A 60,948-nucleotide genomic window follows, 5' to 3' on the forward strand; every position below is an offset into this window, starting at 1 on the left:
ATATATACACTAAAAAAAAAAAAAAAAAAAAAAAAAAAAGAGTAGAAAAAGCAGTTGGGAAAAAATATCTACAAGGCTGTTTTGGAGCTTGACCCTCACCAAGTTCAGTCCTAGCTCTGCTGCAGAATTTCTTTTAGGATATGAAAAATTCTATAATTCATCCTGAATGAAGAATTTTCTGACTACTCTCTTCCATCAAGACTTTTGCATTAATTTCAGAGAAATAATTTAAAAGGTTGTTAAGAGTAGGAACTATGTGCATTTACTAAGTCAGTTAAATACACTATACTCATAACAATATATATATATATAAATGTTGTGTATATGTACATGTATGTGTGTATGTATAAGGATATGAATATATATATAATAGAGATAATAAATAAAAATCATCCCTGTATTTTGTGATGAGTATTCCAGTCAGATCTCTCTATTCTCTATACTTGAATATTCTGCCTTTCTTAAACTCTCCACTTTCAATTCAAAGAGGGAAAATGGAATTGCATTTCTTTTCAATTGTAAAGCTTATTCAGCACCTTTGGTTCCAGAGATGGGATAGGTACTTTGTCAGAGCAGTAATTCAGTGCAGGCCCACACGCAGAAGCTCAGACTAAAAATGCCTCATCAACAAGGCACTATTCCCTCCTTCTGCAGTGTAACTGCTCTTCAATTTACTGAAACCTGAAGGTGATTCACTGGGAAAAGAGAAAAATGTTATCTTGACAGTTATTCATAACCCTAAAGATATACAAACAAATCCAAAGAGATCTTAAGGACCTAAAAAGTCATTTGAGGGACTGAGCTACAAAGATACAAAAGTATTGCACTAAAATTGGAATTATCTACATCCCCTCTGTGGCAATAAGGACATGTAAGTGTATTGAAAGTCTGCAGTAGACCTAATTGTGTATTCTTTGAACTTGACTAACTATTAAATATTCAGATTCTTCTTCTATAATTCACCTGATAGTGTTGTAGAGAAAACTAGCTTGTGATTAAAAATAAATACTCAATACACAAACTCAATACTATTACTCTACTACATGTATTTAACCTGACAAGCTGTATCATCTATTTTCCAGCCAGTAGGATTAATTATTTAGCAAAAAAAATCTTCACAGAATTTACTGCTTCTCCATCAACTAAGCATCTTTTTCCACAATTATTAGAGAAATGCATGTACATGCATAGATATCAGCCTGTAATTAATTAACAAGGTTTTTTTGGTAGGTTGAATCAAAAAATGCAACCTAGGGGAAAGATATATTTGGCTATTTCAGGGCCTTGAGTAAGAAAAGGTGCTTCACTTTGTATTTATTCCACAGCAGACGTGCACAGCAGAAGAGCTGCCCATACAATTGTGAGAAATTCAGTTGTGAGAAACTTGTATTTCCCTCGCCACCCTCCTAATGTTCTCCCTGTCTGAACATATCTGAAGCTGGATATAAACCCTGTATCGTGACATACCCTCACAACAGGTTTCCCACCAGGACACTTTGTTCCTGTGTTAAATCCTCTCACTGGGTGTGCATGTTTAGGCTGAAGTTCGTTAAATCCCTGGCTGAAGAGAATTTGTGTCTGGTTCACATCACTGCTCTTCAGGAGACTTGAACTCACACTCATCAGTTAATCAACTCACCTTTTGTGCATGCCTTTCCAAGGTCCTTCCAGCATAAATCCCTTGCCTGACTCTTCTGCCCATCAAAGATGATGCCCACCAAGACACCTTTTTCAGGAGATTCCTCAGCATCCATACTGAAAACACCATGGAGGCATGAAGCCAACTTACTCTGTCACCACTCATTATGTGAAGTGGCAGCACAGAGTTTGGAAGACACTTTATCCACACTTTATTCAGAAACTCGTGGCTTTGGGAAGGAAACCAGTTCTTCAACTCCCCCTGTGCCTGCATCACTGGGTTGGGAAGGCAGCCACCCTACCTGAAACAGATTCGTGCAGGCAATGTTGTAGGTTGTGTCCAAGTCTACTCTTTCCTCTACAGTGCAATGAACGCCTCTGGGGGAACATTTAGCACTTTTTGGAAATACTGATCTTCTGGAACAAGAACTCAACAGGAAAAGGCCCAATTCAGCTCTCTGCTGGAAATGTGTTATCCATCGAGTAGAACCTACTCACAAAAGTTAGTATTTTCCAAGGTTAGATGGTACAGCACATGCTTGTCTGCACCTTCAGTTGAAAAGACAGATTAAGGGGCTTATGAAAAGGAGAACCACAGAAGCTCTGTGAGAGCTCCCAAACACAGGCAGTTCCTCTGTAAACAGTACCCTCACACAATCCACTTTGAGTCTTGATGAGGTTTGGTCCTGCACTTGTAGTCTGAGAGTGTATTCAAAACACCTCATTCATCCTGTGTACCCATTTGACTCTGTAGCCATCAGCCAAATTAGTACCATGAAGTAGTTTTCTTCTATGAGTTCTGGCTTTGAATCATAACAAAAATGTTTGCAATTCCAGAGTGTCACTGAAGAGAATCAAGGGGGCCAGCTTTGGCTGGATCGTTTTCAGGATGAGTATGTTGTGTGCTGAAAAGAGTGGCAATGCTGTCTGAGAGCCTGGTTTTCTTTCCAGGATCTTCAGGCCATCTAAACTGCTATCACCACCAGTGATTAGAATACCGGTTTGCAGGACACTGGATGCAGTGGATTGCATAGAATTGGTTGGCAGCGGGAGGAGAGAGAATGAACAGCAGATTGAGAGGCTACAACACAACTAAGGACTGTAGCAGGATTGTGGACAAGCCAAAACAAACTGGTCAAATGCTGGTTACCTTTGATACCTTCATGATGCCTACACGATCCTACTGTCCCACTAAAACAACCTTTTTATCACTTTTTTTTTCCTGCCTGTTGACAAATTTTCAACACAATGAGTTTCAGGTGAGGGGTTGGCCTGGGAGCTAATATTTGAAACCACTGTGGCTGAAAGGAAAGTCAGACTTGGCTTCCCTGCTTCCTAGGGCAGCACTGGAAGCATCAGCCTATTAGTTACAGTTAGTTAAATATTGCAAAAAGACTGCAGCCACCTTCCCCTGTTTTCCTGTCTTACCCACAAAGCTGTGACTGAACTGTCAGAAAGCCTCAATAGAGTTCAGATAGTTTCAGTCTGTCCTATTAACTAACTTCAAGCATTTGGGAAAGACAGGGAGACCCATATCAGCTACAAGGTAGGCAAAATGTGGCTGGATATGAAATCACTTTAAATGCCCTAAAAACACACAACACTATCCAGCTACTACTAGAAGAAAGTATCAGGTGACGTTCAGTATCCTAGGTACACACACTGGGAAAATTTAATCACCATTAAGCCCATGACAGAAGACAGTTTTAATGGTTTAATTACAGCTAGAACAGCAGCTTTATTGATAAGTCACACACAGTTCACAAAATAAATTAAAGGAAAATGCTCTGTGAACCACTGACCCTCCTGAAAATCCTGCGCTGTGATCCTTAATTTTTAGTACTGTCTTTATTGTCCCTAATATAAATAGATTTGCTTTCATAAAGGTTCCAGAATTTGGCTCAGAATAACACTGTTATAGACCAAATAACAAGGTCTGGTTTACCACTAGCAGTGACATTAAAGATGGACAATTCACTTAAAAAAAGCAGGGAAAAATACACAAAGAAAGTAAAGTATATATTTTATTTGTGCTGAGGTAGCTTGCCTTATTGTGGAATAGTCAGCTGAGATATTTGCAGTTTGTATAGTGCCATTTTTCAGTTTTATTGAGATTTTAAACAGTAGGAACAAGGAAAAAGCAAGCAGCATCATTTACATGTCAGAGCATATTCAGATTACACAGAGGCAGCAGCAAATGCCAGCAATCACAGTTTGAGCAGCTGCACAGAACCCAGAACTCCATCAGTCACACGAGCACTGCGAGTCGTGCAAGCACCAGAAAAGTGATGTTAAAAAGGTGACTGGGAGGGCTGAGAGTGAGATTTCATGTGAGCCCTCTCCTGGCAAAGGAGAAGGATGCTTGCCAGTAGTGAAAGGTGGATTATTAGATGGAGAAGTGGGTATAGGCAAGAGGTTCTACTGGTGAATGGATCATATCTGTCACTGCTGCCCATCTCACGCAATAAATGGATTGTGATTTTGGCCATCAAAGATGGGCTACACAGCTCTGCTGGCCTCTTGAATGGGAAGGGGCTGCTGGGTCTCTTCAGTTGCTAAGGAAGCTTCTGCCTGAATTTATGACCATGAGAGGTTCAGTCACAGATCAGCCCTAAAAGAGACTAAAGATGCTCTATGAGGAAACAAACTCAAACAACAGAGAGTTGACATCTAAAGAATTAAGAACCCAATGTATCTTGCAGCTTCTATGACTTACTGGAGGAGGAGAAAACTGAAATTAAAAGAAAAACAAAAAAAGCACCAGTTTTTAACTTCTTGTCTAGTTTTATGCTTTGTGCCAAGGAAATGATGTAGCTTATATTATTTGAGTAGAATTAGCATCCACATTAGTGTGGAAGCAATAGGACAAGTATATGCAGTTATATCTGACTGCAGAATAAGAGAATACAATCATTTTTTTTTATCTCTTCTTTATGTTAGAGAAACAGTTGCAATTTAAATTTATTTTTTATTTAGTGCTAGTGAATTTTTGCTGTTTGGAAAACTAAATAAATGGTTACAAATGAGCCATAATTTTTTTCTCAGACTAAGCTACAGAGAATAAATATTTAAATGTTCTTTAGCTTTCTGGTAGTAATTCTGGATAAGACAGATGGAGATGGTAAAGTTTACTTTCAAAATTTAGATGTAAGCATTGCTATGTATCTAAAACCTTCTCTTTTCCTTCTCTACTCTTCAAAAACATCTCTTCGTTCAGGTGCATTACAAAACCAAACTTGCTTATTCATGTAAATATGCATATAAAACAGCTCATAAGATGATTGCTATAGAACAACTACTGGGTTTTATTTGGAAATTATAGCTGTAAATTAGGATGAATTCTTAAAAAGAGATATTGTCATTCCCTATGGCTAATTCTAAAAATAAATAAAATAATAAGTGCTGGATCAATTTTTGAAAGGTTAAATAGTCAAACAAGTTTGATCACATGTTTGAAAATCCACACTTAGACTCCTGCTCAGGAAACTGAATTGGAAATTTTCCTAAACTTACAGCAATTACTGATTGCTTTCAGGCTACAACCAATATAGAAGCAGTACTTTTTGATATTTTTGAACATATGCTTTTGATTCATATCTGAATGAAGAAATTCTTTGATAATAAAGAGTAGAACAGATGTAACTTGGCCAGATTTTAAACCTCATAATTTATTCCACTTATCAGTAATTCTTATCCTACAATATCCATTACCCTGAAAGCAACAACACTTTGAGAACTCAGACATCTTTTACAGCTCTGGATGTAGTCAGTGGGTTTTGCATGGGAATTATCTGGAGGTTTCCAAAGGAAAGGGGATCTTCATTGTGCTGGTGAGCGTAACAGAGTATCTTGTCAACCTACCCAAAGGCATTCAGTCCACCACCACCCCTGCAGGACAGGCCTTTGTGAATTACTAGCACCTCAGTCCAGACTTCAAGATCAAAAGTACCATCAGTATCCACACACAAACACTGTATCTGCTGTCATTACTCGTTTTGTTATTGCACCCAATATTAGGGGAAAAAAAAAGCTAGAAACTATACAAGTTGCCAATGTGGAAGAACACTACTCATAGGTGCACTGCCATCTTCTGGGAGATTTTATCCAATTTTTAGTCAGATGCATTTGTCACTTAGTCCAGTCTCTATTCAGTGAGTGAAGATGTTGATTTCCAGCTTGCCACTAGTACAGCTAAAGCTTTGTGTTTTGATTTTATGATCTCTTGCTTGAGTCAGCACCAAGAAATAATCATAGTCACAAACTAGAGTTATGAGCAGTAATGCATCAGACTGCTTAGAAAAATCTCTCTCATGGCCACAGAAGTGAAGAGATTGCTGTAAAACATTATTTTCAAACAAAGGGCTTAGAATTTTTAACTAGTGGATCTCCTATCCAATAAACCAAAGGGAAACATAAGAAAGTATTTGGGTTTCACATGCAGTCAGAGATCCATTATGACTTTGAGACATATTAGCTGATCTTAAAATAATTGAAGCTATTTTTCTTGATGATGCACACTGACCCTCTGGAGCAGGGTGTTAATATACATTCTTGGACATATCAGTTGGAAATCAGCTTCATGAAAGCTTGCATGCCTCTAAAAATATTTTAATGCTGCTAATAAAAAGTCTGGATGTCTCAGATGAAAAGCAAACACTCAAGTCTTTTGAAACTTTTTTCAAAATATTTCTGTTCTCTTTTGTAGAGAATGTAGAAAAACACTGCCCAAAATCTCTCGCAGAAATCACATGAATCTGTTAAATTTTTAAAGCTAGTGTATATCAAGTCTCCACTGCCCTTTACTAGGCAGGCTACAGAAGGTCAATCTGTCAGTCCTGCAGTGTAATGGAAGGAAATAGAGAAAAAAAAATTTACTCCATCCTATCAGGTAAGTAAATGTTATTAAGTGAAACAACCTGCTTAACAAACTTAAAATATCCATTTTACTGAGCTCCAAATCCCTTTAGTAACAATATAGCTTGTTGCTTATATTGATAAGCAATGGACACACCAGTTGCTATCAGTAATACCAATGAAAAACTAAAAAAGGTATTATGGTGTGATTTGTTTATAATCACCAAACTCAGGTTTCTTCACTCATAACTCCTTCTGCTCTATCTCCTTCAGTCACAGGCTGGGTGTATGTCAGGTAAGGAGTGAGAAGGACTGCCATTAGCTGGTGCTGAATCTCATATCTGCTCTTCAGGCTAACAAGCCAGTCCCAAGGCAATGCATCAGTTACTGCACTCAGACTCTCAGTCAGTCCAAAAGGAATTGCACTCATCAAAACAGTTTTTAAAGGAAATGCCTTGTCTTGAAGTGAAATGAAATGTACCAGCTAGTACTGCTGATAAATGCTGGTAAGTTCAGGACAGGATGCAAAGATCCCAGAGAGGTCAGTGACTCCTCCTCTGCCACTACCTCATCATGGCTCAGGCTCTGACCAGGATCAAGGTTTCATTTGTTCAGTGGCTGTCTGCTACCAGTTGCTTTTTCCATGTCTCCACTAACTTTGACCTCCAGAGAAGCTCAGCTGGGGTCTCTGCCCTGTGTTTTGAGAGCAAAAGTTAATTACAATCAATTAGGCTACAATGATGGTGGATAATGAACGCATCCCACTCATGAACCTTCAGACTTTGTGTGACCAGGAGTATCTGTGATATTCAGAGATGTCAACTAGAGGTATGTTCCAACCACTGCTTAGTCAGCAACTTAGTTTGACCATTTTGTTCCTAAAAATGGGAGTCTCTGGGAAGCTCACAAGGATGAATGTTAACTAATGGAAAAGGCTGCCAGATCTAAGTAGCAACCTCTTGTAAAATACCTTTTTATTCTCTACTGTTATCTACCCAGTCAAAAGAACCTGGCAAAGAATAGTAGTCACCAGGCATAAAGAGAAGTTCACTGATAAGATCAGGAATTAAATCCAACATCAGTGTTTCCAAGGAAAGCTTATGCACACAAATAGGAATTCACTGAAGGATCCATGTTTCCCTGAACAGCTATTCCGAGCCATAAATACCCTCTAGAAAATTTAGAACCAAGAGTTTCAGTTGAGAGATACCAAAGTTTGTTTTGGGGATGGAAGAGGACTGAGAGGACTGAATTGTGATACACAGAAATGAAATTATGATCCAAGTGTTCATGCTCCCTCATTTCAAATAAAAATGAGACAATTCAATTTGAAACAACAATTCAATCAGATGCATTTCCAAGATCCAAGCAGGTTTCCGGGGCTGCAGATGAATGGAATAATTTGCTGACCAGATAAAATCAATCCATGGTTTTGTCAAAGCCAGCTGTCACAAAATAACAAAGTAAACAAAAATGGTATTTTTCTAATGCTGATAGAGTGTTGCTATCCACACTCTCTCAAGAAAGAAGAAGAAGAAAAAAAAACCAAAACAAACACCACACACACCAAAAAAAAAAAAAAAAAAAAAAAAAAAAAACCCACAAAAAAACCCCCTCAAAACAAAACAAAAAACCAAACATAGGAAAAAAAGGGATTAAAAGGATTTAGAGACAAATTTCATTAAGAAAGGGATACAGAAGTGTAGTAGACCTGGTTCTGTTTTCCAGACTATATTACAGTAAGCCATAACTCCCTTTCCCTGGAAAGGCCAACGTGCCCTGCGGAACAGCTTTAATATTCTCCGTTGAGAGAAGATGCAGAAACCATGATGGCCTAGAACACAGAACCTTTTCAACCCCAAATTTACAAACACTTCCCATCCATAGGGACCAGAAACAGGACTGGAGTGGTCTGTAGCATACGGATTATTAAAATGAGCAAAGCTGTGACTACTTGGGCTCCTCACTCCTCTTGGCTTCATCTGTAAATCTGTGATGGTCTCAGTACCAATAGTGAAATTTAAGCAGGTTTTCTACTGTAGATGGCAGCTAACAAGAAAAGTTCTGAAAAGACTGCATTTTGTAAAAAAATTGCAAATTGATTTTCTTGTCCATGGAGACAATTAATTAATTGAAGACAATTAATTAATCAGTTAACAATTAACTGATTTCACTCCTTGGGTCCAGACTACAGATGCCACTCTGAAGAATTTACAGAGGAAGATGTGTTTGAACAGCTCTCTCCATCACCTCACTCCAGGGCCTCTGCATTTGCACCTTGTGCTCCTCTCAGCTTCAGCCTTTGTCCTGGGCTTCCCAAACCTACCCACCAGCTTTCAAGTGAGACCTCCTCTGGCTGGGAACCATCACACAAATGCCTTTGTTGGCCAATGACATCCAAAGAACAAACACACAGCTCATTCCCAGCCTGGGAGGAGAAGTCCTTCCCCTTGTCCTGCCAGAGGGCTCAGACTGGGCGGTAGATTCTGTTTTCCTTTCAGCCCAAGTCCATTTGAAGTCCATAGACTTTGTTGCTGAGAGCAGGACATCTGTCTGTCCTTCACAACCACCACTGCTTCAGCTTTCGAGTGTGTTAGAATATTTTTATGGAAGGGTCAGGAAAAAATAGATATTTTGATACAAAGCATTCTGAATTATTCTAATGCCTACAGTATTTATTAAAGATGCACATTCATTTGGCACAAAATGAAAATCCTGGGATTTAAGAATTATTTGAGCACCACCTACCTGAATATGTCAAGAGATGAAAATGAAGCATCAAAAATCATTAGATACTTAAGAAAAAGAAGCAGTATACTTTTTGCTGGCATTTGACATTATGCTGTAAATAGCTTTCCAATATTCATTAAAGGAAAAGTTTTATGACTGAGTAGGAATAGATGCTGGGAAAAAAACAGTTGTTTCTTTACACTTTCAGAAATTGGAAATGTTATTTTAAATGTTTACAAAGGCATGGACTGGAATACAGTTTCACAGTTTCTAGTGAACTAATCTAGAACAAAAATGATTGCTCACTTTCCCACAGGAAGAAATCCTTATGTTTCACCCATGCTCACTTTCCTGCGTGATTAACAGATACTTCTGAACCAACAACAGATGACCTCCAGTAACCATTCACAAGGGGCTAAAGTCATAAATAGATATACTCTTAAAAATATTTATCTAAAAGGAAAACCACTCTCAAATCAGCTGAGCGACATGATAGGTTTCCTTGGCACATATTAAGATATAAGGATTTTGACTCTTCCCACAACTTAGAGCCTATGCAGTTTTCTCAGATAATCCATGCAAGAAAAGCAATAAAAGATCTAAGAACTGAGAAAAACAAATCAGATATAGTTATAAATATCTATGCTGGTAATGAATACGAGCTGGTTATATTTCACTGAGAGCAAAAAATAAAATTGCAGAGAAGCTTTATCATGACTTTCAAACAGTAGTGCAGAGTGCATTAAGCTCAGATCTCAACATTACCAGCAAACTCATTTTTGTCAGCACCAACAAAGTCTATATAATATAAATATCTATTAATAATAAGCAACTACATCAAAGGCATGGATAAATATAGCAAAAGACTATAAATAAAAAAGACTGCATATAACTGCCCAAACAGGCAATGCTGGAAGTTCAATCTTATTAATGCTTTAGTGAAATGAAAGTTACCTTCTATCAGCACAACGTTCTCTAAAAGTTAGGAAGCTCCACGAAATGCCTATTGTGGGTACCAGCTGTCCTCCAAAGAGGCAGTCTATCCCCAAAAGCTGTACTCCAAGCAGATCTGGTTTTTTCAGTTTTTCCTTAATTCTACAATTGTTGTGATGACAAAGCAGAGTTCAAAGGTTTGCACTGCCCCCTTAATTCACTCTGGGCTTTATCCTGTTGCCAGTAACTCACATATCAGGATTGCTGGCTCTTTTCTCCTGTACCAAAGTGAGGTGGGATGTAGATCTGCCCAGCCAGATGCCATGAGTGCTGCCTTAGTTTGATTTGACAGAGAAGGGGAAAAGAGCAGGGGGAGGTTTGGGGACCTATTAGAAATATCTTCCTCTTCAATTTAGGAGCCATGCATGCATTCCAGCTCAGCTGAAAACAAACTAAGCAAGAAAACTGGCAAGGCTCAGAGAGCTACAACAGCATTTACAGTGTGATTCACAGATGAAATACCTGCTGGTGGGACACAGAGATGGAATTTATTTCACTGATGCTTGTGGAAGGAGCTAAACAGGCAGGCAAAGGACAGAGGAGTATGGCTTTCATGTCCCTGACTTTCTTCTATTCATCTTTCATATTTAAACTTTAGACGCTGCTAGATTTTAAACCATGGATCTTGCAGCTTTCTAGTGCTTAAGATAATTAGGTGGCACAGGTGACGTCAGATGTTAAATACAATGAGATTTCACCATTCATACAGTGAAGGATGAAGTTCTGCAAACCACAGATGTCTGGCATCTATTCAGGAATTAATTGAAGTATTTTGTTCAGAATCACAGGAGACTCAGTGCAAGGTTTAATGATTATGTAGTTGGCACTCTTCAAGCACACTCATGGACTGGCTGATGAACATGTCAAATTATGTAGGATACAAGAATGTAAGCAAAATATAACAAAGAAAGTTACTGACTTTAAAATTCAAGTGGTTGCATTACACGACCTCGAAACTAGGTTTGGTGTAAGTTCAGTACTCAGAAGTAATTTAAAAAGCAATAATGCCTTTAAGGAAAGAATTGAACTCCTAAGTATAAAATGTGGCTATATTTATGCTATCAGCACACTGAATCAAATTATATCTGAAAAATAAAGAAAGTATGGAAAAAAACCTTCTCTGCCCTGAATAGGTAAAAGAGATTTCACAAGACTAAATGGAGTCAAGGGGTTAAGGACAGGGGTTCAAAACACTTGAGGGAATAAAAATGTAAACCAACATATTCAAAAGAGCCCATGGAAATTAGACTTTTGTATTCAAAAACTGTCAGAAAACAATTTTTTCTGTTGCCATGGAAATTGAAACAAAACCAAAACCCATTCAAAATCACAATGGAAGGGCAGGATTTTGAAATTTCCTCTGGAAAAAAGTTTCCAGGGGGAAGAAAAAAAAAAAATTCAGAGCCATAAAAATACATTGCTTCTGGCAGAGGAAACATGTAGAGCTAAGGCTCAGGATTTCCTTTCAGCAGTCCAGCTCACCTCTATTTACATAATTAAAATGTTAATAGCTATATGATAACAAATAAACTATAAAAATTTTCTTAATACTATATATGTGCATGATAAATTGAACATATGAAAAAGAAGGGGATTGCCCTTGGACTTTTAAAATCCGAGAGGAAATAGAATTATTAGTGATTCCTTACAACTGTGCTGAGGGCAAGACAAGTCATGTGTGTGTAGTGCTCACATACCAAAAATCATCTATACCAAGAAAGATTAAGCAAATACATCGAAGACTGGTAGTAGCTGTGGAATTTGCTCTCATGGCAGATTGTCCCTTGTCTACATCATGCTCCCAAGGATCGTTTTACTGAGTGAAAAAATCTTTCACATTTAATTTGCACGTATTTCCAGTTTTATCCTCAAAAGCCCTTCTTCCTTTTCCATGGGAAAATACTGGCCCATACCACCAAATACATGAACCTCTCTCTTTTAGTCCAAGACAGAGTGACAGCAGCAATGCAATGTACATGGCTGGGTCCCAGCATCCAGCTGTTTTATCCTCAGAATAACCCAAGCTCCAAGGCCAGGGAGACCTCTGGACACAGGCAGGTAGCCCAGTAAAGTCCCTACTGAAGCCATCAAGTCAGAACCTCAGTGGAGCACAGTTACCTATCCCAAATAAAGTGAAAAATTATGCAAGTCATAGGTCAGACTCAATGGTCTTGGTCAGAAGTCTTTTCCAACCTCACTGATTTTGTGCTTCTGTAATTTGGACTTCTGCCAAGTATGGGGTCACTGAAAAAAGAGTTGGGTCTCCAGCAATAAGAAAGCAATTCAAGGCCTGTTCAAATTCTCAGGCTCACATCTCCCTTCTCCCACTCAGCAGAGAATTATTATTATTATTCTAAACCTGGGTCCTTGCAGCAATCTGCTCTATCTTTACACAGATTTGGATCTGCATGACTGAGATAGTGAGCACCTGGAGCTGGGGCTGAGCAAGGGGCCACAGGCAAACAGGAGGAATTCTTGAGCCACTTCTATCATCAGCCATTCATCTTCATTCTCCATGGCTTGAGCTTTGTGCCCTAAACAGTACAGGAAAAGACCCAAACCTATACGTTTCTTGCAAAAGGCTTTCAATACAATAAGATCTCTCTAACTGCCCAAGCCTTCTCTTCTCTAGACAAAACAGCATGAATATTAAGTAATAATATAACACTCCCTCTTGAGCTGACACATCCATTTAAGAACACTACAGCTGACCAGCCATTAAGCAGTTACTGGTTGGAGCAAATTTATTTACTGAAGGGTACTCTATTCAGAACATACTTGCTAATTATTGCAGAAGAACACACATATCCATTTGCAATTATTACTTAAAAGAAACAATGATTTCCTCTGATCAGCCTTCAGCTAGATTCCCATCAAAGGAATCACATGAACAGATGGGGTCCAACAGGCTTTTTATGTTTTCTTTTTTTATGCTTTGTAATGAAGCTCTCCCTCATAAACTTGTTAAAATGGATTCATTTCCTTTACCAGGATGTGATTTTCTGGTAACTGTTTTTCATTTTCTGTCTTGAACAAAGCAGATAATTCATTTCTCTTTACCAATAACCTAAGTGATTGGTAAAGTGTTGCACACATCAATGGATCCATGACAGCAATCATGGAAGTGACAAAGATTTTCATTTTTTTTTCTCTGACTTCTCCAAGGAAAATAAGCATTTTCCAAAGAATACAGCTAAAACCGGATGAGAACAATTTTTTTGTGAATAGAAAATTCATTGAAAAAGGCTGTGACAAAGAGAGAAACTTTATATCTGAATCCAGCCCACAGTTGGTGGGAATCTTCTACAAAACAAACAAACTGAACAAAAACAAACAAAAAGGCAAGAGCAATTTTGGAACAGTGCATATTTCATTGTGAAATTTTCTGAGAGCTTCTTGTTTCCAATGATGCTGAAATCTTGCATTTCAACATATTCTACAAAAAATATTTTTTCATTGTGAAACTTTTTTTTAATGTCAAACCAGTCTAAGTTTAATTAGATGTAAAAGAATTAACTCCTCCAAATCAAATGAAACATTGAATCAGATTTTAAAAGCTCAAGGGGTTTTAAATTACAGATTTTTTAAAAAACAATTTGGTTCAAATAGAACAACCAAGTTAAAAAAAAATCTATTGTTTGGTGTAATAAATTATACTTTTTTTTAAATATAACTATGACGGGACAGCATGGAGGATAATCACTTTTCTTCCCCCTCAAATTAGTATGTGTTCCTTTTTTTTCTGAGACATTTCATGCTAAATAACTTGGCCAAAGCTAAAATCAGTTCTTCCAATAAGCACTCAATGTATTCCACTTCTCCACATTTAAGTCACCATCTTCCCAGTGATGAGGACTTCACTGCCCACTTTGGACCACCACACCCCTGCCAGGGAAGTAGTGCACAGACTGTTACCCTACATAGCTTAAATGTCAGAAGAGGCAGAAGATGTGACAGAGAGCAGAAGTGCTGAGTGGCAGAATGGTGGCACAGGATCACATGGAGTTTCAGGCAGGGCTGCAATGTTTTGTAGCCCTGAGCTGTTCCACTGTGGGAAGTGATCCTTGATCCAGCCCGGATCCATCCCAATGCTCCGAGCCCTCTGTATGGCAATGCTCACAGTGGTCCCTTCCTAGTGGAAACAGGATTGGCTGCTGATCCCCTCAGTACCCTTGTTCCCAAATGACCACAACAAAATGCCTAGTGTCCACTTTCTCGGCAATTGAGCTGCCTTCATGCTGCCAAAGATAATTTTTAATTAAGGTGTCAACACCTGACAAGATTGATCACACAGAGGTGGTTTCCTCCATGCTGAGCTGTCTCAGATTCTAAACTCCTTTTTCAACTATACCTTTCAACCACTTAATTAACAAGTGGTTCATCACCCGACTTGCCAAGAAAAAGGCATCTCAATCTCCACAAAAGGAGTCAGAGAGACAAAAGAGCCAGAATTTTTTTTAACTTTTCCTTTTGTTTATGTTCAAATGCCTTCTTCTTTGATGGTTTCACCCAACAAGGATCACTTTGATAACTGTGGAATTATCTGGCCATGAATTACTATTCAAATATTTTTTCTTGCCTTTTTTCATCACAAAGAAGCCAAGCATTTTTTCTTCTTTTTCATCTTCATCCAAAAATCAACAATCAATCAGCACATGTAAGGCCTATTCCAATTTTTTTTTTGTTGTTTTTGTTTTGGTATGCTGGACTAGATTTGTGATGGGGAAGTCATCTGCATTTTAAAGGAACTGGATACTGAAATTATATGCAGAAGAACAGGATTTTTGCAATACAAAGCATTTCTTCTGACCTTATTCCCTTCACCCTTTCTTTTAGTTTGCTGAATAGCTGGGAACACTGGATGGATTATAAAGCCTGGCACATGCTGCATGCATAGAAGGGGAGTGTTTGTTGCCAAAGCCCACTTGGATGCAAAGAAGTAGAGAATCAAAAGGAAAACAAAGACCACAAAGTGAGCTACGACTGTTCCCTTCCCAAAACACATTTATCTCCCAGATTACATTGCACAGTTGTTTATCTATTCCATAATGACCACAAGAAGGGAGAAGGCACTTTACAAAAGCTATGCTAAGATACACAGTCCTTTTACTTCCAAGCACAAGTGCAGGCTGGGCAGAAACTGGATTTAGAAAAACCCCAAGAGGAAGGACGTGGGGGTGTTGATGGATGAGAAGCTCAGCATGACTTTGCAATGTGCCCTTGCAGCCCAAAAAGCCAATGGCATCTTGGGCTGCATCCAAAGCACTGTGGGCAGCAGAGAGGATGTGGAACTCTGCTCCACGCTCATGAGACCTCACCTGCAGTGCTGCATCCAGCTCTGGGGTCCCTAGCAGAGGAAGGACATGGACCTGCTGGAGCAAGTCCAGAAAAGTAAACAAGGATGGTCAGAGGGCTGGAGCACCTCTCTTATGAAGACAGACAGCTGGGGATATTCAGCCTGAAGCAAAGAAGGCTCAAAGGTGACCTTAATTGTGGCCTTGAGTAGACAAAGGGGAACTACAAGAGAGCTGGAGAGGGACATTTTACCTGGGCATGTAGTAACAGAGAACGGCTTTAAACTGACAGAGGGTAGATTTAGATTGGATGTAAGGAAAAAATTCCTTATTATGATGGTGGTGAAACACTAGCACAAGTTGCCCAGAGAACCTGTGGATGTCTCATCTCTGGAAATGTTCAAGGCCAGGTTGGATGGGGCTTTCAGCAACCTGGTCGAGCAGAAGTTCTTTGCCCATGGCAGGGATTGGGAACTGGATGATCTTTAAGGTCTCTTCTAACCCAAAACACTGTTTGATTTTCTGTAGGAGTTGAAGAGAGAAAAAGCTTCAAGACATGGAAGATATTCCAACAAAGCATCTTTGCAGCTCTTGCCATCAGCCTCTTTCCTACTTCATTACCTCCTTTCAGTTGCTCTCATTACATCTCATCTGTTTTCACGTCTGAGGAAGCATTTTAGCTCTTGGAAAAATGGGCATTGGACTGAGAAGGGCATCGTGTAGAGGGTACAGAAGACTGCAATCAGTGCCACCTGAGCAGCAGAAAGCCACTGGTGCAGAGATATCTTCTTCCCACCCACCACCTGGAGCACAGAGCAAACAACAGCTGTGTGGCACATCCAGCATGCACACTCCCTACCCGAGTCCCCAGATTCCCTCAATACTTATCTTCATAGGGACTATCAGTGGCCCTAAAGGTTCTCAGAACTCTAAAGTTTGCTATGCCATTCCCATTCTTGCCCAGTCATTATTTCAATGACAAGGCAGAAAAGCCAGGGCAAAGAAATTTTGATCCACCTCTCCAGCCTCATGTCAGTATTTGTTTTCAAGGAATACTTGTGTTTTATACACTCTTTCCAATTACCATAAATCTTGGGACTAATTGATACATTAGATGGAGAACACAGATGTTTTCAGCAGGTGACAATACAGTGAAAGCAGGCCAACAAAACCCAGCAGTTCCACTGCTAGTGCCTTTGGCAAAGCCCCACGGTCCCACTTGCCTGTTCTCCCTGCACACCTCTGGAATGCAGCAGCTCCTGAGCAGATTAGCAGAGGTTACCTTTGCTGACAGACAGCTAAAAGCCTGCACAATAATGCTCTGATAGCTGTCCAGTCAGTCTGTATATGGCTAGATATATGAAGATATAGGTACACGAAATTCCAGAAGCATTAGACTCCCATTTATAGAGACAGCCTAAGAGCCAAGAGTCCATTACTGCACCAGAATATGCAACTGAAACAGAACCAGACTAACACCAGAATTTGTATTAACCTTTCATTCACTGAACATTGCCAGAACTTTAGTTTTGTGACTTGAGACACATTAAATGTGCCATATTTACGTGTAAATTTGTATGTTGCTTAGGAATGCTTCTGATGAGTTTTTAAATTCGCTGTCAAGACTGCAATGCTGAAATCTTACTTTTCCTTCACATTAAGTGGCCTAAAAGAAATCTACAGATAAGGACTGTCTATTATTTATTTTGATTATTCAGTCAATACAAAAAAGATGCCAATGCAAAAGTGTGTGATGTCAAAGGCAAAAGCATAGAGTATAAAATTAGATTATGAAAAATACACACACACATACTCTCCCATCCTACCCACCAGCCAGTTCTCTTTCTATATCTCTAACTGGAGTAATTTAATCTTTAAAACACCCAGCAAGGAAAAATAGTGCTGTGGTTTTGGTAGGGTTTTTTTGCCTTAAAAAAAACCCAAAAAGCTTGGAGCATGAAAATTACCGTCCCAAGGGAAGTGGGGTGTTTATAAAAAAGTCATGTTCCCTTTTAACCAACTGAAGTTCATTGTGCCCTTTGTTTCATTCAATGCTCTCCATCACCACAGAACAGCAAGACTGTTTCTCCTTTCCCCCTGAAAGATTTAGAGAAATAAGAAGCATTTTGCTTTGCACAGAAGAGGCTTACAAAACCATGCTGTCTGAAACCAGGATCATTAGGTTCATAACGAATACACTCAATGAGCATTCAACCAGCTATTTGGCACCTGGAATTATTTCTTCAGCACTTTTTTTCCCAAAGATATACAATCCAAATATGTACGATTGCAACTGTGTAAACTGAAGAAATGGATACTTGTGTACTTGAGGTGTCACACTACCTGGAATAAAATAAGGACTCGGGACCTAATCTCAGGACCCAAGCTGCTCTTCAAATATTTTATTTTAAAAAATACCTGAAGTCCCAAATTGGAAAATCTCTTTCCATGAAATGCGTGTCATTTGATGCCGTCAAAAAATAATATTGAGCTAGAGAAACTACTTTGAACTCTTTCATGCTTATAGTTTCGGGGTTCTAGAAAACAGGGTAGAAGCTGCAAGGATAATCCATGGCATGTGCTTCAGAAAGATCCAAAGTCCAGCCAGCCTGAAAGGCAGTGACAGCATCCCATCTAGAAACTGGCTCAGAGGAAAGCACATACTGTAGCTGTAACTCAAAGCCTGTGGGAAGACAGTACATTATTCCACCTCAAGGAATGAGTTCAAGGGTAAATACAGAATTTTACCTGTGATTTAGTAGAAGCCCTTGGATTAACATAACACAAAGTAGACTTCAAATGGCTGCTGTTGAATATCCGACCCTTCAACTTCTTCTTCATTTCTGGTTTCTCTCCCAGGTCTCCAAGAGGTGTAGGAGGGTGGCCAACACTAAATTTAGTGATACTATTTTACCTCTCCAAAGCCTATTTCATGCAGATCTCATTGCTTTCCTGCACAACCACATCCCTCTCTAGGGAGGAATGGCTCCACAGTGTCCCAGGAAGGGTCTGCTGAGCAGGGGTCCCTCAGCCTGTATGGTCAGTGTTAAATGGGCAAAGGAAAAAAGGGAAGCCTGAACCACTGCTTGTGCATGGTCCTTTGCTCCTTCTCACCACCGAAGCAGCTGCAACAATAAAACAGCAGTGGCAGCTAAACAGTATTTCTGCAATTTCTCCGAGCCAAGATTTTTTTTTCTTCTTTAATGCTGCAATTTCAGGACTTGGCTCCATTATTCTATTTGTATTAATGCACACAGGCAGATTTTACAATGCATGACAGAGCAAGAATATTTTATATGGCTTACAAGCCAAGAAATAATGCAAATTTGGGTTATAAAAATACTGTCAGCATATTGTGCCTGCCTCTTTGCCAGCACCAGTTTGCTCCCTCTCATATTTTATAATGTGTTTTTTAAAATTACTACAGGAGGCTGAAATTCCAGTTGCAGGTCATTACTGACCCTTAACGGACAGCTAGCAAGGCTTTTTGGGGGAGACCAGGTGAGATCACATCAAACCACACAGTACTGGTTCTCCCACACTTAATGTTCCCCCACCACCACCAGCCCTCATCCTGGGAACACAAATCCTTGGCTAAAAGTTCATGGATCTGTTGGAGATGGTGCGGAGTCTCTTCCTCCCACTGTGATTTGGAGAAAATTGGTGGGTGTGTGGATGAAAGAACCCTTGAGCCACAGCCCTTGACCTGATAAAAAGATGAGCAAAGGCTTCTTTCTCCAACATACTCATTAAAAAGATATGAGATGTAGGGTTTTTTTCAGCAAAAGTGTCATACCTTATATGATCATATTATATATCTAAATGAGCTCTGTCTAGAGGGCAGGGATAAAATTACATATAAATTATATCCATCCCCAAGGAGCTGTGCCTTTTACTCCTTACTCCTGCAGCAGCCATCAGCCCATTCCACAGTGAATTACCACTCTATGCACCACCTGAGCTGTGCCAGTGAGATGGGAGGGCATTGCCATGAGTTGAAGTCAGTAGCATCCTGCAACTTGTCTTGAGACACACAGTGACCTTTTTTTCTGCCAGCCTGTGCTTGGACCATAGGCTCATCAGAAAAAATTAACTGTAACTACGCACAAAATCAAAAGAGTAGGTCTCAGCAAGCCATGACATTTTGCTGTGCTTGGAAGAGATGCTGCAATTCTTGTGCAGCTGGAAAGTCCTGAGATGGTTTTAATGGCATCTGCTGTTTCTTGATTGACAGAGCATAAACATTTCAGAAATACAGGCAACAGCACTGCAGTCACACAACAGCAGAGAGCATTATTTACTGACTGTGACCAAGCTACTGCTATCAGTCACAAACTGCACATCCAACTCAGGGTTATTGTGATTTCATTTGAGAAATGTCCTCTTCTGGATGAAGAGGTATTAGCAGCTTCACAAACACTGTCAGCTAATCAAAAAATATTAGAGAAGCTCTCCACAGCTTAGTGGTTTTTTGTCACTTGCTCTAGATGTTAGGAATATGTGGAAATGAATAAATGTATTAATACAGAGCAGCCTGTCAGGAGCCCTTGGCATGCTGCGAGCCTGCGTACTGCATTTGCCAGCCAAATCTGCCTGATACTCTCAGCAGCCCCTGACAGCAACCCATTCACATGGGAATAACAAGAAGTCTGCTTTTAAAAGGTAATATCTGGCATTATCACAGAACCACAGAATATGCTGAGTTGGAAGAGATACAGAAAGATAATGAAGTCCAACTCCCAGCCCTGCACAGGGCAGCCCGTTATGACACCATGTTATCACATGTGATATCACAGTTATCACACCATGTACCTGAGAGCACTGTCCAAACACTTCTTTAGCTCTGTCAGGCTTAGTGCTGTGACGACTGCCCTGGGGAGCCTGTTCAGTGCCCAGCCACCCTCCGGGTAAAGAACCTTTTCCTGATATCCAACCTAAAACTGCCCTGACACCACTTCAGGCCATTTCCTTAGGTCCTGCCCCTGTCACCACAGTGAAGAGATCAGTGCCTGCCCCTCCTCTTCCCTTCACATGGAGGTTGTGGACTGTGAATTTCTACCTATGCCATAAGTGGTATTTTGTTTACAAGCGTGACACAAATGTGATGTTTAGATACCCCATATTTATGTTCCCCTATCTGAGCAACACTGTGACTCTTACAAAAAGCACTGCCTATGCTCAGTAATTTCATCCCTGCTAAGCTTTGCTTGCTGCTATCCAGGTGGATGGAACATGCCTTTCTGGATTCAGAAAGACCCTCCTTTTTGGACATAAACAGACTACTGGATTACAGGCTGGTTGGGAAGGAGGGCCAGGGTAGGAGCAGGATGGGATAGAAGGAAGACGGAAGGAAAGGGGAGAAAAGCACTGCTGGAAAAAAACCCAGGAAATAAGTGAAAAAATGTGAGGACTCTTTCTGTCAACTCCTTCCCCTTTTCCTTTCTTCTCTCATGCTTCACCACCCCTTTTGACTGATTGCTTCCTGCCTTCTCCCATTTCTCTTTTCTAATTGCTTTACAGTGGACTTTTTCTTCTACTAACATATCCCAAAAACTGGTGCCAGTGCCAGAGCCTGCTCCCAGCAAGGCAGGAGCTGTGGGCAGTGAGGTGATAGCCCTGCCAGCTGGAATCCTCTCAGAGAGAGCTGCAATGCAGTGCAATGCTGCCTTCCCATTATATACTAGGGAAAACCAGGCAAAGGTGGATGCTCCCATGGAAATACTGGATATCAAAAGGGAAGAGCCTGGCATCAAAACAAAGAAAGCAACAACATGCCAGTAAATTGTTTTGTATAAAAAACAACAAATCTCTCCCATACAAAATGGGATGCGTGTCTAAATGGTAATCTGTGTTTTGGTGTCTGAAACAGAGAAGCTCGGTGGTAAGAATTTAGGAAGTATTTTTAAAGCAAAAAAAAATGTGGTTCAGGAAAAAAACCCCAATATCCAATATATCTTCTGTTGACATTGATATCACTATCAATCAATAATATGCCACTGTAGACCAAGGAAGACAAATTCAGTAAGAAACAACCCCCTAGAATGTGCAGTATGTCAGTCTTTGCTCTCATCTCCTTCCTTCTGGCACTCGAGGCACCCTCTAGCACCAGTGCATGTCACAGCACTGCAGTTGTGCCTTGGGAGTATCTTTTGGCATGAAGCACAGCTCACATCCTTCCTCACAGTCACACCTGTGTGAAACCAAGTGCTGGATTTATTCCAGCAAGGGGATAAGGACATAAGAAAGTCATTTTTAAGATAGAATTGATTTTTAAAAGGCCAAGATCTCATCACAGGAATCAAAATTGTGTACACTAAATGATGTATTCCAAAAGATATATCTCACTTTGCTGCAAGCTGTACCAATGTATAAAGTTAAAAGAACTTAAAAAGTGTAACAGCCTTAAGATTGATTCATGAGTTCAATCAAAAGCTTATCAATTTTATGACAAATTACCACTCAGTAAAATTTAATCCATGAAGTTGTATATTCTGTGATCCTTGAGTAATGCCTGATACACAAAATGAAATTTTTCAGTAGCACTTTTTCAACTATTTAACACAATTTCTTGCAGGTTTTATTGCATCACAATATTTTTCACTGCTTTTGATCTTCAGTGGCAATGTAATATATATATAACTCTATCTTTACATGGAGACCACCAAGACATTTTCCTTGGACAGAGGATAACTTCTGTGCTGTTATTCTGCTGCTTCCTATTAGATTCATATGCACATACATATTTAGTATTTTGTATCATTGCATCTTTTTAATGTTAATTGTTCAGCAAGAACAAATCACATTTAGGCTAACTTTGCCTTTTTCTATTCCTTCAAGAACTATGGGAAAAATTATCTTTGTCTGTGAAGCATCACATACCCTTAAAATTGTCAGCAAGTAACAAGCCAAATTTTGAGGTTTGTACAAAGCTCAAAATATTTTTTTAAAGCCCCATATCCCTATATTGATTCACAGCAGTCCTGAGAGACACATCTTTACAACGTATAGGTTGATCCTGTTCTCTTTTGTTTCTCCATCTCAGAAAGAGGTGAGAGCTCAGTAAATTTAAGTGCACCTCAGTTACTGACTTAATGCATTTTGGATTAGAAAATCCAGCAGACACATGAAAAATCAAGTTTCTGTAGTGGCCAAAATCAACTGTCACTTTCTGACACCTTACTCAGTTCTGAAGTCAATTCCTATGGAGTTTGATCTTCTTGAATAGAAGCTCAGTACAACCTTATGTATTTGACCCAATAATATTTAAAAAATAAAACAGTCAAACCTCTCTTTAAGGAAAATATTGACATCACAGTGTCTTCGATTCTCCATTGCCCAGCATCTGACTGAGTCACTAGACAAATGAAAGAAAATGAGTGCTCAGAAACACTATGGACTATAAGGTCCACTCAACACTCTAAGGTCCTTGAGCTTCTCCAGCACTGCTTGAACAGAGCACAGTTAGCTGGCTGCTTGAGAAATCCCTGGAGAGGAGGAGAATGCACAGAGCTGCAGGACTCCGCCAAGCAATGAGCACTGCTCCAGCACACAGCACACACCAGGAAAGCTGCCACCGCTACCAGATCAGCTTTAGAAAAATGAGCTGAAATAGTTCCAACACAGATGCCCATGTGAAATGCCCACCCATCATCTCTGATGGGCAACACATGGCAGAGAGGAGCATGTTCTCACCTCTCCACTGCTCAGCACTTCAGCCCTGGACAGAGAGCCAGCACAGCAGCCAAGGTGCTGCTCCCACTGCTCCTGTCACTGAGGCAGCAGTCCCCAGCAAGGAGCTGGGCTGGCAGTAGGCAGCAGTAACTTCTAAAGACCACCACAGATGTTTGCTTCAGTGCCCACAAATCAAAGTCCCTGGGGACGCCACCGGGGTGGCCTTAATCACAGCAGGATCCCCTCCAGGCATCAGAATTGCTCAGGGTGACAACAGCAGGAGAGGTGGCTAAATAGTGCAAAAACTTCCTATCCTGCTCACACCAGACATTTCATCCTGGGACTTATGACTTAAAACCCTTAGGACCTGATAGGGCTTGGCCATGGCTGGATCCTAGGAAAAATATAGGCACAATGGGAATAATTTATTTTAACAAACTAAAAATGTATTGTGCTTTTGGAAAGAAAGTAATAAATATTATGCTTCCGTGGAGTAAAAACAATACGTACCAATGTATTATCTGCCCCAACTTAGGAAAAAGGTTCCCAACTCTAAATTTACATAAATGTGTTAGTGAGCACAGTTTTATGTGTACACCATTCCTTCATTTATCTAACGTATTTGCAGGTAAAAACTTCACTAACTTGTGCAATAATTCTTACATGTTTGCAATACATCTCTACCTGAAGAGCAGCAAATTATAAAAGCAAAGTCTGTGTAAGATATGAGACTGCTGCAGGGATATGAGGGGAAAATACAATGAACAAATCAAACAACAATATTCACAAAACCAAAAGAACCCCCATTTAAAACTCCTTTCCCAACTTTTTGTCCCCAAAAATGCATAACATTGGATGTGTAAAAACTAAACCACTATATGAGGCATATTTTAAAGCCTCATACAAACAATGAAGCTTTTATGGCATCCTTAGAGCAAAGAATGTCCAAATATGGCTGAGAGTTAAGTACCCTGAGAATCAACTGCTCTTAATGAATTCACTGAAGGTTGTCGGTCCACATTTACCAAGATTCAGAAGAGAAATAAAGAGAAGTAAATGTGATTCAACTCATTTTCCTCTACCATTCTCTAAAGATACTGTGTTATAAACATCCTCCATATCTTGGATACTGGAGGCATCTGTTGAATCTTGGTCACTGACTACAATTCCTACTGAAGAAAGGCTAGAAATGAAGGAGTGCATCTTTTTTGCATAAATATCCCTAATGTTAAAATAGGGTAGGTCATTGCTTTTCTCTTTGCGATCGTTGTTGCACTGGTCTCTGTCAATAGCTTTTTGCTTTTGGTAGTACTTAGAAAACTTATTGAAAATAATGGTGATTGGAAGTGCTACCACCAGTATCCCACAGATAATGCAGAGGGTGCCGAGCAGCTTCCCAGCAAGTGTGACTGGGTAAGTGTCCCCATAACCAACAGTGGTCATGCTGATGGTTGCCCACCACCAGCAAATGGGGATGCTCTGCAGTTCTGATGAGTCATCATCTTTCTCCACGGAATAGACAAGCACTGAAAAAATAGAAATCCCAACTGACAAAAACAAAAGCAGGAGTCCAACTTCTTGATAGCTGTGTCTCAAAGTGGCGCCCAAAGAGCGCAGTCCTACAGAGTGCCTGGCCAGTTTCAGGATGCGGAATATCCTCATCAGCCGCAGGATCTGAACCACTTTCCCCATGTTCTCAATGTCTTCACTTTCTTCTTCCTTCGTGTCCACAGCCAATGTGGCATAAAATGGGATAATAGAGACAAAATCAATGATGTTCAGTGGTTTTTTCCAGAACTTCTTTTGACTTGGTGCAGTGAAGAGCCTGATCACTAGCTCAGCAGTAAACCAGATGATACACGTAATCTCCACAGCTTCCAGCACAGGGTCTCCAATCTCCCTGTCATTGGCATCCAGCCTTTGAAATTCTGGCATGCTATGAATGCACATGGCCACAATTGATGCCAGAACAACACTCAGGGACGACACGGCAATTAACTTAGCAGACAAGCAGTATGCAGGATTTTCCATTCTGACCCAGATCTTCTTTCTTATTTCACCAAAACACAGATTATCAAACTTTTCTAGCTCTTTATCGAATATGGATGACTCTTCATCGGAGGAGTCCATACTGTCATTGCTCTTCTGATCCCAGTCTTTATCAGGACCTTCTTCTTTCCGTTCCTGGTACCGATTGCTGCAGCAGGAATCAATGAACAGTTCATTTATCCCCCAGTACTCTATTTCCTGGCAGAAGGAAAAGACACAAAGTTCTTCCATAACATGGAGTTTGCCCGTATAGTAAAAATTCAGAACATATCGGAACAAGGAAGGGTTCCTGTCAAAGTAATATTCCTTGTCTGCCACACTATAATCATCACACAGTTCTAGAATAGCCTCTTCTGAATGGCATTTGAGAAGTTTTCCGAGTCTGGTATGGGGAAATCGGAGCAAGGTGCTTTGATCCACCGACTGCTTAAAGCCACCCACATTCAAATTGATAAGTTCTGCATCTTTACCAGGTCTGCGGAAAAATTCACCATAAACCATTTTGGACAGATGAGTTCCTCTGCTGTTGCCCAATGAGATTACATAGAACCTGAAAAGAACATAAGATATTGTTAGAGCATTTAATTCAGTTTTGCTCTTGTGACACATTCTTTCATCCATCTCTGATTATTGTGAAATGCTGTAACAAAACAAGCAAAAATAGAAATTACATTATAAATACCCTTATTCAGCATTTCACAGGTAGTTTTAAATTACTTGGTTCACAACTTCAGAAAATTTGAAAGCAGTAGGTTCTGGTTTAGGTCTCGTTTTTTACCAGGGTGAAAGAAGGCTGCCAAATTCCTCTGCAAATCAGTCTCTGTTTTACTATCACACTGAAATTAACAGTCATGAAATCCATGTACTTCAATGACACAAAAATCTTTAAAGAGAAAACTTGTCAATCAATCAAAACATTGAGGATAAAACTTTTGAGCAGGTTTCTCTCAATAACAGTTTCAGCTGAGTTGTATTAATTTATATGATGCTGTAATTTATAATAAACAATATAATTCCAGTGTTAGTTGCTTGAACGTGGACTGCAATTACTTCCGCTGACATTTCAATTCATTTGCTTCTAGGGTAATCCACACAAGAGTGTTCTGTGTTCTTGAAAACTTATCAGAACTGCATTTGAAGTTTTTCAATTCCTGACTTCAGAATGCTGTAGTACATATCTCAGTATCTGCACTCCATCAGGTATTTTTCTACCTGCCTTCCTAGTCACCTCAAGTGTCACAACTCTCTTACAACCTTGGTCAGTTCCCGAAGCAATTCCTATTCTGCGAGAGCACAGCTTCAACCACTACAGCAATGCCGAGAAGTTGGTGTTGAAGTGTCATTTCTGCCAACACAGTTTTCAGAGATGGAACTTCCACAGCAAATTTTCCTCAACAACTAGCTGGACACCTGTGGATGGATATCAGGAAGTTTAAATGCTTCCATATTTACTATAAATTCAGCTGAAACTGAATTCAAATGGAAGTTATAGTTACTAGTGAGTAAGTTAAATTTTACAGAACTGTTTTCATGCTTTCCTTCCAAGGAGAAGTCATTGTGAAGCCAAAACTGGCAGTTTTTACACTTGCCATCAGATTATACGTAACTTCTGATCATGAGGAGAGCAAATGTTTTTGATCACTGACACTTAAATGCTAATTGATGTACACTAAGCTAATTAATTTCAATTTAGTATGAAAATCAATTCATTTAAATGTGACAAAATAGCATCAAAATCCTCCTGTCCAAAGAGATGACACCATATGATGTCATGCTCAGCATGTAGAGCTGGGGGAAGAAGAGGGAAAAGGGGGGTGACAGAGTGATGGTGTTTGTCCCCCCAAGTCACCATCAAATGTGATGCAGCCCTGCCTTCCTGGGGATGGCTGAACACCTGCCTGCCCATTGGAAGGAGTGAATGAATTCCTTGTTTTGCTTCACTTTTGCTTTATCTATTAAATGCTTTTTATCTCAACTCTCAAGTTTTCTCATTTTAGCTCTCTGGTTCCCTGCCCCAACCCACAGGGAGTGGCTGAGCATGGGGCTGAGCTGCCAGCTGAGATTAAATCACAATAACATAGAAATGATTTTGCATCTTTAGATTTAGTTTGAAGGCAGGTATTTGCTAGTTAATAGAGTGGTTGTAAGACACATTTGCTCCAGGCATTTCCCAAGGCTTCAGTTTGCAGGAATCATTAAGACGTAAAATAAGACATTGATCTCTCCTCATAGAGGAAGGGCAGCAAGACTCATCTGATAAACATCACCACACTTCACTCACGATCTAGAGCCAAGCTCTGTTTTATAGCATTATAAATTTTAAAAAAAGCCATAAATCTGGTCTGGGGTGACTGGAAGTCAAAGTATATTCAGACCCCAAAAAACCTCTAGTTATTGATTCATTTTAGTCAATAAAATCTCCACTTCTAGCAATTCATTAACATGAGAACACTGGCAGTGTAAGTGAGCACTATAAAAACCAGGCAAGACCTCAGATCACAGAGTCACAGAACAATAGAATGGTGCCTTAAAGATCATCTCATTCCCACCCTCTCTGACAGGGCCAGGGACACCTTCCACTAGACCAGGTTGCTCAGAGGCCCATCCAACCAGTCTTGAACAGTTATGGATGAAGTGGGATGAGACATCCACAGCTTCTCTGGGCAACCTGTGCCAGTGGCTCACCAAGCCCACAGTAAAGAACTCCTTCCTAATATCCAATCTAAATCTACCCTCCTTCAGCTTAAAGCCATTACCCTCCTGTCTGGGGGCACTTCTGACCATGACAAATAATGACAAATACAAAGCAAGTTTTACTCAGAAATAACTAAAGCAAGAACTTAGTGCTCAGCAAATTCTTAGTACACTAGACTGACTTACTGTTGAGACAGCAATGTAAAACCATATTGATTATGCAGATGATATTCACAATGGTGCCTCCATGAAATTGCTCTGTATAATAAATTCAGTGAGCAATAATTTACTGCTTTATTTTGAGGGTACTGTAGTCATAATTTGTGCAAGATACAGAGACAAAGTGGATCTTGCTTAGAAAGACCATGGTCCAGAACCTGCTTAATGCATTATTACTATTAAGTGATTTTTAGACTACAGAAAGAATGTACAGGAAAGATTCATGATAATAATGTCAAGAGGAGCTTCACCATCTGAAGAATGTCTTGTTTGACTTGCAGAGACCTTGATTCCTGAGCCACGGACCAGGACACTGTTGTGCCAGTTACCATCAGAACAATTTGTGTCATTTTAACAAGTGGCTCAAGCCACAAGGCAATGACCACAGATGACAACTTCTGTCTCAGCACAACATGCTCTCTACTCAAGGAAACCCTTTACTTGTTGCTAGAGGACACGAAAAGAAGGACACTCACACAGTCAGTGTTAGAGTGAAAAAGAGGAAAGTTTATTTGGGATTTTGACTTATATAGTCTTTGGAGTTTGATCAGGGATTAGAGGATGAGACTGCTACCTCTCCAACCCCACTGGTCAAACTAAATGTCTATCGATTTGTCTTTCCTCTAGGAAAAGGAATGAACAATTTTCAAAACATTACTTTGTTAATGTTACAATGCATGAGAACTCCAGTACGGAAATGTAAACAACAGAAGGCTGAAAAAATCAGGGTGACATTTACTCACACAAGAAACCTTTTTCCTCAAGTGTAAAACCGTGCTCAGGTGTAAATGATGTTTTCCTGGAGCGTGTCATGAACATCCTAACACCGAACTACCAGAAACATTGCAAATCTCAACTTGAGGTGCAACATTAACCTTTTTGATCTTCTTCAAATATAGATAACATAATAAGCTGGTAACCATTCCAAATCACACAATTCTTGCCCTGAAGAGAGTATAAGAGAGCAAATAAACACATACCAGATGTTAGTTACTTGTTTGCTTTAATTGCTTCAGCTGTTTCAAGGAGCTACTGGGTAAGAATTCATATAGAATAGAACATGAAACAAGACACAGAAGAAAGACGCTTACTGGAAGAATGAATATTATTTTCCAAGATAATGAAAAAAAAAAACCCAACAAATAGAAGATCCAAATGTTAAGCTTCAGGGCTAAATAAAAGCCAGTCATAAGGAAAGCTGTGTGAAAAGGATACAAACTTTAGAATAAAAAACAGAATTACAGGATCTAACTCTTCCCACTCCAATTGGGATATGGGCTCTAGCCAGTGCTTCTGCAGTCACACATTGTTGGTGAGGCCACAGGCCCATTGTCTGGCTTGGAAGGGGAGTTGCAAATTTCTGGGCTTTTAGCACGCTGTGAAATCCCTAAAGCTCTCAAAAGGGAGTCACAGAGACAGTTTGCAGATACAGTCCCATTGAGACAGCTTTGCCACAGATGTGTAACACATTCCAAAATGCTTTGGTTTCCAACCTCTTCTGGAACAAACCACTAAGATTTTTAATGATCATGTGGATCCCCATACTACACATTATTTGTTAGCAAAGTTCCTCTTTCTCAGTTATGCTTTGCACAGTATCTACACAAAGTTTCCATTCTCTGCGAGGTCCTACACCACAAGCTTCAATTTTTTTTTTTTTTTTTTGATGTGTTGAATCTTGGAGCACGGTACCACCTTGGCTACTGGTAACTCCAAATTTGGGCAGTTTCACCTTTTGTTAGCATTAATCTGTGATTATCCAGACACAATAGAAAGTTGAACTAGCTTACAGCTGTTGTGCTCTGCTACTTAAAATACTCAAAGAGAGCACATGCCTACGGATTTTCTACCAGTTTCCTTCGTAGCTATGTTGTCATAGCCTCAGCTCCTGCTTCCTGCACAGTTACACTCCATAAACCTCTCAAGATCAAGTTCACATTTTAGCATGGTTTCCTCTAAGTTGAAGGAACTTCAACTCAATAAAAGGGCTTAGTCCTGCTCACAGTGAAGTCGCAAGGGATGTAACACTGACATAACCTGAAATGGCACACAAATTTGGTAACTCAACAAAGTATTTCCAGAGCTCAAAGTCATTTTTTCTTAAGGAATCTGATGATCTTGGTAAATTTCCATTTTAGGGTTTCAAACTCAGGAAATTTAACTGTGAGCAAATTCCCTCTAAAGAACCTTACCTTGGCACTCAGCCATGCCCAAGAACCAGAATTTGTCTCTTAATGATGCAGACAAACACCTGGGCTGTTACTTCTGCTAATTTCCCGACAGTTAAGAGCTTCTACAAATCATCCAAGCTACACACGTGCAGGTTTTGACACCTAAGTACTTCTAAAATGCTGTGGATAACAAACCATAACAACCTTCAGCTCAGGATCAACATTTCACTGATTTTTTAAGTGTTTGAATTTCTCCACTCATTATAGGGCAAATACTTGTCTAATGCACCACCTAGAAGTACTGTCTACATTTTCTGACTCACTGAGCAGAGAAAAACATTTAAATGCATATATAATTTACTTGATCAATCACAATTAGGGATTTGGACTGAAATCCAGTTAGCGTGACCTAAGTTGTTGTCTGTCAGCTGGGCAGTAATAACTGCTTTAGCACACTTAATTAAGTCTGGAAAAAATATGAGGTAATATTACTTGGCACAGCCTCTTTCACTGTGATATAAGCTGCAACATTCAACTTTGCTTTGTAATACTTGACATAGTTAAGTTAATTGTAAAGTCATTCACAGACTATGGAGGCAGAGGTTAACTTCAAAAAGTCATTTAGCACAAATAGCAAGACCATCTGAAGAGACTAGTCTGTGGTTATAGACATTCTGTGAGGCAAAGAGGATAAATTAATCAGCTAAATTATTTTCTCAGCTGTAATTCATTTTTGTATCCCACTGGCAGCATCATCCTTTATCCAAAATATTGTATTAAAATGTCATGAAAATAATAAAATTATGCAGCCACATTTCTTTTTAAATGTATTCAGTACAACCTCCCAGAAGAACTCAGGTAAATAAAGTTTGAATTGAATTATCCAGGCCAAATTTTGTTCTGATGTTACTCGCATGTAAGCCTGCTTGGCTATGTTCACCCCAGCAGCACAATTCTACTGTCATCAGGCTGTTTTAGAAACCGAGCTTGTGCCAAAAGTTTGTGCAACTTTACAATACAATGAAGATCAGAAAGAGATGATCATCATTTGGAAACAACAATAGGTTCAAGAAGCACTGCTGACATTCAAATGTAAAATTATTTAAATATTCGTACCTGTCAAAAAAACGACCTTCAAATATAGGAGTTTAAAAAAAAATCCCTTCCTCCAAAAGACTGATAAGGAAGAAAGGAAGCTCTTATAACTGAGAGTAAAAGAACATAAGCAAGAATAGAAGAACAAGTACCTCCAGCCCGTGGTTCACACCACCCAGCTGAGGCACAGGCTTTTGGGGGTGAATCACCAGTGGCAGGGTCCATCTCTGCCATGACTAGTTAAGCAGCTTATATGAGTAGTGCCATAAGGTGTGTAACTTCCACGGCACTAATACAAAGTAAAATGAATCCTTCCCAAGCAAAATTCTGCCATTTCCATTACGAAGATGCGGGTGAGGACAGAGGATATGCCAAGGGCTGGGTATGAGAAAGGGGCAAGGGAAAATGCACAGCAGCTTCTTTGGGAATGCAGTCTGTGACATGAACTGCTTTCTCATATACTTCTCATATAAAGAACAAGTAGCAACATCTAATAGTTATCAATTATCAGAATAGTTATGAGCCAGTTATCAGAATGTCACCTTGTAAAATGATTAAAGTGGAAAAAAAAAAAAAAAAGTTACTCTCTCTGACTTGAAAAGCCCCTGGAGATAACACATATTATGAGAGTTAACAAGGCTTGCACCTTGCAACGCTCCCAAAGGCTCTGCAATTTATATTCTGTTCATATAAATTAAAAGATCATTATCCACAACTAAGTGGAAGTGACAGATTAAAATGTGCTTGCTTGAAAACCGACCTGTAAATCTCCACCACTTAAGCACAATTAGAATGCTGCAGTTACAATACCTGTTCCACAGACAGCTCAGACAGACAGCTGACCACACTAAGCACTTCCTTGTGTTCTATCATCAATGGCTGAAGTTCACAGAACTATTTGAGAATCAATCAAAGGCATTGTTACAAGCAGGTCAGCGTTGCTGTGGTTTGACGGTAAAATAAGTTGGTTTTCTCCAGATTATTTTGGCAATAATCTTGTTTGACAGGTCATATTAATAGCACCCATCAAGAGCACAGCTTCAAAACATGAAGTACTATCTGAAGTGGACATTGTAACTTGTAGGTCTAGCTACCTCTGTAATGAGGGCAATTTCTACGGATCCCGTCCCCCAAAAAATTAATTTTTGTACCCCATTTTCCACTGAGTTCCCCTTTGTTTCCATTCAAATACTTCTCCAGTGATCACAATCAACATAAAATCCTATTGTTACACTTATTGTGGTAATTTGTGGTATCACTGGTTGTCAAAAATATCTGATACATGATCCCAACACCAGACATTTCCACATAAAAAAAATTATGCAGAATAAAAATATATCAATATACTTCTTAAAAATAATTCTGCCTTCTCCCTTGATCTTTGAATAGTCTAGAATCTACGAAGATTCTTGGTGAAACTAATTCACTTACAGATGTTGTTTGGTTTTGAAAGTTTACCTACCTAAGCAAGGAAAATAATGCAGATACCCAGAAACAGAGAGCAGTGTCCCTGAAGTCACACAGCAGATGAGCTGCCCACAAACAAGTCCACATCCTCATTTCACTACCTCTTTCACAGTCTCCTCAAAAGCTATCACAGACCACTCCAGGTACTGGTACCCCAAGACTTGTGGGCCCAGAAGCAGCAGTCAAATACATTCTGACAGTTCAGCCCTATAGCAGCTAGGTAAAACAACCAACCAACCAAAAAACCCACCATGTTTATCTGGCATAGAAAAACTAAATGGCATTCCTGTATTTACAGTGCAGTTTCAATGTCCATGGCTGTATTGAGGGGCCATGATAGCAGAGGTGAGAAACTGCCCCATCTATCCCACCACAACTCCTCCAGGCCTGACATAAAGGGATGAACAATTAGACATGATCTATTTTCTCTAATGCACAGGTCCATGAACCATTGAAGACTTTATTGAGTTTTTAAGCAGAGTGTTAATGGTTCACAAGCCTCTGCACAGTGGAAAATAATACCCACATAGAGTCATAACTCTTCCATGTTTAGGGAAGGAATGCTGACCTTGGTGCAATTCAGAATATTCTTATCTCTTGTGGAAGGGGTACAGAGTATCAAAATTAAGGTTAACTCATTGCCAAGAGGACTGATCTGATAATCAAAATCTTATACTTGTTTGTCCATCCTACATCTTCTGACTGCAAAGTAAAACTAATTATCCTCATTTCTCACTTTGGAGTCTGAGGAACTGCCCTCCTACACCTACCACAGATGGCAGAGCTGCTGATCATTTCTGATCCCAGATTCTCTCTTCCCACTCCTAATTTCTTTACTTTTTTAATTTTTTTTTTCATTTTTGGAAGCAAGGTAATGTTTTTAAAGGACACAAAATCCAACCACAAGCCAGTTTCACTGGGTGAAAAAGTTGTTCTGAACAATCTAAAATCTATGCACCACATAAAGTAGGACTTTCCCTCCTCAAACTGGGAGGAGACACGAACATAAATACCAGGATTATGTTTTAACACATTACAGCAGAAAAAACGTAAGGAGACCTGAAAACAGTCCTGCCTGTGCTACCTGTAGTACTTGCACTAGCAGCAGCCACAGGAGTAGTAGAGCTAAAAGGGCAATTCAGCTGCAAAGCACAGGGCTAAAACCACTCATCTGGCTACACATAACTTTTGAATCCATTATAGCTTTATCCTGCAAAGTCCTGGCTTTGGGATAAGCTGCTTGAATAAAAATTCTCCCTCCACAATTCTGGGTGTACTTCAGCCCATTTTTTGGAGTTTTTAAGATGTATTTAGAAATAACATGCTTACATTAGTAAAATACCATTGAATACAGAAAGCAGGCTTAGAATGGACTTTGAGGACATAATTCAGCTTCTCCCCCTCCTCAAGGCAGGATCAGCCACTTCGAGACAAACTCTGGCAGATGTTTATTTAATGTCCTGTGATAAAGCCTCTCCAGAGAGGTTGTGGAATCTGGTCCAGTGCTTGAATGCCCTTGTTCTCTCAAAATTATTTTCCTATCTACTTAAGCACACTGTGCTGCAGTCCAGGCCCATGGATGTGTACATGGACAGCAGATTTGGAATGGGATGCAGTCATTGAGGATGGACAGCAGAAACAGACTATCTACGAATTTTCCACAAGTCAGTTCCTTCCTTTGCTATATATTTAATTTTACTTGGCAGTCTGAGTAGATGAATTTACATCATATTTATTTTTTTATGTTTTGAAAAAATTCTATTAATCTCAGAGATAAACAAAGGTTTTCTTTACCATGGTGAAGTTCTCCAAGATATTCAGAGTCTCTTAGGCAACAAGAACACAACCAATTGTTATTGTGAATATTCTGAGTGAAACCTTCAACTATAAAATCTGTAAAAACACTTGTGTTTGCAGCATGTTAATCTCACTAAAGGAGTCAGTACTGTTCAATATAAATTCTCTTGACCCCAGACAATTCTGAAGCAGAGCTCCAAATCTCACATATAAGTTCTGCAGCCTGCTGTGATCCAACATTCACTTTCAAAGCATCCAAGTAACTTTTATAATGTGCTAGCATGCGTGACTTGAGGGCCCAGGCTAAGGAAGGATATGTGGGGGCAGCTGGAGAAAATACCTACAAGAGATGCACAGTTCAGAGCCACAGTGCCAGCCTTATCCACACTGAGGCCTCCAGAAGCCTCCACTTCTTGGAGCACTCAGATTTTGGTACGTGCTCACTGCTCCTGCGCTGGACATGGCTTAGCTACACCACTCCTCTTGCCTTTCCAGGTATCATCACAAACTAATTTGTGGTAAAAAGATCCTTTGGAAGTCATCTTGTCCCACCCAGAGCCAAAGCTGGTTCAGTTAAAGAAGGGCCAGCTGTTCAGGGCCAGCTGATTTTTTTAACATCTCCAAAATTTCCCAAACTCTCTGGTAACGTGGTCCAGTCAGACTCCTCTTATGGGGAAAATATTTCTCCTAAAGCCTAGTCAGACACTCTTCTGTTCCAGTCTGGGCTCAGTGACTCCTTCTGTGGACCTGCTGGCTACAGCCTTGCTGACAAAGCCCGGGATGCAGCTGGCCCCACTGTGAGGGCACAGTGCTCACAATGCCCACGTCCCTCTCTACAGAGCTGCCTTCCATTCCAACTGCTGCATGGGGCTACTTCATCCCAAATGGAGTTTCTCCAGGGTGCTGACAGCCCTTTGAACAGCATCCCATCAGTCAACCAGTGTATTATTTGTCATATCAGTCCTTAAAAAACAAAGGTGTTTTCCCTGTTTATTTCAGCCTGGCTGTCCCCACCAAGCATTCAGCAGGAAGGACATTTGCCAGAAAATGTGTGAAGCAAGTACTTGACAGGCTATAGAATTGCATCATTGCACCACTGTTCAATTCAATATTCATAGATGCTGAGGCATTGTCATTGCACACAAAAAGGAACAGCCAGCTAGTAAGTTTTTTTCACAAAATAAGTCAGTCCTAACCAGTGCAATTCATTTCAACACCTGTCAGTATTATTACCCATTGTTTTTTTCAATCCCCAGACCTGGCTTTACATACGCAAAGTAATACCACACATTGGCACGATTTGTAAGGTACTGGAGGTGCTATGTGTGTGGGCTGGATTCTGGCTAGCACGTGTGTTTGCACAGCCCGTAACAATACAGCCATTTAATCAACTCTATGCCAGACCTTATAAAATTACTCTGGTGCCATTTTTGCTATTGTCTTCTTATGACAGAAAGTTTGGAACAGATATAAAACCCAACCAGATTAGAAGAAATCTCAGAAGCCAGAATCCAGCCCTTTCTCTCCTTACTTCTCCAGCTTTTTTTTTTACAAATATATATTTCTGATGTTTAAGATGACCCACACAAATGTCCAGAGAGGGAAAAACGAAGGTGTATGGCTGTATAAATCCTAATCCAACAAATTTAGCAGATGTTTTGTGGAAGACATTACAGTACAAGGGATTTCTTAGGATTTTGCCTGGGCTAAACTTTAGCTAGATAAATTCATAAACTCCCACAATGAGCTCCAAGGATTTTGAAGGCACCACACACCAAGAGGTCCAGAGGAAGATCTGAGATCTTAACTACATGTCTTCCAAGAAAGAACTAGAGTTAATTAAGCATAGGCAGTGCACTGGAAGAAATTAAGAGCAATACATATTTGGGTGTTGTTAGTAGTTTCCCTTTACAAGCTGCTGCTTGAAGCAAAGTACCACTGAACATCACTGTAAGCAAAAACTTACTTGGCCTTAAGGGCAGTGCTAATCTACAACTCTCTAGAAGAAAAAGAAGATACTTGAAATTATATATTTTTCTTTCCGTCTACTTTTGAATGAAGTACTTCAGTATGTGCTCAGTAAAACTCTGGAGAGAAAAATGACAACTTCTGCCTCTCACTTCACTCATGAGGTAGTTTTCCCACAGTCCCCAGACTTTGTATCTGAATACATAAAGCCTTGATATCATCTGAAATCTGTAATATTTATCACTAAGAGAAACATGTCTGATTGCCCAAGACCTAAGTCTCAAGACCAGCAGTTTTTAGAAGTGCCAGCTGAGACTCAGTCCAAATTTTTCAGAAACTTGTTTCCAAGTTTTCAGATAGAGTTGAAAACACATCAGCAAAAGGAGTCTTTTCAAGTCACCTTGGATTTCTTACAAGCTAATGAATAAAACCATGCTTGAGTACTGCCTCAAACCAGGGCTTTTGCTCAGCTCCAAGGATAACTGACAGCTTAAGAAGGCTGAAACACATCCCTTGCCTCTAGCAGTTACAGAAGACCTCAGAAAAGATTGGCTCAATGGTCAGGAAATGGATGGAGCATCCCAGAGACCCAGGAATAAGTGCTTTGCCTAGCAGCAAGTGCTTGCAGATTAAGCTTCTCTCACGTTCAAGATTCACAGGTTTCAATGTGAATCCACAATAACCCTTATTTGAGCACCAAACACACTATGAGCTAATTTTTCCTTTGTTTTGTTCTTTTCTGTCATCATAAAAATGAATCAAAGTAAGCGGGAAAAACTTCTCTCTGCCTGGCCTAACATACAGCAAACTGTAAAACAAAATCACAACTCCCTGAAAAGCGCAGTTTATGATGAGAACATAAACACCATTACTGTTTCCAGACTAATAGCACCGAGCTAAAATATCACCAGCAACTCATTCTAGCCCCCTTGTCCAGCTCAAGTTTTTACCAGTTTTAAGGGTGAATTACGTTGGAGTCCAGGGCACAGGGAAAACTCCTCAAATTGCCCTGGGGGCTCCGAGATCCTTGCTGGGACCCCAGGAAAGCATTGCCTTGGACCTCAGTCCATGGGAAAAACTGCCAACACTTATGGATGAAATGAAAACAACAGAAATTTAAATTAGATAGTAGTTTAGTTTGTCACAAGGTGAAAATTTGTAGTTTTGGGTTTTTAGAATGGAAGTAGGTAAGAGCAAGAAGGAGAATTTTGGGTGGTGTCTTAAGTTCCTCTTCTTCGACTCCATCTTCTGCTGTGGCAGTGGCACAAAGACATTGGTAGAATGTAGGTGATGCAGAAAATTGTGTGTCTAGAATTGGTAGTAATTATTGGTACAAAACTGTAAATATAATACATTTTAAGAGTTAATTGGATTAGAAACCTTTAAAAGGTCCTGAACACCAGGTCTCATGCTCTTGGCAGCAGTGTTTTCCAGCACGCTAAGCCTGGTGTAGGGTGGCACATGGACTTTAAGATAAGAAAATGAATAAACATCTTTTAAGACCAAAGCTGCAAGTTCCACCCATCTTTTAAACGCTGGCACAGGACTTTGAAAGGAAAAAAAAATCCTAATTAGGGGGATCTTGGACTCGAAATACAAGAGAATTAGAAGAGCAGTATTGATCTATGTTGGCTGCCCTTTTCAGAGCAAACATTGCACTGGACAGGAAGACACACAGATCTTCTTAGCTTAAGAAGACTATACAAGGCAGCATCATTTTCAGCAGCTTATTCAAGAGAAAAGGTGTCTGCACCTAAAATGTCATGCTGCAACCATCATTCAATGCTTGTCACTAGATACAGCTAAACCATGGAAGACTGATCTACATTTGTGCTGCAGTAATGAGTGAGCTGTTCTTGAAATGAAAACCTAACTTATGACTCTATTTGCTCTCCTCTCAACAGGCAATAAATGGAGTTCATAAAATGACAAAGCGGCTTTGGAATCATAATCTAATTAAATCAGAGCAGTAACCAATTGAAATAACTGAAGAATTTTATACATATATATAAGATAAAGCTTTCAAGAACAAGGACTCTTCTTTGGAACACACCCAGTCTTCCACTACCCCTGTTTTAAACATACTTATTGACAACAATTGTCCACAAAACTAATATTGTAGATTTATAAATGCAGCTCACAAACTATGAGGTTAATTCTTCTCTCACTAAAGTCAGGAATGAACACCTCTTTGCTCCCTGTAACATACACCACCATGGTATCAAAAAGGTTTTAGAGCTGAAGCCTCCACAGCAGGTAACACCTCTAGAAGCAGCAACAGCTCTTGTCTGCTGAAGGAGAGGAGTTAGAAGAGAAGGGAGTGGCACAGCAGAGCAATTAGAAGTTTATGATCCAATTTTTATTAAACTACCCAGGCTGTTGTAACTCCTCCATGCAAAACAAAGATTTTTCTGCTTATCTGCCTCCCACAGGTTACCTGCCTGTACTTACATGAACATCAACAGTCAATGTGTTAGGCTTGAAGAACAAAAAACAGGGAAATACAAAATTCTAAATGGGGTACAAAATTGCCAACACTAAGTTTTACAAGATTGAAGTACAAGATAGTTTTTGTCCATAAACCTCACAGCACTTTATTAATTGCAGTGAGGCAGATACCTTGAGCTCCATGCTTTGGAAGCTGAATCTGAGACTTGAGAGGTGACCTTTTCAATGTCACCTTTGTATGTAGCAGGTGAATGTTCTACTTCAACATTCCCAAGTTCATGAAGTCTCTGTCATTTCTTTGAGGAGAAGACTCAAAGAAGACTCAATCCTCTGTACAAGCTGAGCTCTGAGCCTGTCATTAGAGTAGCACTGGGCTTGAATGACTAAATGCTTGGAAGAATTAACCAGTTTTTAAGATATCAGCTAGCATCAAAACTGCTTGTCCAAGCTGATGAACAAAGGACAAAAGTGTAAAAAAGGAAGAAAAAAGTGGAAGAAAAATTCTGCCTCAGATCATAACTAACCTATCCTCCTTAAACCAGCTATACTCCATTTTGTCCATGGGACCTTTGCTGTTATTTACCGGCAGGCTGGTAAGACAAAAAAGTTTCAAAACAAGGGAAAAAAGAAAAGTTAATTTCTTAGCCTTTACCCTAATATAGTCCTGCTCACAGCATACACAGCTCCAGCTGCACAGGTGCACCCTTAGAGCACTAACACAGCACAACACCTCACAGGGCAAGAAGGGACAACTGCATCTCTGGCTGCTGCTGGCAGAGGTGAGGATGGGGCTAGGCTTCCCATCTCCCACTGTCTCCCATGGATTGATTCTGGATTCACAGTCTAGCAGATCTTCCTGCCCAAGATCAACCTTCAAGACATAAACCTATCTGGAGGAGAAGCCAACAGACACCACGCAAGCCAAAGTCAGGCTGCTGTCCGCAGCCAAGGCACATGGCTGCTCTGAACACAAGGGAGTCAGTCTGAAGGGCTGAGCTGTAGTGGCTTCTCCTGGAGCCCCCTCCCAGAAACTCCTCAGCAGCTGTGAGAGCTGGTAAACCAAGACCCCCCACCTCAGTCCCCACTCACCTGTCAGGGATGGGGAGGCAAAATGGGTACAACACTGTAGTGTGAAGGGCAAGAAGATGAGCTGGAGAGTTTGTGCATAAAAGAAAGAACAGAAATTCATGCTATGACTAGTGACATTGGGAATATCCAGCAGACAGACATCACTTACAGAAACAATTTAGAGAGGGCAAAATGAGTGAACCCTTCTACAGCTTTATATGAACATTAACAACACATAGAGACCATCATGTTTACTCCAGACTTACCTGAGCTCCTTGCTGAACAGTGCACAAAAATCAAGGTCTCAGGCTTTACCTGTAACACAACAAATGGCTCCAAATGTGCAGCAAACTAAGCAGAACAAGATCAGTGACCACAATGGGACCTTCTAATACAAATCATAAAGCTCATCTTCTCAGAAGACAGATGTCTCTTGAAAATTATTGTGGAATGAGCTCCCTGAGAAACTAGGGACCAACACAGTCAACACCATCTCCCTCTGCAAGAGAGATAAATATTCTAGAAGTCATCTCCTCCAAAACTGAATGAAAAACAAAAGAAAACAATTACAAGCAACTGTCACACACAGAATGCCCTTGCAAGAAAAACGAGCCAGTTATCCACAAATGACAGATGACAGCAGTTTAACACACTGCTGTTAGGACGTCAGGTACATTATGAATGAGACAAGATGAGCAGAACACATTCAAATAAAATGGAAAGTACAGTATTAAGGAAAGAAGCATCAGTAAAATATGGGAAAAGGAAAAGGACCAGAAGGAAATGAGGTATAAAAAAAGAAAAAATGGTAAAGAATGAGGTAGTACCTTGAAGGAGATGCTCCCCTGGCATTAACTGGTGCACAACCATTATCTGGAAAAGGTCAAGGACAGTTTCTGTCAGCTGAGGATTTGGTCCTCCACACAAAACCAGGCAATGGGAATGACAGCATTCTGCCATTCAAATGACAGGTTTTCTTGGGGTGCCTTCCCCCTCAGAAAGTAAAGAGGCAACACAGGAAGAAAATAAGATGATGCCATAAATTAAAAGGCAAGGCTTAACAGAAATAAAAAAAATAGATGAAGAGCAAGAAATAAAAACAAAGGGATGGGGAAAAGGCAAGATAAAAAATATCCATAGATTAGAGGAATACATTTTATTTATTAATGATCTCTCTTTTATGATGTGTCCTTGGCAGATGTCCCACAAGTGAAAATTTGCAAGGCAGATAATGATGCAAGCATAGAGACTTGAGCCTTGCTTCTAGTCATTAGCCTTGGGCAGATCTTTTTAGTATATGTGCCCCAAGAGTAAGCAAACAAGTTCCTTAAATCAAGAGTCTTTGGACAGGAGACATGCTGCAAACAAATGGGCTAAGACAGGGACTCCAGGAGACAAGACCAAACGTGGTCTCCACCTGTTTTCAAGTAACCGAGCTGAAGGTCAGGTTGCTAATTCCGATATTGCCCAATAGGAAGGGTCTGCCTCTGCCCAATTCACACCAGACCCTGCCTTTCACACACCCTCCTCGTTAAGCAGCATTTATTTCAGCTGACAGCCCGTGGGCTCAGCCTGCCCAGCTGGCAGGAGCAGCGATGCCAACAGCAGGCAGCCCTGGCTGCAGTCTGGAGTGACCCCAGCACCAAGGCAGGACACGTGTCCAGCATCAGCCTGGCCAGGAGCTCAGCCAGAACAAAAAACACACCTCTGGCAGATGCACCAGTGCTGAGTGTGGAAAGCTCAGCTGCCTCCACTCTCCATGCAGCTTTCAGGTGCCTCTGCAGCTCAGCTCAGCTCAGTCACTGCTGAAGCTTGTTTTGCACTGAAGCTGAATGGCCTTGGCACAGAGTGTTAGGAGTTGATTTTATCCTGCCTCTGGCTGTCACTGCACAAGTAAGGAGATGCTGGTGGCTAAACACTGGTTTATCATCTTTTCAGCTTTAAGGTGGTTTTATTCATCTTACCCTTGGAAAGTTGCTAAGTCTTAGAGTGGGTGAGCAAAGAACTGCTTCTCTTTCAGGACCACTCTGTTTCTACAAAGGAATTTTAGTAAAACATCTGACCTCACCTGTCCCAGGAACAATGCTAGGCGTCACACTGCAGTTTCCATCAGCTCGGCTGAAAACTGATCATTGGTTTTCTTCTGCCCACACTCACAAACAGGAAGTTGAAGGGATGCTACAACTTCTGTGGGTTGCCTTATTGCTGAGACAGGTAACAAGACATAGAAGATATTTACAGACAAGGAAGAAGGTCTCTTAAAAAGAGCTTTAATGTCCTCTGCTTCGAATGCATAGAGATGTACTCTTTTTTTTAATTGCAAGACCTACTTAAATCTGTCCAGACTGTACAAAGCAGATCTAACAGACAAGTAAATAACTGTGATTTAGATCTGATATTATTTTTGGACCTTTCCCATACTTTAGTTCCTGAAATTGAAAAAACATCTAATGATACTGTGCCTCTTTTTAAAGATAACTGTTTTGAAGTGTACAGCTAAGAAGCACCCTTCTAAAAGCTAGGTATGACTACTGTAAGTTAAGTTCTTTTATCATTATTTAGCTATCTACCTGTATTTAAATTATTTGCACAATTTTAGAACAGAAAATAATTTTTGTCTACTCACAGTGCTATCTCAGGAGGAATTTAGATACAGAAAACAAAAATTTTCTTTCTTATCAGCCAGTTGTCTTTCATTCACCCAAATGTCTACTGGTTTCAACACTGCTATAATGAGCAGCTTCCCCCCAGTAGTGGATATTAAATACATCTTGCAAAGTAGAAAGATTTTGGGAAATGCTGCAATTGTGACTGAGGAAAGTAAGAATGAGTGGTCCAGGGCATGTCTCTGAAAATGAGATCTGCCTCAGGTATCCCACGTCAGACACCCAGAACATCACTCACACATCCCCTCTGAAACTCCTGGCTCCCGTACAAAAGGTACTCTTGCTCCCTCTGTCCCCTCAGGACGTGAGCCTGAGTGCCTTATGCCATCTATTGGCCTGGACCAGCGACAGGCGCTCGGAGGAGAACTTTAATTCTGGGAAAGCGACCGTGTTAAAAGGAATCTGTCGGTAGATCTGTAAATTCCGCTAATGGAATCAATACACTGCCGCTGCTCAGATCTTGAGGTCTACCTTGCCCAGCAGACACATTGAGTTCAGCTCCCAGAATAACCAGCAGCTGTGCTTTGCATTAGGCAAATGAAAAAGAGTACTGATGCAGAGCGATCTTACAGGCAAGAAAATCCAGAAAATAAGCAGAAAGAATTTTCACTGTCCTGTAGTTGAAGATTTAAAAAGACATTTCTAAAAAGAGAAAGCTCCTTCAAAATTCACTTAGTTCTAAAATCTCGTTAACCATCCCAAACTTAGTTAAGTCGTATTTTAAATCCGACGCGCACAGTTAAGAAACTTCTTACACATTTTCTCAGCCACGGAGGCTACTGTAGCCATTCACGACTGCTTAAATCTAGTTTACTTTTTGACCTAAACGAGTTTCTAAAAGACAAGGCAGAGCTCTGCAATGCGAAAGGACTCAGAGGCATCGCTATTGATCCGCTCCGGCTCAGGCCATTACAAAGCAGCCGCGGAGGGCTCGGCAGGACGCGGCTCCTCCGAGGGCTGGAGCGGAGGAGCCCCGCTCGGAGCCGCCTCCCCGCGGGGAGCGCACAGCGCCTGCACGTCCCGAGCCGGACGGTTCGGGCCAGGACCGAGCCGGGACAGCCAAGCCCACCGAGGCTCCCCCTGCCCCAGGTGGCATCCCGTGCACCCCTCTTCCTCCTCCTCCGAGGGTTTGCCCCGCAAAACGCAAGGGGAAGAGCCCGCAGCCCCGGCACCGCGCCGCACTCCGCGCTGTCCCCTCCGAGCCGCGCAGCCGCTCCCGCGGAGCTCCTACCTGGAGCCGCCGCCGGCCGCCCCGCCGCGCTCCGCCCGGCTCCGCGGGGCCGCCCGCGGTGGGAGGGGAACGCAGGCGGCGGCAGGCGGGCTCAGGCGAGTCCCCTCCCCGGCCCCGGGCATCCCCCGGCCCCGCGTCCCGCTCCCGTCCCGGCGCGCAGTGGCCGGGCACTGCCTGCGCCCTGGGCATCCCGCAGCGCCCTCGGGGGCCCCGCTGCGCTGCCGGGGGTTCCGCACCGTGCCAGAGCCGTGTCGCCTTGCCTCCGGGGGGGTCCCGGTGCGCTCATGCCCGGGCGGCCGGTGTTCCCCAGAAGTGCCGCTCCACGCCCCGGGGATCCTGCTCCGTGGCTGCAGGGGGTCCCACCGCCCCTTAAGGCTCCCTCTTCTCTCCCGGAGCGCTCGCCCCGCGCCCGGAGAGGTCCCGCTCAGTTCCCTCGGGGGGTCCCGCACCCACCCGCATCCCGCGCCCGGAGCACGCGTGGGGACCTGGCTGCGCCGCTGCCTCCCGTAGCCACGTACCAGGCAGCCCCGGGCACTTCCCCGCTGTCCCGCGGCCCGGGGAAGGCGCGGGAGGCGGCGGCCCGTGCGGAGGGGCGATGCTGCCGAGGCGGAGCGGGCTGGGCCGGCCGCCTCCCGGCCGGGCTGCAGCAGCGCCGCGGAGCGAGAGGCGCCCGTGCCGCCCGTGCCCGCGCTCTGGGCTGCGGGGCGCTCCCCGGCCCGCTTTTGTGCGCGCTGTCAGCGCCCAGGGATTGATCTGCCATCGATTCCCAGCGCCGCTCTGCTGAAGTGGCACATCGGCGGCTTAGTTATCTGGCGGTACAGCCCGAGATGCGGAGTGTCCCCCGCACGCTGCAGAGAGAAAGAATTTGTTTTCCGTGCGCCAGAGTAGTTGTCTGCTTGTGTTGAGGGCTCGGTTCTGCCCGAGTTAAAGTCAGAGGGCAATGGGAAGCCACGCCAACTCCCAGAGTAAAGCACAGCTGCGACAGCGTCCCTCGATTAAACATTTTGCCTGTTTCAGTGGTGTCGTTTTGAAAATTGTCGAGAATGAACGGGGATGTTTATTCCTTCATTACAAATTTTGACACAATGTAATTTCTGCATTTTTGCCAAACTTTTAAAAACTTTTCACTAAGAAAAAGTACTCTCAAACATCACCATCATCATAACTAACTGCAGGATTAGGGGAAGAATCTATTTTGTTACTATTTCTGCCAATCAATTTTACCTTGAAAAAAATCTTGCACAAATATTGCATAAAATTCTCCTTTGTCTTCAGGGGAGATTTATTTGTGATGGGTGAGCTTAGAATTAATTACATATTTTAAGGAGAAGATGTCAACTACATTTTTTTTAGAGACAACACAAATACTATGCTGCTGTGTTCTGGTTGTGGTTATAATTTTTTTAGTCTTGTATGAGTCCTCACTTATGAAGACTGAGGAGAGGGGGGATCCTAAGAGAATATATTTCTCTCTGATTGTGTTTACTGTTATTCCCTTAAGATACTATTGCTGTGCAGAGAAGATTAATTTTATTTCGTGTTGTGGTGTATAATAGCGTTAATAAATTAAATTTTTATCACATTTCTCTTTCATTAATCACAGACGTTTTAATCACTGCAGAATATATCTTGTTATTTCATCTTGATATTACATCAACCCTTCAATGTTGTGCACAGCAATATGCATTTATGCTACACATCTTTTTCAAAACCCAAAATTAACCAGGAGTACAGAATGACATTTAGTTGCAGAAAGTTTGTGGGAAAGCCATGCCCTGAGTGCAAAGTGAGTTCCTCAGAACAGTACAAATACAAGAATGTGAACAGAATACTTCCTGAAGATGAATGAGGTCATCTTAGTGGGTCATTTGGAGATTTCAGCATATAATTTGAAAGATCCTGCAGAAATATTGTTACTGGCTTTTGGAAATGATACTGCAGCACAGCAGCCCATCAGATGGTTACACAACCTCAAGTCATCACAGGCAAGAATGTGAGATGCTGGAAATTGCCCAGGAAGGTGAGCTGCAGCTGCCTGGGCAGCAAGGACACACACATTTGTAACACACAGTGACATCTGTAGTGACAGGGGGAAATGGTATACTTATCGCATGTGTCAACATGCCTGGTGACACTAGTGACTGTCCTCAGTGCCTGTTGTGGGCACTGGATGTGTCCCATGGTGCTGCTTTGCCTGGTGGGGAGGGCAGAAACATGCTGTTTTGGCTGCTCATCAAGCCTGTCGAGCTGCAATCTGCATTATCATAACTTAGACTCCTTACATCAGCATGATCCTGCATTGCTCTTTTCTAAACAACAGACCCAATCCCCTGAGGGCAGCACATTTAGAAAAGCCAGTTCTTTCCTCCCAGTGTTCTGCAGACCCAGGCATCTTCTCTATTTTATCTGCATCAAGAAATACCACAAGACATAGGGATTGCATTTATTTTTGTATTTGATGCATCATGGTTTCTTTCCACATGAGCAGTGTCTGAGCATTGAGATGTCTGAAGAAACATCTTCCTTTTCAAGCGGTTCTTCATGTGCTTCCTCTAAAACACAGCAACTCCCCTAAACTGTGATCGTGCTTTTACATGGAGGGCTGACTTGTGGTTTTTTGGCAGGTTTTAGCAACTTCATTTTAAAATATGCCCTGGAATTTGCTTGACTCAATCATCTGGAAAAGGAGAGAGGTAATTTCTATCTTCCTGATGCAGAAAAACTTACTGGCATCTGTTTATGGTGGGCATGAACCTAGTTCCTGGCAGTAAGAAAAAGAGTTGAAAGGAAATCTAAGCTATAACACCATCATCTGCATTGCCCTGCAGTGGTTTATAATATTGCAAAATGGTGTTAAATATTGCTCCCCAGCTTAAATGGATTGTGAGACAAAGACACTTAGGGAAAGTGTCCTGTATAAGGCTGGTTTGTAGTATCTTGTGCTCTAGCCAAGAATCAACCTGAAATATTATTCAGGAACAAATAATAACAAAATGTTCAGATTAGTCTTTAAAAATATTAACTCCTTCAGAGTTGCTGGTAATAAGAAGGTTTTCACCACAGGAGTGAATGGAGTGAAAAGTGAACATATGGCTGCATTGAAAGGGATTGTGACCCCTCATGAAATAGCTTACATCCTTTTTATGGCTCTTTAAAGCACGCAGTGGGCCTATCCAAAGTCAAGCTGCCACTGCCTAATCTAAACTGGAAACAGCAATGCCCTGCCTGAGCACTGTTGTGCGTGTGTTTGTTGTGTTTGTGTAACGTTTCCATCTCTAGGGACTGGCCATTATCCCCCCCCCTATTTGTTTTCTTCCCTGAATTGCCTTCATCCAACCAAATTCTGTCAGCAGTTACACCAGGGGGACCCTATTAAAAACAAATGGACTCAATGTTCTTCCTGAAGAAATGCTCATCATTTAAGCTGCACAGCTGTGGGACAAATTTAGAGTAATTCAGCCTTAGGTACTTTTTTGGGGAAAAAGGAAAAAAAAAAAAAAAAAGGAGTGATTAGAATGGCAACTCTCCTGTCAGTGAGAGCTGAATCTGCTCTACTCTGCCTGCTGCAATCCCACCCATTCCAACCTGCAAGAGTACATGGGACAGGGATTCCAGCACCACTTGCAGCCCCTGCAGTTCTTGCTGGTGACCATCCACAGCCACCACAGCAGCCAGCACAGGGGTTTCCACTTGCTGCACAAAAACAGACACAAATCACAGCTTTTCACACTCCCATTGACTTGCATGCTCCTCAGAGCAGGACTCTGGCTTTCATTTGCACCGTTGCTGGATGAAAACCATCTCATTCAATTGAGTTTAACGTGGGGTTTGCACTCCCTCCAAAAGCTCAGCCCTGCCTCTCACACAAATCAGAGGAACCACTGTTGCAGTATTATGTTTTTGCAATGTCACAAGTGAGGGGTAACTGAGCCCTCTTGTACTTGCTTTTGTGTGGTACCTATTTATGAGGACTGAGAACTATTTATGCTCTTTTGATTTAAGAAAGTCAGTGGGAATTTTCAACTAATTTTTATTCAGTTCAAGAAGATAAACTGTGTCTGTGACTGGCAGGGCCTCACCTTGACTGTCCTGAGAAAATAACTTCATATAATGCAACCTAGTGCCTTCAATTCACTAAATAGAGTATTTCTAATAATAAAAAAGTATTACCAGAAGAAAGTCAAAGGGTTTTAAATGGTTTGTGAGGCAGGATGATCCAGTAACTTGAGGAAACACTGCATCTGCTGCATATCCAGGAACAGAACTTAGAGATCTGGTGGGTTTGTTACTATTTTTTAATGCTGAATTTGATAGTAAAGTATGAGTAGTCAGAGGAGAACACTGCATTTGAATTTAAAAGCATCTGCAAATGTTGCTAGGAATATGTGAACCATAACAGATCTTCAATTAAGCAGAAGGTAAGAAATTTATCAGTGTCAGCTCCCTGGTTACCAGGCTGTTGACACAGTTCTTAGAAAGATAAGTCTAATGTACATGTGCATTAAACATGCTGCATTTCTGAAAATTATATTTTCCATTAATTATGAAAACATATTAACACAAAACCTTGTTTAACAGAAGATTGACAGTAAATTACTGAATCACTACTTAGTGAAGTAGTAGGAATTTCCTGCGACATTTTCTAACTCAAACCAATCTGAAATTGGAATGTGACCCGTAGCAGGATGTGTCTAAAATAGAGCCTTGTGAGCACAATATATAAACAACAACTCCTGTGGAAATGTTGAATGCAGCAGCTGTCATTACACAGGCTACCAATACAGTAATTACACTTTGGATGTGTAACCTGGCTTGCCTGTCACAGCTGAATTCTTGTTAACAATAAATACACTGGGTTTTACAGAGCTGTGCCTTTTAAAAAAAAATAATGGGAAAACATAGTTCCTAAGGTAAAAGAAGACAAGGTCTTTCAATGGGAAAAGGATGTCTATAAATAACAGTGAAAATGGCTTGTATGTAATTTTGTAATTTCTGCTACAAGTTTATGGCAGGGGAAGGAGTGTGTGTGTACTTAGGAAGCTGCAGCAGAAGGTGGGGCCATCTTTTGTCAACTTTTTCCTCTTTATTTTTTTTTCTTTTCTCCTTTGCTGTCTTTCTTCTCCATTTTAAACTCCATTACTATTCAGTATTACTAAGGTAGTCCCTTAGGAGACTCAGTCCAAGCACATAATTTCACTTGGATAGGTGGGACACAGTCAAGTACAAAGGAAGAAATTCTGAAGATTGAATAAGACAGGGCTACAGAAGAAACTGAAGACCAGAATTTGGAAGGCAAGATAATACTAAAATGAATAGAGCAATATTAAAGGTACAGCAGTGTTTCAATTTTCCTTAATTATTTTCTTCTATTTCTCTTCAAATATATAATACTTTTTCTTCTAGTTCTAGTTTCTTTTCATTCCTTTCAGGGATTTTTCATTGTTTTGCATTTATGTTCAGCTCTGAAGTCCTTGACACGTCCATTTCTCTGACTTTCTGTCACCACCTGTGTGGGTGAAAAATAGGATTGAAGAGATTTTCTTCAGTACTACAGAGAAAAATGGGTGAGGAATCAATATTGCTGTAGTGGCATAGTAAGGGTATTTACATCTGAAAGCATTCTACCTTGCTCTCCTCATGAATAATGAAAGAAATCATGGCATTCTTGTAGGGCTGGACTAGCCAAAAAAAATCTTTGGAGAACATGAAGGGGCTACTACATTTTCATTTCTATCCTTTGTTCACTTATTGTGTTCTGGAAAAAAAAAAAAAAAAAAAGTAAGAATTTGTCCCCAATTTGAAAAGTTTATATTCTGAAGAATCTATGGATGCAGACCATTGACACTGCTACTATAGAAGTTCCAAAATGTTCAATACAGAAGTCTTTCAGTTCTAGAGACACTGCACTTTAGTAAATTGATAAGAGGTTTACCTATTTGCATTCCTTTAAAGGCTAGGTCCTCAGCCTAAGATAATCAGGAATTTATTTTTACAAGTGGTCTGATGTATTCTGTGTTTCTTAAACATGCACCTGATAAGAAGAATTGGTTTTTTTTGGGGAATGCTGATTTTCATGTGATTGAGTACATTGAGTACAGAACAACCTAAAGGCTTGGGCTGAGAACCTAAAATCAAAGGATTAAAAGTGATGTAAAGGGAATCATGTTCTATGTGATAAAAAACAGGGAAATCTATTTCTGGTTAAGACAAAGTATGCTTACATGACAGGGTTTTTTGTGATGAAGTAGTTGCACAAGAAGCACTCTCCAAAAATGGTAGCATCAACAAAATGACTGCACGTCTTGTTGCAGAGGAGACAGTTCTTGATGACAAAAGAAGAAACACTGGCATTCAAGGAGTGCTTGTTCTGCCCTCAAAAGAATTTATAAGAATCCTCATCACCATATCTAAAAACAGGATAAAAATGTAGATGTTGAGTGAAGAAAGTGGATTAAATGGTGTGTCTTACTGTGCTTTGCCAAAGTCTTCTTTTCCATCTAACAGCAATATAATCTGTTGCATTATGCTTTACAGTCTCTCCGGAAATCTCCCTGAACCCAGATAGTAACATCTCTGAAACCCCAGCTTTAAACTCATGTCAACTCATGTCATGTCAAATTCCCAGCAAAGAATGACTAAGCAGGACACAGGCTGGTGGTCAAAAGTGCTTATGATTGACTTACTTTTCATAGTTCATGTGATTTTTTTTTGTGGAGCCTCTCTGTCCCTTTCTGTGTAAACAAGCTACATTTCATATAGCTTTATGTTTAGGAGGGCATATAACATGTTTGTTACAGTTTTGTGCTTGCTTCAAGGTGGGAATTATTTAACATGCAGCAGCTCAAATGCAGTGAGGGGAAAGGACTTTTCAGGAACCCAGAATTTAGACTTGAAAGAGTAGAGAAAGGTGTTGTTAAGGTAACTGGTCACCACATGGCTATGAGCCATGAACAGAACATGACCATAAAAAACCCAAGGTGTCTTCAGCAGAGATAAACTTTCCTGTCATTATGCACTGTGCTGGCAAAACCTCATCTGTGTTCTAGTCATCTGTATTACAGAGTAACATGCTACTAGGATGTTCAGATGAATGAAGAATCAAGTGTAAAATAGGATGAGAAGGATTAAGGTGCTTCGGTCCACAAAATGAGTAGCAGTGTGAGTTCTCCTTTTGAAAATGAGGCAAAAATCAGGAGGTGAATAAGAGTAAATTGGACTCACAAGGTTTTTGGTACAAGAAAAAATCAATATAAACCACTCAAGAACCCAGTCTAGATAAAAATTACATTTCCAAATGCCAATGAAACAAAGGTCTGGAACATTCTTTCATTAGAGAGTTTGGGGGAGGAAAAAGTGTTTGTTTTTTTGAGTGGGTTTTTTTAACCTGGTGAAAATGATAGTCTAGAGGATTGCCTACAATACTGGGGTACTAAGTACAGGGATTTATGGACTCATAAACTACTGATAATTTTAAGGGTACCACTGAAGCAAATGTGGAAAACGTCCAAGTTAAAGTAGCACCATTTAACATTTGCACAAAGGAAGCTGTGATTTGTCACCATGATCAAAAGCACTTTCTATGCTGTATCCAATTTCTTATCCTGGTTAAAACCAAGTACTTTAAGAACTGCTTCCTTCAGCAAGAAACATCTATTTATATGCCCAGTTTGTGTGTGAAAGCACTAGATAAACATAGATGCGAGCAATGCATCTGATGAGACTGTTCTTACCAAAGTCAAAAGAGGCAGTCCAACAATAAATCTGCTGTGGAGCAACCTGATTCCTTAATGGAAAGATAGATGAATTCCACAGTGAGTTTAGGTTTAATGGCACTGTAGCACCCTCCTGTACAAATGCAATAAATAGTACAGAACTCAGTAAAATATTTATCTGGATGAATTATGAAGGTTCTAACACAGTATCAAAACATGAGTTTTCATGCCTTACAAGTGTGTGAAAAATATTTGGACGATTCCTGTAGCACTTGGATTTTTCCAGGTGTCTGAATTAAAGTAGTTGCAGCAGAATCTGTTATTTCATTAATACTGGCTTGAACACCAGCCACTTCTCACTGCATGAGATAAAAAAAAAAAAACCAAACCACTTATCACCTTAAGGGGATGAAGATATTCAAAGCACATTGAAAGAAAGTAAACATCAGTGTTGCTTCCCAATGCTGAGCTATAAAGAGACAGCAAAGGAGTTTAAAGCAAACTGCTTTGCAAACACAGGATTCAGTTGCTCCACACAGAAGCTCTAAAATCTGGAACATCATCTGAATTAACATGCAATATTATCAGGCTGATGGATAGTTTTGAAAGCTCCATTCTTTGATACTGATGTCACAGTGCTGCTCTTTAATTCAACCACAGTACTGAATGGGGATCTCTTCACCTTATGTAAAATTAAGTCATATCATTAACTGTAACATGATTTTGTTTTATTGTAGTAGTCTTGCATCTAATATTTAGAAAATCTAGAATAGCATATTTGTATGCTGTTTAGGGCATGGCAGTGGTACCATAAAAACATCAAGCCAGTACTGCCCAGCTGGAGCCCTCCCTGGGCTCACGAGTGGCCAGGGCATTACTGCTCTTTCAGCACTTGGCCTGTACTGGCCAGGTTGGAACTCCAGTGGGAACTTGATCTGAAGGGACTGTGACATGAATGAGCCCATGATGGAGCAGAAATCTGGTGGAGAGTCCCCCACTAGAGCAGGTGGATGCCTGAAGGAGACTGTGAAACTTGAAGGATGAGATGGGAGTTTGCAATGAAGTTTTATTGAACAGTGTGGGACCTGGGCATGATGAAAATGGGGTGGAATGTGCTGGTTTGGTCTGGTTTAAATGTTCTCCATCTGGTGTGTCTGGTATGGGGCTATGTTTTGGATTCATGCTGAACACCGGGTTGATAATATAAAGATGTTTTTGTTATTGCTGAGCAGGGCTTTACAGACCCAAGGCCTTTCCTGCTTCTTGTACTGCCATGGTGTCAAGGGGATGAAGGGTCTGTGGGAGGGTGGGAGGAGACAGAGCCAGGACAGGTGACCCAAAATGACCAAAGGGACGTTCCAGAGCATATGGCATCATGTTCAGTATATAAAGTAGGGAAAGAAGGAGGAAAGGGAGAGATGTTTGGAGTGATGGAGTTTGTTTTCCCAAGTCACTGTTACCTTGATGGGGCCTTGCTTTCCTGGAGGTGGCCAAACACTTGCCCAACCATGGGAAGCAGTGAATTAATTCCTTGTGGATGTGTCTTTTGCTTTCCCTATTAAACTAGTTTTATCTCAATCCACAAGTTTTTCAGCTTTTACCCTTCTGATTCTCTCCCCAGTCTCACTGATGGGGGAGTGAGCTCCTCTGCAAGGAGCTTGGCTGCTGGCTGGGGTGAAACTACAGCAGGGCTACTGTATGAGCAAACTCCTGTTTAATTTGTTCGAAAGCTTGTTGTTGTTCAGGACCCCACTTAAGATTTTTCTCCTATTCCACATGATAGAGCAGGTTTACAATCTGACTCTGGAAAATGTATCTTCCAAAAGCCCTCAGCACCTAGAAAAGCTTATGGTCCTGTTTACTGGTTGGTGAGGACATAGCTGCTATTTCATTGTCCATGTCCTTTGGAATCTGGAGACATCCATCTTGCCATTTTACTCCTAAAAACTGAATCTCCTGGGGAGTTCCCTTGACTTTTACTTTATTTTATGGCAATACCAACCTTCAGATTCTGGATTATCTTCTCCCTTTTCTCAAAAACATCTTTTGTAGTGTTGCCCCATATGGTGATGTTGTCAATTCACTGCAAGTGTTCTGGAGCCTCCCCCTTTCCCTGCAGTCTGACTCAGCTGCAGCCGTGCTAGCCCAGCTGCTCCCTCCAGCTGAGAACTGGCATTACCCCACAGCTTCCCCTGCCACACTTGCTCAACTAGAAGGAATCCCTTCTCCCAGGAAGAGAGGCAAAAAATAGCTCTGTGTTGGCCGGAACCAGGACACTACTAAGTGTCCATGGAATTCTGAAATTATTGGTATTGGCATTCTGACATCAGCTAGCATGGTACTGTGAGAGCTGTGGTTCAGTTTATATCTTCAGTTTCTCTCCATGAAGATTAGTCTCTTGCCATGCAACAACTTCCAGGATGCAGGACAGACTGTTACCCATCAAGAGACCAGAGCACATTGCAGCTGGGGAAGTCTGGCAAGGGAATTTGGTCTATTATGGAGAGATGTGAGATCACATCTCTCATAGAATCATTTAGCTTGGAAAAGACCTTTCCAATAAGCAAGTCCAATCCTAAAGACATCAATCTCCAAATGATATCCAGAAACTCAAGAGATTTTGTACCATCATCAAAGCAACCTGAAGAAAAACTCCTAGATTCTTCTTGATTTATTTTCTTCTGAATTCTTTTTTTCTCCAGAGAAACTTTTCTCTTCTGCTAAGTCTTTCATTATTGCTGCTCCCTATCTCTGCTTTGGAGTAAAACAAATTTCAAACTTATTACCAAGACATAATGCCATTTTTTGACTGAAACTAATGAACATTCAATTGCATTTATTGTGGAATCAATAGAGTATATGAATCACAGAACAGATGTGACCTCATTAAGCCACAAACTTTTTCCTGTAAAAAAATAATCTAGAGCAAATTTCCCCTGTATTCCCCAAATACAGGGTAAATCTGGATTGATTTAATTTAAAATAATGCTATTACTGTAGATCACAAATGATCTTTCATTCTTACCTGGCCATTTTGGTGCACATATTCTGTAGTGTAAGAGCGGTTACAAACTCCTTTTGTATCTTGCTGAACAGTACTGTGAACTATTATTAGCCCTGTCCTATAAACAGGGAATATAGATACTGATGTCTATACTAGTAGAGACTTCCTACATCAGGGACTTCCAACATCACTTAGAAAATCTGAAACAAATGCCTAAATCTCAGTATAACATTCTAGTTCAGCGTAATGATTCCTGGTTTGTCTTATTGCTCAAGATGAAGAGGGGAAAAAAATGAAAGAAGAGTTTGGGAGACCCAAGAAGCTTTTGATTAGCACAGTCTTTCCCACATTCTGTGGAGTTTAGTTGGAAGTTAAGACCATTTTGTCATTCTGGGCTTATCTATAGGGTAGTCTCCGTATATGAGATGGTTCCTTACATTTTCCATTGGACAAGACAGGGATATTCCCAGACCATATCCACATGTTTCATGCTCCTGCATAAAGGTAATTCATCATTTGGCTTTCATTATTGGAATCTCTTTCCACAGAAGAAGGAAATCTGACAAAATGACAGAATTGCTTCCCAACCATCAGGAGAAAATGCAGTGAAACCTTTAACTTAACCCTGAACAGCTGCCAGTTCCAGGGACAGGAGATGCATCATCTGAATTTAGACTTCTGTTCTCCCCACAAGCAATATGGAGCCCAATTATCACTGCAATACAGATAAGCACTGATGAAATTGAAGACAGTTATTCAAATTCTTGAAAATTTCGAAATAAATCAATCATTAGACCCAAGTTTTTCACTCATTACATTGTGCTGGGAACACATCCTCCAAACTTTGGGAACCTAATCCAAAACTCACCAAAATCAAAGAGGATCAGATTGGTTTTCATTCAAGACTGTAGCATTAAACATAAGACTTCAATAAATAAGCATAAAAGTGTGTTTAAATAAATTACAGTTAGACTTAAAAGTTACATTTTATGAAGACACTCTGGGAAGATTACTCTTCACTTGCTTGTATATTGCTTCATTTGAACTGCTGAGAAGAAATGGAATTACTGGAACAGATGGAACAAATCTGTTTATTTACAGGTGATTACACACTATTTTCCCTTGCTATCTCTATAGCTACAAAGTCTAATTACTACTGGTGTATGGTTGCACACCACAGAAAATTTCTTACATTCTTACAGCACCAAAGACTTAGTAGAGAAGTAAAAGATACTGCAAGGGCTCCAAGACTCTACATAAATAAAGACAAGTTTGCAAATCAGTGAAATATGAGTATAAATCCAGATAAATATTGATAGTCACCAAGAAAAAGAAATCTGTCTGAAAAGGAGAGGGTTGAAGATGAGCTAAAAGTACTAAAAGATTCTCTCTGTGTGACCCATCTGTATGACAGGAGCTACTTTATGTGTCCATTACTTTGAGGGATATAAATGTACAATAGCATCTTTAAATATAGACAAAGAGAAAAAATGGGAGGGTAGAGTAAAATGTGTTTGTCTATATTTGAAATAGAACTAGATCATAGATTGTATTTTCAATTTAAGAACAAGTCATTCTTTCCTTGTTTATTACAGTCATCAAGTAACCATATATAACTACATATAGACAAGGAGAGGGTTGTATGGGGGCAGCAATTATTAATGGACATTACTGAATGATAAATAAAGAGCTAGCTCAGAACTGGTATTCATTGCACACAGATGTCTGGACCATGGGCAGATGTCTTAAATCGTCTACACAAAGCGCTTTTGTGCTATCACATTAATCTAAATTGCTTTGCATTTGGTTCCAGGCATTTCCACACACTGCTCTCCACCATACATAAATTCATATTGTCAAATCCCATCTAGCCTTCAAGGGCCAAAATATTTCCTGGTGTAACTCTGGCTTAGTTTGCCTCAGTTATATGGATGCGGACAAAGGTTGAGACTGGTGTTCTCAGTTACAGGAGATCTTGTACGTTACACCTTAGGTTCTGGTGCTGGTTCTGGGCAGACCATCCACTGCTCCATGCTGAAGGAGATGAAAACATGAGCAGGAAGGAGGGAGGGTGATGCCATGGCTTCATGCATGCTTTGTGTGAACTATATGGTCATGACCAACACCCTAGAGAGGAAGCTTGCTTCAAAGGTCCTGCTGTGCCCTGCTCAGAGAAGAAAGGACTGCCATAACTTGCCTTCTAAAGCTTTAACACAGGACCTCTGTCCTTTTAAGTGCTGTCAATCATCATAACTACTGCCCTGGGCTACAGGGGAGCTCTAAGAAAACCACTCATAACTCTGAGACAGGCACTTTCCTGACTCTCTGAGGTCTTAGAACTACTGCACTCCCGCAGCAGGACTATGCTTCACTGCAAATCAAGTCAGTGAAGATTTAGGAAATAATTTGTATCCCCAGAGGAGGCATATCTTGTAGCAGAGACAGCCCAGCATAAGTTGCTGAGTTTTAGTTAATGGCCTCATTCTATCTAATGTGTCTGCTCTTGCAGATATCACTTAAAGATGAACTGTGTGTTTTCTGTCTCCCCATTTATTTTTTTTTTTACATGGAAAATATTTGAATTAGGCTAGCACATAAACACACTGTCTAGGAACAGATTCGTGGGAGGAGTTGACAGATGCAGATGGAGTAGTATTTTGAATATATTATTTTGCATTGCAACCCTATGAAGAAAATGAGTGATGCATTTCCTGGTGGAGATTTCACAAGGGTCACTTTTTAAGAGTGAGATTGAAAAATCTCACTCGCTTTTACTATTCCTGTTAGCACAGAATTATCTTTGATGTTAATTTAGTATGTATTTTTGTATGTAGTCTGAATAGCTTTCAAGGTATATGCTTTTTTTTCATTCTTGCTCACCTGTTTGCTCTGGAAGACTTGTAATTTACCAGCTGAAAGGCTGTAATATTAAGATATCCTGTACATAGTTGTTAGTATTGAGAGTGTGCTTAACACCACATCCTTTCTTCCTTTTCTTGTCCTGATACAGATTGAAAGGCCAAAAGGAATTCTTTTTTCTGTTATGCTGGACGTTTTGAACATATGGTTTGAGTTGAGCCTGTTAGATTTCACTTAATCTTTAGCAATTAAAACTGTGACAGATAAGACTTTTTGCTTTCTTCCACAACTCAGAAACATAAAAGTGTGCAGAAATTAATCTACAGTTGATGGGTAAAAAAAAAAAAAATAAAAAAAAAGGAAACAATGAGTGACTGAGACTGACTCTATGTATAAACTAGTTGGGTAATGTTTTCAATAACACTGTGATAAGGCTGGGCTGTAGCAGACCTACAGAAATTCTTCTTCCATCATAGTAAATGGTTGTTGATTATTTTGATACATTTTAAACTGCAAGGGTTGAATAAGACACCTCTAGAATGCCATTTGGCCCTACAACCTCAGCCTACATGTGAGTATTGGCACATTGAAAGATTAAAGGAAACATGGCTGGAATCTGTTTGGGATGGAAAAGTGTAAGCAACCTTGACACTACCCTGACCCAATTACTTGTGATGTGCTTGTCAACAGTGTGGATCTTCAGATGTCCAGTGGAGTTCATGCAAACTAGATAAAATCTCAGGCAGTTCCTTGGTGGTACCTAAAATCAAGTTTGGGGAAAATTGAATAACCCTTTTGTAATATTGTAAAAGCACACTGCACAGTGAAATAAATCCATAACTCAGATGGTCTCAGCTCTGATAATAAATGGGGTCACATTATCCGATATTTAAGCCCTGACTGCCTGATCATGGACTTATTTATTATTAGAATCTATTATTTATATAATATTCTTGGTGGATAGTGCTTCTCAGGAAAACTCCTTCTACAGTTAAAAATCTATCACATAGGGAATTTCAGAAGGAAACAACTGCTACACAATCCAGAAGGAAACGACTGCAATACAAACCAGTTGGGAATAACACTTGTTTCTGAAGTAAAATCTAACATTTTGGAGCACGGCAAACTTTGGGTTTCACATTCAATTAATTAATTTTTTTTTTATACTCTTGAAGATGTGGGAGGGGTTCAGTGAGTCTACCCCCGACAGCAGCACAAATCCACGCCGGTTTGAAACCATCCTGTGCAATCCTCAAGGACGAAGCCAGACCAGCGCCCTCCGCCCGGCTGCGCTCCCGGGAAGGTGCCGGCAGCGGAGGGAGCGGCTGGGCGATGCTTCGGCTCCCTCTCCAGGACATCGCGCTTAATTACAAAACAATCCTCCATCTCCCCGGCTCCTGCAGCCTTCTCACGGGCAAAGGGAGCAGCAAACCCCGAATGTCACAGGCATAAGCATAGGACAGAAGTATCCCCAGTATAAGGTTCATTTCCATGTGAAGCGCAGTGAGAGAGGGATGCAGGAAATACTGAACGCTCCTTAGAAAACGCTGCCAAGCACCAATAGTGCTTAGGAGTTACAGATAATGTGAACAGACACCTCAGTAACCCCTTTGCACACTGTGTGACCTGGCCGCACTCTGAGCATCAGCAGCTCAGCTAAGCAGGCCTGGGAGCATCCTGCTCACACACACCACTCACCTGGTCACATCAGGTCAGAGTGCACTCCTGCTCACATGGTGGGAAACTGTCACTGACCTGGACTCAGGACCCAAGGTGTAACTTCTCTGCCTTCAGAACATAGCAAAGGCAGTGTCCCTTTCTCTGATCTGTTTGTGCTCAGATTCACTTCTCCATGGGGTTAATCTTCTCAAAATTTGACAATAATTTCTGCTCTAGGTGTTCTATACATCCCCCAATAAGATAGTTCTTCATTTAGTTTGTGACACTCAGCAGTCTCTAGCTATGTTCCCTTTTACTGTTGGCTTTGAGCTCTTATTTTAAAGATCAACGTTTCCTTTCTATTTTGTTAACCCAATTGCCTTAAAACTGTACTTTATACATTTGCTTCTGGCAGATTTCAGCTGTCCAGGGAAGGCAATGCAAAATTCTCCACAGAGGAGGCAGGGTGCATTGGCTTTGGGTAGAAGGGGGACTACATAGCAGGGGGACTACAGAGCCAGCTTCTGTGAGAAGCTGCCAGAAGCTTCCCTCATGTCCAACATCCAATGCCGGCCAGCCCCAGGACAGATGTGCTGCTGGCCAAGGCTGAGCCCATCAGGGATGATGACAGCAACTCTAGGATAGAAGAGTTAAAGGGAAAAAAAGGCCATGGCAGCCAGGAGGGAAAAGTGAGAATTTGAGAGCAACAACTCTGCAGATCCCAGGGTCATTGCAGAAGGAGGGGCAGAAGGTGCTCCAAGTGCCAGAGCAGAGATTCCCCTGCAGCCCCTGGTGAGACAGCTGTGCCCCCAGAGGTCCTTGGGATCACAGAGATTCACCTGGAGGAGGATCCCACATCAGAGCTGCTGGGTGCCTGAAGGAGGCTGTGACCCTGTGGGAAGTCTGCCCTGGAACATGCTCCTGGAAGGATCTGTGGCATATGGAGAGAGGAGCCCACACTGGAGCAGGTTTGCTGGCATCACTTGTGACCCCGTGGGGGGCAGTCTATTCCTGGAGGATTGCATCCCATGGGAGGCATCACATTGGAGCTGCTTGTGAAGAACTGAAGCCTCTGGGAAGGACTCACATTGGAAAAGTTCACATAGGACAGTTTTCTGTGGGAGGGACTCCACAATGGAACAGGGAAAGATTGTGAGGAGGCCTCCATGGAGGAGGAAGGAGTGACCACAGCCACCATTCTCAGTTATCCTGTGCTGCTGCTGGGGATGAGGGAGAAAAATTGGAAGAGGAGTAGAGAAAGAAGGAATGGGTATGGGGAAAGTACTTTTAAGATCTAGTTTTTGTTTTACATTATCCTACATTGATTTGGTTGGTGGTAAATTAGACTAATTTCCCCAAGTCGAGTTTTTTCCCATGACAGTCACTGGTGACTGATCTCTCCCTGTCCTTATCTTAGCCCGTGAGACTTTCCTTCTATTTTCCCTGCCCTGTCGAGCTGAGGAGGGTACTTGGCATTCAGCCAGGGTCAACCCACCATACAAGAGCACAGTAGCTGCAAAATGATGGATTACCTCATGCTTTATCAGAGCAGCACCAATTTCACAGAATCACAGAATACTCTAATTTGGAAGAGACCCACAAGGATCATCAAGGATCATCAAGTCCAACTCTTAGATGAATGGCCCACAGAGGGATCAACC

The 60,948-nt window shown here is 40.9% G+C and overlaps 1 protein-coding gene across 1 annotated transcript; it reads right to left on the reverse strand.

The window, feature by feature from the left end:
- Window positions 1-23,990: 23,990 nt before the first annotated feature.
- Window positions 23,991-44,112, reverse strand: KCNS3 (potassium voltage-gated channel modifier subfamily S member 3). The gene is made up of 2 exons (XM_066314758.1): window positions 44,054-44,112; window positions 23,991-25,779 (listed from the first exon to the last, which is right to left on the reverse strand). The coding sequence occupies exon 2, from the start codon at window positions 25,728-25,730 to the stop codon at window positions 24,249-24,251; it is 1,482 nt and encodes a 493-aa protein (XP_066170855.1). The 5' UTR covers window positions 25,731-25,779; window positions 44,054-44,112; the 3' UTR covers window positions 23,991-24,248.
- Between the last annotated feature and the right edge of the window lie 16,836 nt (window positions 44,113-60,948).

This window comes from Sylvia atricapilla, chromosome 3, assembly GCF_009819655.1.
Source record: "Sylvia atricapilla isolate bSylAtr1 chromosome 3, bSylAtr1.pri, whole genome shotgun sequence".
Lineage (NCBI taxonomy): Eukaryota > Metazoa > Chordata > Aves > Passeriformes > Sylviidae > Sylvia > Sylvia atricapilla.

What these genes read in the sequence shown, in the direction of transcription:
- KCNS3 (XM_066314758.1), bottom strand. Translation starts at nt 25,730, where the DNA reads ATGGTTTATGGTGAATTTTTCCGCAGACCTGGTAAAGATGCAGAACTT.